This window comes from Sapajus apella, unplaced genomic scaffold (assembly GCF_009761245.1).
Source record: "Sapajus apella isolate SASKATOON/1434 unplaced genomic scaffold, GSC_monkey_1.0 scaffold11, whole genome shotgun sequence".
NCBI classification, from domain to species: domain Eukaryota; kingdom Metazoa; phylum Chordata; class Mammalia; order Primates; family Cebidae; genus Sapajus; species Sapajus apella.
The window spans coordinates 952423-1024511 of record NW_022436951.1 but is presented as its reverse complement, the minus strand read 5'-3'; the positions used below and the strand labels follow the sequence as shown (position 1 = coordinate 1024511).

Below are 72089 nucleotides of genomic sequence, written 5' to 3'. Positions count from 1 at the left end.
GATTCTGGTATAATGTCATATGATAGATAACAGGCCCTAAAGGAAATAAAAGTATTTTACTCTGAAATATCTTGTTTTTGTGTGTGTGCTTTTGTTTTTGTTTTGTTTTGTTGTTTGTTTGTTTGTTTTTTCCCTATCACCAAGACCGGACTGCAGTAGCATGATCTTGGCTCACTGTAACCTCTGCCTCCCAGGTTAAAGCAGTTCTCATGCCTCAGCCTCCCAAGTAGCTGTAATTACAGGTGCATACCATTACGTCTGGTTAATTTTTGTATTTTTAGTAGAGAAGGGGTTTCACCATGTTGACCAGGCTGGTCTCAAACTCCTGACCTCAAGTGATCTGCCCACCTCAGCCTCCCAAAGTGCTGGGATTACAGGCATGGGCCACCACACCCAGCCCCCAAATACATTTCTTTAACATAATTTGGAATGGTCCTGTAAGTCTGCCTCATGTGGGGAAAACATACATTCTTCAGAAAATCCCCTTCCCTTTTCAGGTCTTTTGCTGATCTACAAGAGATCTAACTAAGAGTCTGAAAACTTTTAAGGCCCAATTAGAGACATTTACCTTTTATCCTCTGTGAAGCTGGTTACCTGGAAGCTTTATCTACATAGCAAGAACCTTGGCTTCTACAACCTCCCTTATCTTAAACACAAGTATTTCTTTCTGCTGACTTCAACTCTATAGAAAATCTTAACTCTTTCAACCAATTGTCAATCAAGAAACCTTCAAATCCACCTATCACCTGGAAGTTACCCCCATCCCTTGGAGATGTACTGCCTTTCTGGGGTGAACCAATGTATTCTTTACATATATTAATTTATGTCTTTGCCTGTAACTTCTGCCTCCATAAAATGTGTAAAATCAAACTAACTTAGTCACCTTGGGCACATGTTCTCAAGACTTCCTGAGGCAGTGTTATGACTCAGAATAAACCTCTTCAAATATTTTATAGAGTTTGACCTTCTCTGTCAACAAAGAAAAAGGCAACTGGGAGGTGATTAGTAGTTTCATTAAAGATATAAGCTAAACTGTAGGTCTGCTAGTCTGTTGGAAAGAACCAGAGGAAGAGGCAGCTGTGGGGAGACCACCAGGAGTCAGAATAAATCTCAATAACTGACTACAGGAACTATTTCGTCAAAGGAGCCCCGGGTAGATTGATTTGGTCTGTGGAGCTATTTATGCCCCCAAAGCATTGTTGAAAACAATAGAACACTAACTAGAAGTTACTAGACCTTGATAGTTAGGTCTGGTCAGGGAAAGACATAATCAAAATGTGCCCTGACCACAACAACTGTCATCTAAAAGTGACCCTGAGAGTACAACAAAGCCTGGGCCCTGATGAGCATCAGAGACTTCACACAGGGGTTTGGAGGTTGTGGGGATGGATATGAATTCTGTTAAGACAATGCAGCTGGTCACTAAGCAAATAGCAATAACGAGTGTAGACAGGGAGTAAGAACTGTACTCAGAGTTGCCACAGGTTATTGTCTAAAATGTTGACTTTTCAACAAAAAAAATTACGAGACATGCTAAAGATACAGAAAAGTGTGACCTTTATAGCAGGAAAAATAATCAGACAACAGAAACTGCCTGTGAGAGTAACCAGATGTGAGATTTTAATAGCTATTATAAAATGTTCAAACAACTAAAGGAAACCATGATTTAAAAAGTAAAATGAGATGATCATGTCACATCAAATAGAGGTTACAAATAAAGAAATAGAAACAAGCCAAGTGCAGTGGCCCATGCCCATAATCCCAGCACTTTGGGAGGCCAAGGCAAGAGGATTGCTTGAGCCCAGTAGTTCAAGACAAGCCTGGGCAACAAAGTGAGACCCTGGCTCTACAAAAATTTTAAAAATTAGCCAGAAATGGTGGCATGTACCTGTAGTCCCAGCTACTTAGGAGGCTGAGGCAGGAGGATCACTTGAGCCAGAGAGGTTGAGGCTGCAGTGAGCTATGATCTCACCACTGCATTCTAGCCTGGGCGACAGAGCAAGACCTTGACTCCAGAAAAAGAAAAAAACAAAAACAAAAACAAAACAAAACAGAAATATCAATAATAAAAGAGAACCCAGTGAAAATAATGGAATACCCAATGACGTATAATTTACATGAAAAAATCATATAGGGGCTCAACAGTAGATTTCAACTGGTGGAAGAAAGAATTTACAAACTTGAGCATTGATCAATAGAGATTCTACAATCTAAAAAACAGAAAGAAAAGTAAATCAAGAAAAATGAACAGAGTCTCAGAGAAATGTGAAAACCATAGGACAATGACATGTGTAATGGAGGTACTAGAAAGAGAAGTAAAGTAGAAAAAAATATTCAAAGAAACAAGGGCTGAAGCTGGGCATGGTGGCTCATGCCTGTAATCCCAGCATTTTGGGAGGCTGAGGTGGGCAGATTGAGGCCAGGAGTTCAATACCAGCCTGGCCAACCCCGTGAAACCCCATCTCTACTAAAAATACTAAAGCTAACTGGTCATGGTGGTACATATTTGTAATTCCAGCTGCTTGGGAGGTCAAGGCACAAGAATCGCTTGAACCCAGGAGGCTGAGGTTGCAGTGAGCCAAGATTGCACCAACTGTACTCTAGCCCGGAGGATAGATTGAGACCATCTCAAAAAAGAAAGGGAAGGAAAGGAAAGGGAAGGGGAGGGGAGGAGAGGGGAGGGAGGAAGGGAAGTGGAGGGCAGGGGAGGGGAGGGAAGGGGAAAAGGAAAAAGGAAAGGCAAAGAAAGAAAAGAAAAGAAGAGCAAGGCTGAAAACTGAACAAATTTATTTATTGAAAAGCAATCTGTACAACCAGGAAGCTTAATAATTCTAAGGAGGAATAATGCAAATAGATCCACAAAAAGACACATCATGATAAAAATAGTGAAAGTCAAAGATGATAAAGAGACAATCCTCAAAGTTTCAAGAGAAAGATGACTTGTTACTTAGTGACTTAGGGAAGCTTAGTGATAGTAAGAGCTTACTTTTCAGCAGCAATAGTGGAAAACATAAGATAGTGTTATAACATATTCAAAGTACTGAAAGAAAAAAAAGATCAACCATGAATCCTACACCCAGCAAAGCTATCTTTCAAAAATAAAGGCAAAATACAGACAGACCTTCCCTAAGAAACAAAACTGAAAATATTTACTGTTATCAGACTTGCTATATAAGAAATAATAAAGGGAGCTCTTCAGGCTGAAATTAAATGACCCAGACAGTAATTGTGACAAAATATTTGTAAATCATACCTCTCATAAGGTATTTGTATCTGGCATATATAAAGAATGATTATAACTCAATTTTTTAAAATATTAATAACCTAATGTAAAAGATCTGAACAGCCACTTTTCCAAAGAAGATCTGTAAATGACCAATAAGCACATATAAAGATATTCAACATAATTATTCATCAGGGAAATTCACATCAAAAAACAATGATGTACCACTTCATATGGACAAGAATAGCTTATGAGAATGGCCACTAGAATCAAAATGTGACACAATAACAAGTGTTGGTAAGGATGTGGAGAATAGAACCCTTACATACTACTGGTGGGGATGCAAAATGATGTAGCCACTTTGAAAACCACTCTGGGCAGTACCTCAAAAATTAAACATAGAGTTGCCATATGGCATGCAATTCAACTGGTAGGTATATATCCAACAAAAGTGAAAACATGTGTCTTCACAAAAATGTGTATGGGAATGTTTCTAGCAGCATTATTCACAATAACCAAAGGTGAAAGCAACTCAACTGCCCATCAGCTGGTGACTAGATGAACAAAACATGGTATACATGCAAACAATGGAAGCTAATTCAACCACAAAAACAAATGCTGTACCAATCGGTGCTACAAAATAGATGAACTTTGAAAACATTATACTAAGTGAAAAAAGCCTTCCACAAATGGCCATCTATTATATGATTCCATTTATATGAAATGCAGCACAAATATAGACCATTTTCTTTATTGCAGAAAGTTGTATGGGATGGGGCTGTTGCCTGATAGTAAGGGAAAAGGTGGTTATCTTTTAGGCTTAAATAGTTTCTAAAATTAAATTTTGTAAGAGCTGGCATCAAAATAGTAGAAGTTCAATTATTAGGCAAGAATCTAGGATGTAGTTTTTTGGTATAGATTAGAGACAAATCTGCATAATTCAAAAGTCAACTGAGAAGCTGGGTATGTTAGTTTTCTATTGCTTCATTGACATACTACAACACCTTTAGTAGCTTAAAACAACACAAATTTATTTTCTGATTAGTTCTTTGGATTAGAAGTCCAGCTTAGGGCTCACTGGACTACAGTTTAAATATTGGGCTTGTTCTCTGAGAAAACACCAAATGACAGATGTTCCTAGTGGTGCCAGAATGCCCTCTAGCACCCAGGTGTCCTGGAAAGAGAAGCCTTGGCTTCCAGGGAGGTTTCTGCAGCATCATTTGGTCCAAGTCTCAGTGCTTGTGAAGGGACTAAAGACAAGGAATGACTTCCCATCACCAAGCTGTGCCACCTGGCTCAAGTCCACAAGAGATCTTTCTGTTTTTTTTCTACCCATTTAGTAGTCTGAGATCATCTACTTTTTCCTGGAAATATTCCTCAAAGATAAGGTTTTAAAGATTATGCCCATGCAAAAGCAGGTTCATGTTGTCCAGCTGACCAGGATCAACACATTTTTCACCATCTTGGAATATAAGCAACATGTCATCAGGATTTAAAGTGCTCCAAGGAAGTAGCCACCGCCGTCAATGAGGCCGTCATCCTGGCCAAGCCCTCTGTAAGTCCCCATGCAGTGAGGCTATTGGAGGAACAAGATTGGCAAATCCCACATTGTTCCTTGAAAGATAATAGGCAGCTGCAGCTCTGTGCTGGTACTCCTCACTCCTGCCACCAAAGAAGCTGCTAATAATGGCCAGTATCCTCGACTACTACACTTTAGCCAGGGATTGCACTACCACCCTGGGCAACTCCATCAAAGCCGCGTTTTATGCCATCTGCAAGACCTATATCTATCTCACTCTAATCTCTGGAAAGGTACTGTTTGCTTATCAAGAATTCATTGACCCATACCAGTGTCCATGCAGAGGATCCAGGGTCTGTCTGTGACCACCATGCTAGTGTTTTCTTACAAGAAAAATGAGGTGACTTAATTAAGCCATTAAAAGTTGCTGGTAGTGCTTTATTCCTTCTGGAGTATATAGGCTGAATAATAGTCCCTAAGATATCCAGACCCTAATCCTTGAGAGCTTCGAATGGCAAAAGGAACTTTGCAAATGTTATTAAGTTAAGGATCTTGAGATGGGGATATTATCCATAATAATCTGAGACAGGAGACAGTGTAGACTGTACTTCTGGAATGTTTGGATGTTGGGAGTTACACAGGGAATAGAAAGGAGCTGAAGAGAAAATCAGGGACAAGAGATTGGAGAGATTTTAATATTTTTAAGGTGCACTCACTCATTTAATATAAATGTTAATGAATTAACTCATTAATATTTAATAAGTTGATAAACATTTAAGTGCTCACTATAGGGAAGTCAGTACATAAGGTAATCACTCTGTCCTCAAGGAGTTTACTATCTGAGGACAAGGCACCAGAGGAAGCTGACTAGGGACAAGTAAGAGAACTGTCAGGTAGCATGAATGATCCAGCTCAATTTATAGTGGCAGCAACCTGTATGCAAATGAAGCTGTTGTGCTTCAGAGTTCACCACCTGAATGGCAAGGCAAAAGGACACTGATTGAAGATTTGTTGGGTTTTACAGGTTAAAAGGATAAGAAACTGAGAGTGCTGAAAAGATAAGGAACTGGGAGTTTTGGTTTAAGTGATCAATCATGTGACTCAATCTACAAAAAGTGGGAACAGAGGCCAGAGGGGAGCGAAAAAATTAGGAGAAAATGTTGCCAAAAGGTTTTCCAGATGAAAGATCTCTTATGGTGTGAAATCATGGGAGAAGATGCAGTCAGAGATTGGGTTTTAGAGTTTAATATTTCTGAGATTCACAGTATGTCTTGCTGGTCTACAAGGACATTGGACTGTCTTAGGATAAAGGCAGGATTTAGGGTGAAGATAAATAATGTAAACCAAGATTCAGTGGCTTTACTGGATATGAACAAGGGATCCAGAAGCTTGTGGAGAAGAGAGATATATTCAGAGAGCTTGACCTCATAGCAGAAGAAGCATGGATTAATAGATGTTCGGTGGAGGAAATTTCCATCTCGTTTTGAAAATATGGAAGTATCTTTTAATGTTGGTGCAAAAGTTCTGGGCAGCAGAGTGAAAAGGTGGCAGCAGGGTGGTTGTTGGAAAGAATCTTGAGAGATGGTGTTCAAGCTAGTAAGAAGATGATGGCATGAAAGCAGATTGGAGGTTGTAAAGCCTCCCTTCTCTGAGGACTGCAGGGCTAAGAAATACGCATAGAAGTGAGAGACTTCAAAGGATTTAACCTGGGCATAAGTTGTGGGGATTTTTGTCATTGTTTTTGAGACAAGGTCTCACTCTGTGTGTAGGCTAAGGTACAGTGGTACCGTCTTAGCTCACTACAGCCTCAAACTTCTGGGCTCAAGCAATCCTGTCACCTTAGCCTCCCAAGTAGCTGGGACTACAGGTATGCACCACCACACTGGCTAATTTTTAAATTTTCTGTTTTAACAAGTTCTTTCTATGTTGCCCAGGCTGGTCTAGAACTCTAGGACTCAAGTGATTATTTCACCTCAGCCTGCCAAAACACTAAGACTACAGGCATGAACCACTATTCCCATTCATAAATTGTTTTAAGCCAGATACAATTATATTATTAAAGCCAATGAAGTAAAAAGAGAAAATCTTCTAGCTTGATTATAAGAAAGCGTATTTAATTCAGGCAGTTTTCTGATATTGTATTTTATGACCTATTTATTTTTAGCAATTAATTGAAGAGACAAACTAAAACTTATAAATGTTGTGCATGTTCAAACTACATTAATGTTGTTTTTAAATCTCAAAAGTTAATGTAATCAACATTCTACAATAGAATGGAGAGAACTTTGACTTCAACAGATTAAGAATTTAGAAGATAGTTGATGGATTTTTCTTGCTAATAGGCACAAAGCAGGTGATCTCGGGCTTTAACTTTGTGCTAAATTGATGATCAATTATTGCTGATTTTACCATCTAGTAATACTTATTTCATCATGTCCCTCTTCCCTTCCTATGCTGATACTATCCTTGTTTAGGCCATAATCCTCTCTCTCCCATATTACTTTAAAAGCCTCCCTACTAGTCTCCTTCTCTTTTAACTTAAACCTACAAGCCTATCTTCCTTACCACCCAGTATAAATACCTTTCAGAAATCTAACCTTGTCATTATCCTATTGAAATCCGTTCCAGTCTCTCCACTGTCTAGAGGTGACAGTACAAACTCTTCATCATGGCATCACAGTGGCTCTATAATGTGTCCCTGTCAACTTTTTCAGTTTCATTTTTTGTTCCCTGCCGACAGTATGTTCCCATCTAATCAAATGCAGTATGTTCTAGTTTTTAAATGAAGAATGCTCCATTAAAAAAAATTACTAGATACCTAAAATAAATGCCTGTTCTGTGCTTGACAAATCAGTCTAGTTTCAGAGTAATGAATCTTAAATGATGTGGCATTTAGACATGGCTATTCCACTATTGACAATTGGGTTATTTTAGGCATTACATAAAATTATATTAGAGCTACAGCCTTTGAATTTGTGCATGGGAATTGCTATGGATTAAGCTTCAGATGCTCAGTGTAGGACACATTTTATAACAGCTTTATTGAGATATAATTCACATACCATATAACTCATTCATTTAAAGTATACATTTCAATGGTTTTTAGGATATTCACAGATATATGCAACAATCACCACAATTTTATTTTTTTGTTATTTCTTAATTTTTCATACCCTGATGCAGCATCTGACATCACCACAATTTTAGGTGATATCTTAAGCCCACCTAAAAAAACGCTGTGCCCTTTAGCTACCATCCTCATATAACCTATCTATCTTAACTCCGAGAAATCATTAATCTACCCTGTCTCTATGGAATTTGCATATTCTGGGCATCTAATATAAATGGAATTATATGACGTGATCTTTTGTGTATGGGTTTTTTACATAGCATCATGTATTTAATATTCAGATTCTAGCATGTATCAGTACTTCATTTGTAAAGCAGAATAATATTTTATTGTATGGTTATACCACATTTTGCTTCTCAAATCATTGACATTGAGGTTGCTTACAACTTTTGGCTATTATCAATAATACTGCTATGAACATTTGTGTAAATTTTTTTGTACGGATATATATTTGAATATCTCTTCAGTATATAGCTAGGAATGGAATTGCTGGGTGTCTTAGTTTGGGTGCTGTAAAAACATACAATAAACTGGGTGGCTTACAAAAAAAAAAAACAAAACCATAAATGTATTTCTCACAGTTTTGGAGGGTGAAGAGCCTAAGATCAAGGCATTGGCAGAATCTGTGTCTGGTAAGGGTCCTCTTAGTAGACAACCATCTTTTTTCTGTGCCTTCACATAGTGGAGGGTTTGAGAGATGTCTCCGAGGTCTCTTTTATAAGGGCATTCATCCTATTAATGGGGGCTCCACCCTGGTGACCTGATCACCTCCAAATGTCACACTTCTTAACACTATCCTCTTGGGGGTTAGGATTTCAACATATGAATCTGCTTCAGGGCCGGTGGGGACACATAAATATTTAACCCATTGCACTGGGTCATATGATTACTCTATAGTTAACGTCATGAGGAATTTCCAGCTGTTTTTCAAAGTTGCTGCACTATATTACCCCACTAGCAGTTTATTAGAGTACCAATTTCTCTCCATTGTTGTCAACACGTTTTATTATCTGAGTTTTTGGTTATAGCCATCCTACTAGATATGAAGTGGTATCTCATTGTGGTTTTGATTTGCATTCCCTAATGCCTAAACATCTTTCCATGTGTAAATTGGCTATTTTAATTTTTTCTATGGAGAATTACTTATTCAAATCCTCTGCATATTTTTAATTGGATTATTAATATTTCTACTATTTCATTATAAGAATTCCTTACATATTCTGGATACTAGTCTCTTATAAGGTATATGTTTGGCAAATATTTTCTCCCATTTCTCCCATTCTGCGAGTTGTCTTTTTACTTTCTTGATAGTGTCCTTTGAAGCACTGCAGTTCTTAATTTTTAGTAAGTTTATGTATTATTTTTCTTTTGTTGCTGCTTTTTTTTTTTTTTGGTGTCATATCTAAGAAACTGTTTCGGCTATTATTTCTTCAAATGTTCTTTTGACTTAGCTGCCACTTTGATTTCAGATTTCTTTCTGCCAGAGCTGTGAACTAATAAATTTCTATTGTTTTTAAGCAACTCAGTTTGTGGTAATTTTTTTTTCTTACAGCAGCCAAAAGAAACTAACTCTGTTGGCCAAATCACATCCTCCTTCTCATTTTTCTCCAAGGAAAGTAGGTCATCTGACTGAGTGTGGCTCTAGGGAGTATCCTTTCATCCCTCTCCCTTAGCTGCAGATGGCTGTCATCAATCTGTAATACTTCTTGGAGCATCACTCTAATTGTTGCCTCCATCTTATATCTCTGTCTTCTCTTTTGTCTCTTCTAAAGATATTTGCCATTAGATTTAGGGCTTACCTGGATAATCCAGGATGATCTTATTTCAAGATAATTAAATTAATTACACCTGCAGAGACCTTTTTCCTATATAAGGTCACATCCACAGGTTCTGGGGTTTGGGACATGGACATATCTTTTTGGAGGCCACCATTCAACCATCACAATTACTCCTATGGTGGTCTCTCCATAAAATGTAGTGGAAGGGAGAAAAGTTCTACTTTCATGTATGCTCATTGTAACATTTGTAAAACATAAAATTTAAAAAATTAAAAGTCATCCATATGTGCACCAACAGTATGAGTTTATTATTCATAATTGATATTTTCTCAAATTTTAGATGCATAAACCCATATTTAAAACTAAAGCTTAGCAGGCACCATGGCTCAGACCTGTAATCCCAGCAATTTGGGAGGTCAAGGCAGGCAGACCACTTGAGCTCAGGAGTTCGAGACCAGCCTGGGCAACATGTTGAAATCCCATCTCTACGAAAAAACACAAAAATTAGCCAGGTATTGTGGCATGTATCTGTGGTCCCAACAACTCAGGAGTTGAGGTAGGGGGATCACTTGAACCTGGGAGGCAGAGGTTTCCCACTCAGCCAAGATCACGCCAGTACACTCCAGCCTGGGTGAGAATGGGACCCTGTCTCAAAAACAACAACAACAACAACAACAACAACAAAAAACAAAACAAAAAATAAAGAAATAACGACTAAAACTAAAGCTCTACTCTATGTACTGTTATAATTATTTTTACTTAATAAATTATGAACATCTTAATCTGTCAATAGGTATGGAGATAAAATACAATTTTAATGCCTACAGTATGTCCTGTTGCATAAACATACCAAAACTTGTTGAACCAATCTCCTATCACAGATATGTGTTATTGTCAAATGTTTACAATTATGAACAAAATTATGATGAACCTCCTTGTTTTATTGAGCTTTACACACTTGTCCAGTTGTTGTCTTAGAATAAATTACTAAATCAGTTATTTTCAAAGGTTTTAATACATTATGCCAGGTCATCCTTCAGTAGTTTGTATAAAAGTATATTCCTAACAACAGTGTATGAGAGTGAGTGCTTATCTTCTTTTACTGATTTTGGGTATTAACCATCTTTTAAATTAATTTGAGAACATTCTAATTCGGATTTTTTCAAATATACTCATGATATTTGTTTGTTGTGTCTCCTTTTTACCATTTTTGTTACAAAGCTTTGTGTTTACCATAGAGGTCTAAAAATTAGAATCACACTCATAGCTAGAGAGAAAGACTTTATTAGGAGTCTGGTAAATCTGAGAGTCTTAATATCAGGACTTGATACTCCTTGGTAGGTTCAGTTTAACCACACGACTGGCTCAACCTGATAGATCAGAAGAAATGCAGCAGAGCCTGGAAAGATTGAGCAAAGATGGCAAGGGAGAAGTAATGGGGGTAAGGGTGATTTTATTATGTTTCAGTATTTTACAGTTTATGTAAACTTTGAACTAAATAAAATGGATTAACAAACATGAAGTTTCTATATTGGACTGCATCTGTAACTAGGGAAAGAGAACATAAAGGAAACAAGAAAAAGACTTAGAAGTATTGGAAACACACTCCACTAAAATGTTTTTATTTTTTATTTTTATTTATTTATTTTTTGAGACAGAGTCTCTCTCTCTCACCCAGACAGGAGTGCGGTGGCGTGATATCGGCTCACTGCAATCGCCACCTCCTTGGTTCAAGTGATTCTCTTGCTTCAGCCTTCTGAGCAGCTGGGACTACAGGCACGTGCCACCATACCTGACTAATTTTTTTGTATATTTAGCAGAGAAGGGGTTTCACCATGTTGGCCAGGCTGGTTTTGAACCCCTGACCTCAGGTGATCTGCCCATCTAGACCTCCCAAGGTGCTGGGATTACAGGCATGAGCCACCACGCCTGACCTAAAATGTTTTTAATAGCCACATTTATGGAAAGGAAACAGATAAAGCCATAGTTGTAATGAAAGAATCTCTTGAGTATTTGACTCTAAATGTTTATTTTAAAAAGGAACTCTTGATTCAAATGGCAATCCAAGATCACTTCAAAATCATGAGCAAGATCTCCCAGACCAAAATCTCATGCCTAGAAAATGGATGACTTGATTACATAGACCCTAAGAGATCTTTTATGAAATCCTGAGAGGAACAGTGGACCTGAGAGCAAAACACTTCTGCAGAGATACTTTATGGATCCACAGTCAAAATATTTCAGCTGCACCTTTGTCTATTGCCCACATATCCAGATAATTCTTTTAAATAGTTTGAGAATGGTAAATTATTCATTTCCTAGGAGACTGAAAATTCCTAGTCAAAGGTTATTTTTTGAAAGTTATTTTTTCAAAAGTTTCATGAAAACGACTGAAGATTTCATTTAGTTCTACATCTTGTAAAAGATTCAGAAGGCATCAGGTGTAACCCTCTGCTCTTTTCTTTATCAATTACTAGCTCCCTACTTTCATTTTGAATTTCTCCCTATTTTCCCCCTTTGTGTACAGATATGATTATTCTCCATTCTACCTTCTAACACCCCCCCTTCAGCTATCACCTTCTCTACCCCTTATTAAGAAAGCCTTCTCTCAACTTCTTGTTTATACTTAGATCCTTGTTTTACTCACCTACAATTCCCCAACAATTGAATAATTGTCTGCTCCCACAGACCGCATCATATCTGTTTGCCATGTAGCTTGTTGACAACAGTGCATATGTGCCAGGCACTGTATAAAGCACTAAGGACACAGAATACATGATTCCTGTCCTCTATATTTAGGGTGAATTAACAGAAGAAAAAACTGGTGTTACAATGGTCAGTTAGAAAGTCACTGTGGTCAATCACTTATAATCACTTATAAATTACAATACACTTTTCCCCTATTTTTAGTATTTTCTATTATAACAAAACTACCTTCCATAAGAAATGATAGGATGCAGATTATATAAGATACAGTGTGTCAAACTGAAAAATGAACAAAAAGAGTTAACGATTTGTTTGACCAGAGGCAAGAAAGCAGTCAGGGAATCCAAAGTGGAAGTTAGACTTGCTGACTGAGTGCTTTGAAACTCGCAGTTGAGAGAATGAACCTCATGCACAACTGGCGCCTTAAGGGAAGGTCTTGAAAGACAATGAAAATAGTTTTGTGGCTGCAGAGTTTAGTGCCATTGGACGCAAGATAGCTAAAGTTCTTTAAATGTGAACTCAAAGGGAGGTCAGAGATAAACTCGACGGCTAAAAATCAGATTTAGAAAAGCGATATTCAACCACGTAGACTGGTAACTCCACTAGTGTTTGGAGTTCCCCATCCGGACGGAGACTTGGATGTGTTACAAGAGGGGCCGATGGGGTTTCCGTTTCGGATCAGGAGACTATAATCACTTTATTTTAGCAACCTTTTTACTACAAAGCCAAAACTTGACAGTCCTCTCGTCAGACACTCGCGTCTGCCCTACAGACTGTGGCTCCCGAGCCGGACAGGGAAGCGGGAGAGCGGACAACAATCCGCATCCCGCCAGTCAGACATCACCAAGCTGCCTTCCAGGAGGCAGGCGGAGAGAGGTCACTTCCCATTGGGTCAGCCTAGGGGCACGGCTGGCTCCCTATTGGCTTAGAGGAGGGCGTGCCTTAACGTCACACTCACGCCTAGTCTCCATGCTGCTCTGAATTATGGGACGGAAGGGAAGTCCAGGAGGAAAAAATAACCCGGAATGACCTTTGCCGGTCTGGGCCTGCCCTCTTTCGTAGCTGATGTCTCCTCCCACCAACGAGGCGAGCTCCGCCCTACGCCCCGCCCTTGCTGGGGGATCAGGTGATTGCAGGCCGACACCGTCACGTGGCCCAGGCGCGCCCGCCGATTGTGGCCATGGCGGCCGCAGTCTCTAGTGTGGTGAGACGAGTGGAAGAGCTCGGAGACCTGGCTCAGGCCCACATACAGCAACTTAGCGAAGCTGCCGGCGAAGATGGTGAGGGAGCGGAGGAGGGGGAGGCGGGTGGGGCAGACTGCGCTTCGGGACTGGCGCTCGATGACTATAAGGGCTAGAGGCTGAGGCCTGTGTTCCTTTGGGTCCCAGGCCGCACGTAGCTTCCCGAGGTCTGTCGCTTCTGATCCCCGCTGCGCCATCGATTGCCCACTCCCCAGAATTCACATTGCGAAGGCGTTGGCTTCGAAAACTGCCTTTTCAGAACCCATGGAAAATCTGTCCAGATCTGTGCTGTTGTACTTAACTGTCTAGGTAGCGACTGGATAAAGGGTAGAATCAAAATAAAATACAAAAGTTTAAATAAATGGCTAAGATGAATGATAATACTCAAATGAGTAATGGTGGTTTTGCATCCTGTAAAGATAAATAGGGATGTATAATAGTTCCCACCTTTTCATTGCTGCGTTATAAATTTCTGTTTTATGTTTTGGATTCGAAACAGCATTCTACAGAAGAGCTTTACGTTGGTGTGATTTAGAAAATTCTGTTCCATACATCATGTCGGTTCTCACACGCGCTCTGTTAAGTATTGGGACACTTGTTTTGGAAAAGTCTAAGCTGTTTTCTTAGGAAAAACTGGGCTAGGGAATTACCTCAACCTTCTCAATTTAAGTAGAATTCTCTTCATTATGTCTCAGCCGCCTTTAGGATCTACATTATTCCTTTTTGAGTTTTGAGCCATTAGTACAGATTTAAAAATTCTTGTGGACTGACTCATCATCGGAGTCATAGGAAAACAGTAGTAGTGGAACCTTGTATTAAGCGATTGAATAGTTGGTGAATTTCTTATTAAATAGGGCCTGTGATGAAATGCCTTAGTTTCAACGAATATATTTTGCCGGATTATCTTTTCTCAAGAGTGTTTTGTTTTGTTTTTAAACAGAGTCTCCTTTATGTCGCCCAGGGTGGAGCCCCTCTAGTAGTGGGACTCCAGGTGTACACCACCACTCCCTGGTAACTTTTGTATATTTGGTAGAAACGGGGTTCACCATGTTGCCCAGGTTGGTCCTGAACTCCTGGGCTCAAGCATTCCGCCCGCCTTGGCTTCCCAAAGTGCTGGGATTACAGGAGTGAGCCACTGACCCTGATCAGGAGTGTGTTCTTTAAAAACCTACAGACCATCCTGAAGCTGACTTGTATTTTGGTCTGTGGATTCACATGAATAATTATTGGGTAGTAGTAGCTATTAACTTGAAAGTGTATCTGAGTTACCTCTAATTCTAGATTCACTTGAACCTGTCCAAAGAGACCAAAGAATGTTTTTTATTCACTTATCACTGAACCAAAAAGCCATTACATTTCCTTTGGAAGACTTCTTTAATCTGGAATGAATGAGACCTGGAAATAAAAGTCATGTGCTATATATGGAATTCTTGTTTGGAGGCTTTATACTTTTGAAAATTACAGAAATAAAATGACAGTGTTAGTGGTCCACATTATGAGTGGTTGATCAGCATGGAAATCAGTTTAATCTTATAAATATTACAAGATTTTTTTTATGAACTTTAATTAAAACAAAATTTCATGTACTTGAATTTGGCATTATTTTTCCATGCAACAAGAATAATATACATTCAAATTTTGTTCTTTAATGTAACAACTATGTGTTTATACTAGGGTATAGAGGTTTGATAGTTTCCACTGTCGTCTTCAAATTAGATGAGATAAAGCCAGATATTATTTCATCTAAGAGTGCATTTTTAAATTTCTAGCCAATTTTTGTTAATTTATTTCTCATCATGCAAGCATAATCTGTTTACTATGTGGAAGTATGTCATAAGGGAGTTTTTCCAGAGATTTTGTAAGAATCTGTCATCTTTTGTCTTGCCTGTGGTTACTTTGACTAAATAATTCTAGTAAAAATACTGCATTTTATGGGGCTTTTCCAAAATGTGAGCTATGCCACCACTCCTTCCTTCAGTAATAATGTCATGAGTTTATGTGACATACGCTTTCAGTAATGGTTAAGTAAATTCAATATAAATCTTTACATTGAAAATAATCTTGCAAGTTAAAAAAATATCTACATACTCTCTAAAGAAGCCCCAAAGGAGTGTTATATTCCATGCAATTTCAGTTTATAGTAGAATACTTTTCTAGGTTGTGTGGATGTTGCTTCTGGGCTAATGAGAGGTGGGGAGACAGTGCTAAGAAGTAGATTTTAACTCAAGCCAAAGCGGATGTTACAGCAATCAAAATCCAATCTCAGGCTTTACCTGAGAAGACTTAAGGCAGCAGTCACGTGATTGCCAACAGGCATAACCTGATGGTGCTTTTGCTCCAGCACTGAAACAGCTTATCTGTCTGTGTAACTCCTGAGACTGGATCAGGTAGTAGGCCTACACCAGTGCTACACTATCTGTTCATTGGCCCATGAAGAAGAAAGGGATATATGTTAGAATATCAGAATGTGTTTCAAAAGGGAACCACAGAGAGGCAAACTCAGGGAGTTTAGTGTCTTGATAGTGGGTGTATCTAAATTTGACTACATTGAAGTGCTGCAGAATCATGAATAGTGCCTCGGAGTGGACGCCTAAGACAACGTGAAATCAAAGAGGTAACAAAGGGATTATGACATTAGAGAAAGGGAAAAAAGTCAGGAGATGGTGAAGGCAGAGGGAGGGTGATTTGTGATTAGAGGACTTAATCATAAGTATAGTTCCTTTTCTTCCAGGTTTTGAGGAAATAAGGTAATTTGTTTCATTTCTAAGTTTTTAAAAGAACGAAGCTGTGTTATGTAATTTTAATTATAAACAATTATGATAAAGTTACAATTGCTTGTAACACTGGCATTTTATAAGGAATTGGATTTTGTTAATCATGGCCTTTCGGATAACATTTACAACTTCATTTATGAAATTATAAGTTTTCAGTGGAAGCCCTTTCTGTAGATTTATATATATTATTTGTATATTTCAGTAAGTTTTTAATTTGTTTAAATATTTTGAGTGCATTATCAGACTGCATTTAACAAATGGCGACAGTGAATCTAGAAAGTTTTCAGTGTTTTGCTTTATAGAATAAATTTTCATGATAAATTTACTTAATTAGGTTTAAGCCTATGTTAGCTAAGATATTTTTACTTAAATACTGTTTCTCCATATGCCATAATATTATTTCATCTTATCATTTCATCATTTCATCTTGATATGTAATGTTTTTGTTTGTTTAAATAACACTGAACTATGTGAAGTAATCATCATGTTTTTATTTCTTATAGATCACTTTTTAATTCGGGCCTCTGCAGCATTAGAAAAATTGAAACTCCTGTGTGGAGAAGAGAAGGAATGTTCAAATCCATCAAATCTTCTAGAACTTTACACACAGGTACTGAGAGAGATATGGACTGTGGCATTTTATGAGGGCAGGTTGTTCATTTAGATCATTGACTCCAAGTTTAAGTAAAACAAAATCAGTTTATTCCGTATTTCAAGTGTTTAATTTTGTTCAAAAAACTATGAATAAAGCACAAAAACTTGAAACTCTGAGACAGTATGCAAAGAAGTAAGATTTATTAGATTTGTTAATAAGAAAAGTTAGGAAAAAAATCTTACAGATAACAGAATTGTTTTCCTTTAGAGATAATTGAATAGAACACTAGTGTGTGCAATGTCCAATCTCTTGAAAGTTTCAGAGGGAGTAGGGGAATATATAAGAACCCTTTTTTTTTCCCTGAAATTTACTTTCCCTAGGATTCTCAATAATATTCCCCCTGCTAGTATCACACAAATCTATACGATTTTTCTCTTCACTCCCTTTTTTTTAACTTTCTTTTCAAAATTAGGCTGCTGTGTGGCCAACACCCTTTTTTCTTGGTTTTCTGAAATGCTGCTGAGGCATGCTGATATCAAGAAATATAATTTTATTATAGTAACTAAGATTTATATAGCACTTTGTAGTTGATAGAATATACTCATATGTCCTTTTTGGATTGCTAAGAGGTAACAAAACGGATGTGGTTACAGAAAGTGCAGTAAACTTAGCCTTCCAAAGTGCCCATTTATAGCATGTAAATGCCTGGTACTGTTCTTCCTGTTAGGAAGTTTCTAAAGATAGCTTTTGCCTCCAAATATCATGGCTGAGTGAGCCTAACAGCTACTCAAACCAGAGAGAACTGTTTAGGTTTGGCAGGTATTTTGCTTGGCTTTCTTTCCTTTCAGAAGACTGTGCTTGTCTGCATATGTTATATGTCATCTCATTTTTTTTTCACATAAGAGTGTTCTAAACATTTTAACTTACTAGAATAAGGCAAAAGACCGAGAGATACAGATTTAAATTTTCCAGATCCTCTTAAACCATATTTATGGTTTGAAATCAACAGATCACCTTTCATATGATGATGATCTCTCCTTACTGGCTTAGGCCTCTCACACAATAACACTTACCGCTTAAGTGGTACTAACTGGGTGCTAGGTAACGTTTCTAGTACTTTAATATGTTAATTAATTTTATACGCCAACAAGGAGCTTTGAAAGGTATTTTAGTCCAATTTATCACTTAGCCAATTAAGAAAATAAGGCTCAAAAAAGATATATTGACCTGACTTTGGTTAGTTAAGTGATTAGTGGTAGAAATGACACTAGAACCCAGTTTCCTTAGTCTTAGTTCAATAGATTAAAAAAGGAAAAAGGATTGGGGAGTTTTAATATGCTTTAACAGGATCTCTAGTATTTAGGAATATTGGGAGCTTAGTGTTTGAATTGCATATGTTGATGGTATGCTTCCTATATTGGGTGGTAGGATACATATGACCCTAATGCTGGCTCTGTATTTGGGAAAACAAATAAATCCTTTGAAGGTTCAAAACTAGAGGTGGTGACCTTAACTTGTTATAGCAGACATTTAGAACATTTTCAGGGATTATATAAATAGCAGAATATATAATTATATTTTTTATAATTATACATGATTAAATTCCATTAATTAAAACAAAGCTCCATTTTCTTTTTTGACTGAAACATTAATTCAGCACTTTAGTAAAATACCTATGAAATTTTCTTGAAAATCTTTCTCAAATTATATTTACATCTAGACATTTTGCCTGCTTCTCAAAGGTACATACTGAGCTAGAAGATTTAAATGTGTAATAAAGCACCTATATGTGCAGGGTTAAACTGTAAGAGTTGTTTTTTTTAAGTTTAAATCATTGATATATACCTTTTTTAAGGCTATTTTGGACATGACCTATTTTGAAGAGAACAAACTAGTGGATGAAGATTTTCCTGAAGACTCTTCACAGAAAGTAAAAGAGCTGATCAGTTTTCTTTCAGAGCCAGAAATTTTAGTTAAGGAAAATAATATGCATCCAAAAGTAAGTTTTACATTCCTGTTAATTATGGTGGAATATTGCTGGTTCTTGCTGTCCTGCTCTTTGGAGTCTGTAGTTTTTCTTCTTGATTGTATCTTTGTTTCTTAAATTAAGATTGGAGGAGGGAGATAAAAGGGCTTAACACTTCAGACCAATGTCGCAACAAAAATATCATATTTTACTAAATGTATGTCAGAATATTTGTATAATAGAATTGTAATTACAGTGCCTAATCATTTTTTAAACATAGATACTCCAGTTTCAACTCCTTTTACTTTTGCAGATGCTATTTCCTTGAAGGTCACTATTAATCTAATTACCACATCTGTTGTCCTTAAAGTTCTTATCCTTTCAAACCTTTGCTGCCCTTCTTAGCATTGATCACCCCCTTCCTCTGAGACCCTGCATGCTGCTTTTCTACTTCTTCCTCTCTGAAATGTTTTATCTTGCTCTTTTGCTAGCAACTTTCCTGCCTTCCATTCTAGAAGCACAGGTACTAGCCAAGGATGTCTCTTTCATCACTGATAGTATCTATTCTCTCTTTGCTTGACAACCTATTCACGGGCTTTGTACTGTCATATCTATTTGGATAATTCCATGATTTTTTATCTCTAGTCCTGGATACTCTTTCAAACAAATAATTTTTCATCTTTAACATGCTGCTGATTATCTACTTAGATGTATTTTTTGCTTTATTTATCTATCAAGGGAGGCTGTGGAAACATTATCCCCAGATTTAAATGACAAACCACTGTAAAAATTTTGATTTATTAAAATAATTTTTATGTATACATTTTCATTATTTTATTCAAGCAATAGTAAACATAGATATGATCTTAAGTAATGTATTTCTGAAAAGTTACCTTTTAAATGAGATGATGACAGCTTATATTGCAAATATGTTAGGAGAATTTGCTAGCAAAAATATTTTTAAAATTATTTTGTAAAACTGTTTGTAAATTGAAGTATTTTAATTTTCATGTATTAATAGACTTGCATATTTACAATTGAAAGTAAGGCCTCCCTGTGCAAGTAGCTAAACCAAAGGCACATTTTGTGATGTGAGAATGTTTTTAATTGTTGAATTTTTGAAATTTAACTTCAACCTTAACAGACATCCAGTTTCTCTTTTTAATGTCTTTTTTGTGTTTCAGCACTGCAATTTGCTTGGGGACGAGCTACTGGAATGTCTCTCTTGGAGACGAGGAGCCCTGCTGTATATGTATTGCCATTCTCTGACCAAAAGAAGAGAGTGGCTCTTGAGAAAATCCAGTTTGCTTAAAAAGGTAAGAAGACATTCCTTACATACTTTTTATTGTTGACATTTATAGGTTTCAAAAAGCTATCTTTGTTATAGTACTAAGAGTAATGGATCAAAGGGTCTGGGTTTGTGTTCTAGAACTTTTATTTACTAGCTGGGTAATCATAAATAGGGATTGTTGTGAAGACTAAATCAGATAACATGTGAAAGTACTTTGTAATCTGTGAAGCTCTTTTTTTTTAAGGATTTATATTGTTTTAAATATAAGATAAACTATATTAATTTCTAAACTTCTAAAAAACTTTTGGCCTGAAGAAAGCACTTGGTTGTGAGCCTGTCAGCAGATCACTTCTAAGGAACTCACATGACCCTGCTCCTAGAAAATTGTAGCCTTCTGATTCACTTGACTATTATGACCGAATCATTAAATTCAAAATATAAGTCTTAGTATTGTATCACTAAGGATTCTAACTTGAGTTAAATGTACATAAAATTTAGGTGGGATTGGAAATGGGAGGCCACACTTGCAGATATAAAAGTTTGATTGTCATATTTCTTTTTTTTTTTTTTTTTTTTTTTTTCTGAGACGGAGTTTCGCTCTTGTTACCCAGGCTGGAGTGCAATGGCGCGATCTCGGCTCACCGCAACCTCCACCTCCCAGGTTCAGGCAATTCTCCTGCCTCAGCCTCCTGAGTAGCTGGGATTACAGGCACGCACCACCATGCCCAGCTAATTTTTTGTATTTTTAGTAGAGACGGGGTTTCACCATGTTGACCAGGATGGTCTCGATCTCTTGACCTTGTGATCCACCCGCCTCGGCCTCCCAAAGTGCTGGGATTACAGGCGTGAGCCACTGCGCCCGGCCTGATTGTCATATTTCTAAATTATAAGTATATACATGTTTTTAACACTTTGTTTAGTACATCTTTATTATCTTTATTTTATTTTATTTTTTTTGAGACGGAGTCTTGCTGTGTTGCCCAGGCTGGAGTGCAGTGGCCTGATCTCAGCTCACTGCAACCTCTGCCTCCCAGGTTCAAGTGATTCTCCTGCCTCAGCCTGCTGAGTAGCTGGGAAAACAGGCGTGCACCACCACACCCGGCTAATTTTTGAATTTTTAGTAGATGTGGGGTTTCACCATGTTGGTCAGGCTGGTCTTGAACTCCTGATCCACTTCAGGCTCCCAAAGTGCCACCATGCCCTACATCAAGGGGTATATTTATATTAGCAAAGTCTTGAGATGTTGGGTCTTTATACCATTGAAATATAGCTATAAGCTATGTCTATATATGAACCCATTTTCTCTTGATTAAAGAATGTAAATTTTTAATATTTGAAGTTTATACCTCTCTGCATATAATACTTTCAATTCTTTGGCTTTGACTTTTATTTAGTACCTTGTTGATGGAATCAGTTACTTGCTACAGATGCTAAATTATCGATGTCCTATCCAGTTAAATGAAGGAGTTTCTTTCCAGGACCTAGACACAGCTAAATTACTGAGTGCAGGTAATGTGATCTCATTAAATTTTCTAAGTGATTTAAAGCTTCTTAAGATTTTAGGAAGTTTGTTAGATTTCACTCTGATTCAAATAAATGTCAAGGTAGATTATAGACAAAAAAGCAGTAAGTAATAAAAGGGCTTATAAAAAATTCAAAGATTAAATTTTTTGATATAATACAGAAATATACTTCTAATCCCTTGTGTTTAATAATTTTGGAAGTTATGTATTGTGTTCCTTTTACTTATTTTGCATCCTCACACAGCCCTGTATTGGTTTGCTTTCACACTGCTATAAAGATACTACCTGAGACTGGGTAATTTATAAACAAAAGAGGTTTAATTGACTCGCAGTTGCACATGGCTGGGGAGATGTCAGGAAACTTACAATCATGGTGGAAGGGGAAGCAGGCATGTCTTACATAGTAGCAGGTAAGAGAGAGAGCATGTGTGAGTGCAGGTAAGAGAGAGAGCATGTTTGAGTGCAGGAAAAACTATCATTTATAAAACCATCAGCTCTCGTGAGAATTCACTCACTATCATGAGAATAGCATGGAGGAAACCACCCCCATGATCCAGTCACTGCACCAGGTTCCTCTCTCAACACCTGGAGATTATAATTCAAGATGAGATTTGGGTGGGGACACAGGGGCAAAGCATATCAAGCCCCAATCAACATTTTATGAGAGAACTAGATTTGGCTACTTATAACTGACTGGAAGTAACTTTTAAACAAGGTAGACGTTTAGTGATCTTTCACATAGAAAAGGTTCCAGAGCTGGTACCCTGGCTCTATCTCATCATGTTCTTACCTTCTTCCTCCATTCATCTTCAGAACCAGACCCCCTTCTTCATGGGGAGGCACTTTATATGGAATACATGATCTCTGTTTAGGACATTGCTTTTATTCTCTGTATCCCAAGATGTTCCTAGAGCTCCTTCAATCTGTTTCAGGAATTGCAAAAGGGAATTTCAGTCAATCTGTTTTTTCAGACCATCCTTCTCAGAAGCATTTCACTGGCCAGAATTTAATCAGATGACTTTACTTAGCTATAAGAAAACCTGGGAAGTGTAGTCCTTAACCTGATACATTGCCATCCCAAATAAAATTAAGGCTCTTTACTAAGAAAAAGGTATGGGGAGAATGAATACTGGTTGGCAATTATAAATTCTGCCACAAGCATCTGTATAGTTGAAAATTCTAGGAACTGATTATAGAACATCATCTGGGTTTTAGACTTGTGTGTGGAGAGAGAAGAACCACTTAACTTTTACCATCTCCTTATAAATGGAGGAACTGAGATCCAGGTAAACCAGGTGAATTGCTCAAAGTCAAATAGCTGCAAGTAACATTAGATCACATGTGTAAACTTTCTTCTTTTATACTTCATCTGAAGTTTGAATGGAAAAAAAATGAAATATGAAGATAATTAGAATATCTCTTTGGGAAAATTCTTGAATTTTAAATGTTTTAATTCTTCCTGTTTCTTTGTTAGACTCTTCAGGATTTTTCTATTTGAAAGCATTTCATAGAAAAAAACAATGATTTAAGTGTCATTAACATGATGTCCAAATGTTATTATTTTCTGTTCACTTAGGCAAATATTTTATTCTAAAACAACTTATCATGAATACAAAAAGCTGCCTCAGTGGGCATGGCATTTTGATTAACATGGGGTATTTGATGTATTTATGGCAAGTATTACTAGTTATTAGTTATTTCAGATAACTAGGAACCAATTAGAGGCATTGAAAATGGCTTTTTAAAAATTTGTATTTACCCATGTGGACTGATTAAATTAAATTCTTAATGTGGGACACTTTAAAAGAAAAAAGGTGGGGGTAGGCACTAAAGCTTGTTTAGAACCAAAGAGAATGGCACAAATCACCTGTTTTCCTCATTCTCCGATTTCTAGTTATAATGTAAGATACTCTTATAGCCTGGAATTTTTCTTCAGGAAGCATGAAATATTGATGCCATCTCTTTGTCTTACTTTGAATTTACTAACTCCTAGTTTCAGTTGCCTTTTCAACAAGGGAATTAAAAGGGTCAGATAGGGTAGCATTTTCCAGGCAAAAAAAATCAGTACAGGTACCACAGCAGTTTTGCTGCATACAATCCTCAGTCCTCTTATGGTGTCAGCTTCTTGTTCTCATCTAAAGAAGTTTGCCTCCTTTGGGAGGCCAAGGCAGGATGATCGCTTGAGAAAAGCTAGGAGTTCAAGACATAGTGAGACCTCATCTCTGGAAAAACTTTTTAAAAAAAGAAAATTAGCCAGGTGTGGTGACGTGTGATTGTGGTTCCAGCTATTAGTAGGCTGAGGCAGGAGGATCATTTGAGCCCAGGAGTTTGAGGCTGCAGTGAGCTGTGATCGCACAGCTGCACTCTAGCCTGGGTAACATAGTGGGACCCCGAATGATGGGGGCAAAAAAAAAGGTTGCTTTGCCCAAATGTATCTATCTGAAGATGATTAGATTTGAAGCCAGGAAACCTACAGTTTATAGGCTGAATTACTCCTAAGCCCCTGTTGGAGAGGCTCAAATTATTTTTTGTTAGTCAATCTAAAATACAGTTCTGAATAATTCTTAATATTGAGGGAGAAAAGTTCTATATGAGACATCAAGTTTTTTGTGGCTATATCTTGGTGATAATTAACCTATTTTTAGATAAAACTCAAAACTGTGTATGGTTTTTGTTACTTTTTCTAAGGTAAGATAATCATACTGTTGTTTAGACATTATCTGCGTATCATTAAATTTTATGCAATAAGCTTTTGTATCTCACCTCTGAGCCTCATCTTCTAGGAAGTGGGACCAGAGAATTTTAATCTTTGGACATGGCCTTATCAGATGAAAGGCTTATAAAAATTGCCTTGTCAGAATAAACCTGGAATCAAATGGGGGTAAACCAAAAAACTGTCCAACTTTTACACCCTTGGTGTATGCCCTTCTTAATACCATCAAGGACCCTCCCTCCCCTACAAATTGGCACTGGTATCACAGAAGGATGTATGAATGGGAGGAGGATGACGAAGAGAGATTGGGTTAATGGGTACAAACATATAGTTAGAAAGAAGGAATAAGTTCTGATGCATTATAGCAGAGTAGCTATAAGTAACAACATACTGTGTTTTTCAAAATAGCTAGGGGAGAGGACTTGAAATGTACCCAACACATAGAAATGGTATTTGGGTGATGGATACCCTAAATACCCTTACCTGATCATTACATACTCTATGTATATAACAAAATTTCACATGTACTCCTAAATATGAACAAATAGAATGTATCAAAAAAATTTAAATGCAGATTTTTGTGTAACCTATGCAAGTTCTGATTCACTATATGAAGCCCAGGATTCTATTTTTAATAAGCTCCCTAAATTGTTAGGATGTAGGCAGATTTGCACATCATGCTTCCAGAAGATGGCAGTCTGGCCACTTTTTTTTCTGTGAAAGTTACCTTTCTGCCCGCTCCTTTAATGGATTATCTTCGTTCCCGTTCCCTACCTCCCCATGTCACGTGTGCCTTTCTTCTGTTAGCATGTGTTTACCAAGGGCATCCACAATGTAAAGTGAAATGTTTTATTGTAAAACAATGATAAATATTAATGGCAAAAGAAAATATCAGGGAAAATTCATAGAAGCAAAAATCCTGTATCTATAGAGTAGTGGACCCCTTGTAGGAATAGAGAAGAAGAAGAAGGTGTCTGATTTTTACTTGTTCATCTCTTCTTTTATTTTAATGCAGTTATTTTGAAAGTGTCCATGGAACAGCAGCATCAGCATCACCCTAGGTTTTAGGAATTAACTTAAAAAATGTAAATTTATAAACCCAACCCCATGTCTCAGTCTGAAACTGGAGGGGCAGGGCAGCAATCAGCATTTTAGTAAATCCACCAGGTAATTCAAATGCAGGCAAAATTTTGAGAACCACTGTTTATCATATAGCTATTTGTATTAGTCCATTTTCACACTGCTGATAAAGACATACCCAAGACTGGAAGAAAAAATAGGTTTAATGGACTCACGGTTCCACGTGACTGGGAGGCCTCACAATCATGGGGGAAGGCAAAAGGCACTTCTTACATGGTGGCGGCAATAGAGAATGAGAGAGAAGTGAAAGGGAAACCCCTTATAAAACTATCAGATCTCTTGAGTCTTATTTACTACCACGAGAACAGTATGGGGGAAATTAGCCCCATGATTCAGTTGTTTCCCACTAGGACCCTCCCACAACACATGGGAATTATGGAGGTACAATTCAAAATGAGATTTGGATGGGGATGCACAGCCAAACCATGTCACCAGTCATTTAGTTGTTCTGCTGAACCTGTTGTTTCTGTTGCTACTCTTTATAAGCAGAAATTGAGGTGAAGTGAAGGTGAAAACTATAAGAACAAATTTTGATACTTTAAAAAGCAGGCAGTGGATTCAAAACAGAAACTACCGCCAGTTTGAAAGTTGAATTATTCATATCCAGTACCATCATAGGTCACTTTTGTTGAATCATATTAGGTGACCATCTGAAATTATGTTACTCATTTATTTGAAGTAACCTTTTCTAATCACAGAAGTACATTAGAATACATCATTAATTTTTACTTTAACAACTTTAAGAAGTTATATTTTTATTTCATATATTTAAGAAAATTCCATGAATTAAGTAGGGGAAGTGAACTCGTTTCTCAGATTTAAAACCTGAGATTCAAAGAGCTTTGGTGACTTGCCCAAAGACACAAAGCCAGTAATTTATACCCAGATCTTTTTTTATTCTAGGTTTATTTGTCTTTCTGCCAAATTAATATACTTTATGCACCATAAATGTTTAATTATATAATTGCCTACTGGAAAAGCTACCCATAAGAAGAATGTGTTCAACATTTGATGAAAATTCTGCAGCGTATTCTCTTTTTTTCTGGTAATACAAAGCATCTTGGAAATAATTTAACATCTTTAATAATTTAAAATTATATGGACTCTCAGGCATGATTATGCATGATAATTTCTTAGACTTTTAGAGAAATATAGGAGGTCTAGGATATTTGACTGTAACTATGTGAATGATCCTAGAGTATACCCCAGTTCATAAGTACTCTGAAATTGTGGGCAGAATTTGGGGTGTATATCTTGGTAGAGATTCTATTCCTTAAATCAGATTCTTGAAGAAGTTCTAGCAGACCCCAAAAAGGTCAAAAACATTTATGGTCCTCTTAAAAAAAATTATCTGATACTCTGTTTTTCTTTTTGTAATGGGCCTCTTTTACTAGTAAAATATACATAAAAATGCTAATTAAATGAAGATGTATTAGTCATATTTGGCTTTTGTGTTACTGTTAAAGTGAGAATAGAAAATACTTAATGACAAAGGGAACTTACTGGAGTTTAGTTAATAACTAGGTCTTATTTTTAAGCTTTTAATTCTAAACTGTCAACCTAAATGACTTTCCCAGGAATATTTAGTGACATTCATCTGCTGGCTATGATGTACAGTGGAGAAATGTGTTACTGGGGATCGAAGTATTGTGCTGATCAGCAACCAGAAAATCATGAAATGGATGCTGATGTTTCTGGAGCAAGCTGCACTATACAAAAGGAACCCTTGGATTTCCGAGAAGTAGGAGAAAAAATCTTGAAAAAGTATGTATCTGTGTGTGAAGGACCCCTGAAAGAACAAGAATGGAATACAACGAACGCAAAACAAATTTTAAACTTCTTTCATCATCGCTGTAACTAGTAAGTTCATCTAGTCCTTTTCAAGTAGAAAAACAAGACCCATGAAATGGAAAAGAGAGTTCCAACAAAGAAAGACATGTTGATACTGGATATGAGAATATTACACTGCATAAAGATATGCAGCTTGGGTACCCTTCTTTAAACGCCATCCATCTTTTTCATTATATATTCTTAAACCTATGAAGGGGTGATTCTTTAATTTCTAAAGTGTTGTTCAAACTCACCTTGAAATACAGATATTATGTCACTAATAATGAGGAGTAACTCAATTTCGCTTTACAAAGATTTTTTCTGTTACTTTAGATTATTTTTTTATTATGGTGTATGTAACACAAGTTTACCATTTTTATCATCTTTAGATTATTTTTTAATCTCCCATCTTGAAGTTTGCCATGCTTCAGAAATTAAAGTCAAGTTACCTCATTGCTTTGAATACATACTATGGATATAAATGTAGGCAAAATGAAAGATTATGACTAATATTCAGATTCCATTTTCAATAAAGTTAAATAATGAAAGATCTCACAAAGGAATCATTGTGTTTAATTATTCTGCCATGTATTACTAATTGTATTTAAAATTTCTACTTCCTTTAGGCATTTTATAAAAATTTAAAAATTATTTTTCTATTTTGTTTAAAAGAAAATGCATGGCTTTTCAAGTGGCTAATGAAGATCAAAACTAAGTTAGGTTAGTCTACCATTAGTTCATATGCTTTTATAGCATATGTTTTCATACCATACTGAAATTTTAATATTTTCTGCCTTTAATAATCGAGGTGAGTGTTAAAGGCCAGGGAGCCTAACTTGATATCTTGCTTATGGTCTTTCTGTCTACCTCATCTTGGGATGATCTTTCTGATACCTTGCTGATATCTTGGACTTCTGCCTCAGTAACTTTATCACATTCCAGCAGCTTATTCCTGCAGCCTTACTTGGAATATCACCACCTTGAGTTTCTCTTTTTGGTAAAATTTCAGTAACTGATAACTGCCCTCTTTTCAGTTTTTTTACTTCCTTGTTTTATTGACTTTTCTCTCCTTTTATGCTTGTTACACATTCTTCAGTTCCTTCTCACCCCCTTTTCTTGACTGCTCCCCTTCCTCCTAAACTATTAGCCACTTTCAGGCTTGCTTTCCTATCCACCCTCAGCTTTATGGGGCACTATATGAACTAATCTCACCACTTCTTCTTCCCCTAGTCTTTTAGTCTAGTTCTTCTGCAAGCCCTCAACATCAGATTAATCCTGTTTATTATCTATCTTTTCTGGGAGGCTGAGTTCTTCAAGGGTAGTCCTTCAGTGGAATCACTACAGATGTCTCGCTTCAGCCTTAGAAAAGCCCTCAGTGTAAACCTTCTGTTTGTTACTAGGGTAGCCTCTGTCCCATTTCCTGCTGTGGCTGAGCTGAGCCAAACTTCATTACTTTCCTTAGGCCCTCTGCCCCTCATCTAGCATATGGCTCTTCCTCCTATTGGACAAAAAATTGAGACCATGAAGAGGTGAACTTGTATTTACCAACTTTATTCATTTTCCCTTGTTTTAGAGGAAAAGAGCTTGCCTGCTTCCTATCAAAAGCTACTGTGTGCTACAGGTTGGTTTCATCTCTTCTGTCTCCCTCATTTCCCTTGTGTTGTCTTACTTTCTGCCTACCTTTTAGATATTTATCTTTGCTAGATTTTCTCTCTCTCTTTTTTTTCACTTTACATATTTTATACAATGTTATTCATAGCCATGGCTTTTACCACCTGTAATATCAGACTGAGTCTCAAACCTGCAACTTGTATCCTGGCTTCTCTCTTGCTCTCTCAACCTTGTTTCTAACTACCTATCAAATATCTTCACTTAGATATCCCATAGTAATTTTAAATGCAATGTGTCCAAACATCAAGTCCTTGTCTTTTATATAAAATCCTTTCTGCTTTACAAGTTTTCTCTTTTGGGGATCTTCCACAGATCAGAGCAACACAGAATACTTAACTTCTCAGCCATGTCTCTGTAGTCATCCTGTATCATCATGTTATAGTGCAGTGTTGCTCAAACAGTTAAAATCCAGTCTGCTTTATCAGTAAACATAACAATTCTGATAGAGCCTTTGTGGCAAGGGGAATCTCTCAATTCCTGCCCCAGCACCCTTGCTTATCCTTACACAGCTAAGATTTTTTATTTAACTTAGCATTTTAGCAGGTTTTATTATGAAAATACCTTTGTGCTTTCTAAGTATAAAGATTTAAATTATTTTTAATATGGTTTTTAGAACCACAGTCTGTCCCTCTTTTTAGAGCATCCTGATCAATTGCAGGTACTTCCAGTTCTTCCCCAAATGTACTTCTACAGCCTTCTTTGTGACCAAGTGAATACCTACCTACTTTTTAAGACTCAGCTTCAGTGATTCTGTTTTCTTGGGCTTTTTTCAGCCCGTTTCAGTCAAATTAGATGCTCCTTTGTTCTGGTTCTTTACTCTTCCCCTCCCATGTTATCACACTGATCACATTGCTTTGTAATTATTTTATTTATAGTTGGTAAACTCCATATTTAAAAAATTTCCCTGTATACATAGTGCATGGTAGACCCTTAGTAATGTTTTTGAATTAATGAGACATGATTCTAAATGCCAAATTGCACAAAAAGGTTTTTACTATTGGATTCTAAACTGCCATGCCCTCTATACCAGTGGCTGACAAGGCATATAGGTATATATATATTGTCTTGAGAGGAGTATTCAGATTCTGAACCTGAGAAAAGAGAACTTTCTCTTGTGATGTTGGAAACTTCCATTTTGCCTTTATAATCCTTATAGACCACTTGGTCTCACTCGTTGGTACAATTATGAGGGTAATACTGGGTGCTCTTTGTACAACTTTCCATCCCCACACAGTTGGAGAATAATTTGTAGGCTAGAGCAGTTAAAATGCTTTTAACTCTGGTGTATTGTAAAATAATGAACACATTCTTGTATATGTTAAAGCCTGCTAAATAATTCAGTTAGAATGAAGTAACCTCAAGGTACCAAATACCCCACATAAGGAAAGTACTACATTAATTCACTCAACAACTGTTGTATGCCTACCATGTGCCAGATTTTATCCTAGACACTGAGGATATAGCTTTGTAACCAAAGCTATATCCTGTTTCAGAGCTTGTATTCTAGTGGAAGAAGTTAGACAAAGCATTTTAAATAATAAATGTATTATAGAGAGTGTCAAGTGATGAGTACTATGAAGAAGAGTAAATTAGGGTAAGGGGTTAGTGTGGTGGGAGAGGGGTGGGATGCCATCATATTTAGGGGTGTTTGGGAACTGTCTACTGCTTTAGCATTTGTGTCTTCAAATTTCCCTCCTTTGGTTATATACCTTGCATATTCAGTACATTCATAAAGTTTCTTTCTTATACAAGTTCTGATACTGAATTAAGGAATGGGTAACTACTTAAGACCTTATCATTTCAGCTACACATAAAGGGTTTCTCTCCAGTATGGATTTTGCTAATGGTTAAGTGATACCGAAAGGCCTTGTTGAATTTTTTACACTTGGGGTTTCTCTTTGGTTTGAATTCTCTTGTGATTACCAAAACTCTGTTAAAGAACTCTTCGCAGTCCTTAAATTTGTATGTTTCTTTCCCAATATGAATTTTTTGATGTTAACTAGGCTTCAAGGCTTAATTAAAGATGTGTCTGCTGTGCTGCATTTACAGGGTTTTAGGCTACTGAAAATATTGATGCTGATTAAGGTGCAAATCATGACTAAAGACTTTTTTCTTTTGCATATAGTAGAGTGAGGTGAGGGTCATGGCTAAAACCCCACAATAACATTACATTCCTAACTTTACCATCTTGCTGCAAATTCTGATGTTCATTAAAGTGTGAGCTGTGTCAAAAGTCATTCTTAGATTCATTTTAATGGCATTTTAATAAACTCACAGTTGGTAACATGCTGGTTTTAGATTGCTTGTCTTGTTTCTCTTTCTACTTTCTAGGGCTCCTTTTCTAGCTTAAATAAGGGTACCCCATCTGCCCAGAATTCAGGATTCTATAGTTCTTTAATTTCACTTCTCTATATTCTTTTTTTTTTTTTTTAACAATGAGATGATATGTTACAGCAGTATTACATTAACATGCATTTAATATATCCACAATTAAAGTATGCATTATGTATTTATGCTGGTGTTCTTTCATATTTTTTATTTCTTCTAGTGAAAATTTCCAAGTAAACTGTTTTTGAGCATATACATTTTTAAAAAAATAAAACCATACACCCCTACTTGCTTGTTTTCTTTTATATTCGACTGTTGCATCAGAATTAAAACTTTTATCATCTCAGTTTATTATTTTAACTTCTGAATGTTATTTCTTCTGGTCCTAATAACTTTTGAAGATCGGGTAATATAGTGGTTAGGATTCTGAGATTTGAAGCCAGAAGGCCTGAGTTTAATCACAGACCTGCCATTTATAATACTAACTGTGTGACTCTCTATAAGTTCTTTAATCTTCCTGTGCCTTATTATCTTACTTTTTTTAACACAGTATAGTACCTACCTCAAGGATATTTAAGATTAAATAAGTTAATGTTCAGAGTGCTTTAGTTCAGTGCCTAGCACATGATAAGAACACAAGAGAATTAGCTATTACTAGACTGTTTCCCTTAATGTCTAGTTCTGTATATAGGCATACCTCATTTGGCATGCTGACTCATTAGCCAGACAATTGAATGACAAACTTGTTGGCCAGTAAAGCACTGCCTTTCCTTAGTTCAAGTTATTCTGGTCTTTCAGGTGGGAAGCAGATTTCAGAGAAGAAATCAGGACTTGGATAGGCATCTCAAATGTTTTATGTGGATATGACTGGAAGAAAACCTCAAATTTTCAAAAAATCTTCAGGTCCCCCCCAGATATATATAATATCCACTGTATTGAGATGTACTAGTCATCTAAATATGTTATACGTACCCTATTTAAAATCGAATTTTTCAATCAGCCTAATTGCCTTGGCTTCTGATACCTTTTGGTCTCATTCTTAACTCACAAATCAGAGGCATTTAATGAAATGCTGGTTATTTAAATATAAATACCACACTTAAAAACAGATTATTCTAAATCCTGTTTTCTATGTGATTAATATGTAGCTGTAAAATCCCATGAGGTATATTTCTGTATAATGCTACAGAGTGGTCTCATTAAGTAAAAAAATGGAGAAGGTATATATATTTGTATACACACACACGATATTTAGAAAGGATGGAAAAGTGTGTGTGTGTGTGTGTGTGTGTGTGTGTGTGTGTGTGTGTAAACAATGGAAGGATAATGAAAGCCTTACAAAATGGTTACTTATGGTGGAGGCAGAAGGTGAAGAACCAGATGGAAAAAGACCAGGACGGAAGCTAGATTTCTCTGAATATGCCTTGAGTTTTGAACATCTGACTTTGACCATGTACATATGTTATTCTAAAACAAGATTTAATCAAAGTTAAAAAAAGCCCTACAAGTTCAAAGCAAAATGAAACAAGTGACCTGCATTCTATATCAAGTTGATGGTTTAAATACACAAGTATGTTTCAATTATCTTTAAAACATAGTAATTTGTGTGTTCATTCCTAATAGGGTATATCCAAGGGCAAAAAGAATGTGAAGAATTCTTAAACTCCTCAGTACTGTAATTAAATTGTTAGTTATGTTAATATAATTAGAAATGAAGGTTTTTAGTGTAAGAGAAAAGAGACATATGAAATCAAAGAGTAAAAAGTCTGTAATGTTTGAATGGAAAATAACAATGTGAAGTTATGTTTTCTATATATAAAAGACACTAGAAAGGACTAGAAACATTCCTATCAAAATGAGCCAGGGTTTTCTGGAAATACAGCGAATTCTGGCCTGAGCAGGACAATCAAATGACTGACAAGAAAATTTTTAATTCAGCTAATGAATTATAGAACTAGAATATTAACATTTTATAACTTGTAAGAAAATAATATTCATTGATAAATGCTGTATCTTTGAGGTGAAAAACTTACAGGAAATTTGAATGGATCAGCACAGTGCAATCATTGATCACTCTGAATATTAGAAAATGAAACTGACTTGTGGCTTTCAATCTCAGTACATAATACCTTTTACAAATGTGTTAAAGGCACTATTGAGATGCCATCAAGAGTATCCAGGCCAGCACAGTGGGTCACGCCTGTAATCCCAGTACTTTGGAAGGCCACATCAGGGGAGGATCACTTGAGCCTAGGAGGTCAAGACCAGCCTGGAAAACATGGTGAAACTTTGTCTCTACCAAGAAAAGAATAAAAAGAAGAATATAGAAAAAAAATAATAAGTCCAGAGTGCTCCAGAAAGACCAACCTGTATTTTTGTTTGTTTGTTTTTGTTTTTTTCTGTAAACAAAGGGAAAATAAAGGAGGGGGAGCTATATAATGAAACTTAAGTTGTAAGAGTGTGTGTATTTGATGATTTTAATGAATTAAAATTGCTTGGGTACAGTGTTCTGTTTCCTAAAATGTATTTTTTAGGGATAGATACTGAGATATTTACAGATGATAGGTCTGGGATTTGTTTCAAAGCAATCCAGAATTGGGGGTGTAGTATTAGGTGAATACAGCAACAGAGCAAGATTAACCAGGTGTTGGTAATTGAATCTTGGATATTGGGCACACAAGAGCATATTATTCACTCTCCTTTTATATATGTTCAAAATTTTTCATAATAAAGTTTTCCTCTTTTATTTAACAGATATATTTTTAATACTTTATACTTGAACTGATTTTTTTTTTTTTCTGGCTCTAGTTCTACTTTTTTGCCATCACAGTAAATCACGTCTTAGAAGGTAATGAGAAATGCCATATGGTTAATTTGTGGTTCTTGTCCAGATTGCCTCTCAGAACTGAGGCTGTAATTTTATTGGTTATTGGCACCTACCAACGGCATGCCAAAAAAAAAAAAAAAATAATGAAGCAAACTTGTATGTTACAGAGCCTTAGTTATCAGGCTTTGTTGGATTCTGTTGACATTTAGATATTCAGAGATTTACTTTTTGAATGTATGCATACCCAGTTATACAACAGATAACTTGTAATATGTTCTCTGGTATACTTTCTTACAGCCCTTTTAAAGTAAGCTCAAAGTAAGTAGAATGGACATCTGTATTGAGAATCAAAAAATTCACTAGTGGGATTTCAACACCACCACATTCAGGTTCTCCTAGCGATTTTTTTGCTGCCCTTTTATGAGATACATAGATTAAGCAAATTTTAAATATGCTTATATTTTCGCATAGTGGGTCCAGACTTCTCATTTTGGCATAAGGTTCTTTATAATTGGCCTCCTGACTGCCTCTCTAGTCTGTTTTTGCTGATAAGGCGGGAAAATAAATGGTGAATTGGTGATTGAGGAAACAACACACACAAAACCCCACACGTAGTATGTAGTGCTGAACAGGAAACAGGTGGTTATTAAGCCCAAGATAGTGGCAGAGAGCTGTCGAACCAGCGGAGTCGCCTAAGACCTGGCATAGTGGAAATGATCCCAGAGAGAATATCGAATGAAGTCAGGAAGTCAGCTAGCCGTAGGTTGTAGAAGGGCTCTGTGGTTAGCTGGCTGAGGTTGAGGTCACAGGTTACTAAGGAAGTAATTGTTGACAGGAGCTTCGTACTCGGCTCAGAACCACACACAGCTGGCTCCCCTGGTCCCGGGCCTAACCCTGCCCTGGAGGCGGACTCGCGGGGGAGGCGAGAGGCGGAACGCCCGATGGCTACGGCGGCGGGCGGCGGACCCGCGCAGGAGGCGGACGCACTTGGTGTGCCTCTGCGACGCGTCACCCGTGCTGCGGGCAAGCCATGGCAGGAAGCGAGCCGCGCAGCGGAACTAGCTCCCCGCCGCCGCCCTTCAGCGACTGGGGCCGCCTGGAGGCGGCCATCCTCAGCGGCTGGAGGACCTTCTGGCAGTCAGTGAGCAAGGAGAGGGTGGCGAGGACAGCCTCGCGGGAGGAGGTGGATGAGGCGGCCAGCACCCTGACGCGGCTGCCGGTGAGCGTCGGCCGCAGGCCGCGGAGGACCGTGGGGCCGGCCGGGGCCGGCCCGGGCCGGAGGGACCGCCGTGGGATCTCCCCGGGGTCTAGGGAACTCCTGCGCCCCGGCCTGGGTCTGGCCCGGTCCGTGCAGCCCATTCTTGGCAGTGTAGTCACTGAGACGCTACAGTTGACCAGAAGCGTCTTGGCGTTGACCCTGGTGCTCCACAAGCGGCCCAAACATCTCAGGGAAGCACCTAAACCGGGCCCCTGGAGTGACTAGCCCAACTGCCTTCAGGAGTTCCACCCCAAAACAGGCACATGTGACCAGGACACCCTGAATATCCGTTTACGGAAATGAGACCGTTCCCAGCTTGCTGGTTAACTTGGGAAAGCATTCCAGAGTCCATGTTCCCACAATCTTTGATTCCGAATCATTGTATCAAATCACCTGAAGGGCCAAGGTTTTTACCCTCTCCGAGGACATTCTGCCTGTGGCTGTTATCGTATATTTCAAGAGACAAAACTGCCCCTCAGTTGAAAATAAATAAGTTGCAAGTGCCTCAAGTTACCTCAAGGCCACAAGAATGATATACATAATTTATTGTTAAACTTTGGGGTAGATAGGTAAATGAAGAGAACAGAAGTTATTGAAAATTATTACAATTCTTTGTCTCATTTGGACTATTGACACCTCCCTCCTACATGTATACCAACATGAAGACCGCAGTTTTAGAATGCTTCCAACTTTCTACTCCTTGCAAAAGTTTTTTGTAGCATTTTAGTATTCTATAGAAGAATTAAGACTAAGATGACAAATTTACACACTTTGATTTAGTCTGATGATAAAATCAGAAAATTGTCCACTTGACAGAAGTTTTACTTTGAAGAAGAAATAATTCCCTTAACTAATTTATGTAACAAATTGGTATATCCAAATATCACTGAGGAAAAATTGAAGGAGCTGGTTGTTTTGCTGGAAAAATAACAAGACTGGTTGCTTTTTCAGGAATGTTTCAGTGTTTCAGAAATTAAATCTTTAACAAAACTACCAAAAAAAAATTCAGTTATGATCCTTTGCTGATGGCAGGAAAATAATAGATTTAATTATTAATGGTAGATTTAATTATTAAAAATACTAACTAGTAAGTTGACCTTTTGTTATTTATTTGTTGATTGTGTGATTTATTACCCCAAAAACTATTTTCTTCATTTCTTTTTTTTACCTACTGCTTTCTTCTGTTTCAGATTGATGTACAGCTATATATTTTGTCCTTTCTTTCACCTCATGATCTGTGTCAGCTGGGAAGTACAAATCATTATTGGAACGAAACTGTAAGAGATCCAATTCTGTGGAGATATTTTCTGTTGAGGGATCTTCCTTCTTGGTCTTCTGTTGACTGGAAGTCTCTTCCAGATCTAGAGATCTTAAAAAAACCTATATCTGAGGTCACTGATGGTGCCTTTTTTGACTACATGGCAGTGTAAGTATCTAGTTTTATGAATTAAAAGAAGATATTAAATTTTACTGTATTACTAGTCAGTATCCAAGTTAGTCCTGACCCTGCTACTGATTTGTTGCATAGATTTGGGGTCTAAGTGTTCTCTTGCCAAAACTGGGAGTTGAGTTAAATTACTTCCTTCATAGGACCCTTTCAGCTTTAATATTTTATTATTTCCCTGTGGTGCCTAACCAATATTTCAATAATTATAGGTAGTATAGATAGCAAGAAGTAAAAGACTTCTTAAAATGCTCACGATCTTTAGAACAATTGTCATTTTGTTAAATAAGTAAATACTTTTCCATATCCAGAAAAAGAATGATCAGAGATCCCTGTTCTTTGGCAGGGAAGAAAACCATTCTAAAGGCTCTGAGAAATAAGATTATATTAGCACCAAAAAACACTGACATTTTTTAATATCATGTAGGTGAGATAATTAATGTTACTGAGCAACTGCAGTGTATTGGATTCTACAAGGGATGCTTTCTATGTTTTACTCATTTAATCCTCATACAAGAAGAAGGTATTATCTTGGTATCATGGATATGGAATTAAGGTTCATGGAGGTTATGTGATTTGCCTAAAGTCATGTAGCTTGTAAGGGACTATTCAGATTGGAACCCTATTATGCTACCTCAAAGATATATAATGTCATTGGATCTGGATATAGCCTATTTTACTGAGAAATTCAAATTTAAGGCATTATTTTAAACGTTTTAAAATATTTATTCTTTAAAGATTGTTTTGTTGTGCTAGACTCAGTAGCAACATACAGAATTTTTTCTTTTTTCAAATTTTGAGTTATTCAGAGCCTTCCCTTCTTCTGATACAGTTGTCATTATGTCAAGTGTTGTGAGACTATTTGATCCAAAGGTATGTCATCTGTTATATATAATCTCAGCAAGTGCTGCTGTATCTCACTTGCTAGGCAATGCTTGTACATTGCCCCATAGCTAACCACTGCATGAAGTGTATATGAGGCTGCGGTGTCAGATTTTGCCCAGGGAATAGTAGTGATAGTAACTACCATTTATGGTCATATAATTACTTCTAATTTTTACAACCCTGAGTTATTGCTGTTGCTCAAATAATACACACGAAGAAACTGAAATTCAGGCTCTAAGTGGTTCTTATAACTAAAAGTGGTGAGGCTTGGTCAAGTCTGTCTAGCTTTAAAGATGTTTTTTGTTTGTTTTTTTCCCCTTCATGAGTTACAAGTTTTCTAATAAAAATATTTTGTTAGGTTAGTGATTTCGTTAACCAGCTTGATTTATTTGAAGAGCTTTAGTTTTTATTTTGATTGGAGTAACTTTTAATTTTTGATAAAATGCATAATTGGTACTTTAGAGATTTATAGCCACTTCAAGAAACTGAATTGTTTTACATGATTCTTAGTTTGCTAGGTTTGCTGCAAGGATCATTTGAGACTCCCTCATTTAACTCTTACTGAACTGTCATATTTGAGGCTGTTAGTAGGAGTACTCAAGAAATTTTAAATTTGGTTATATTGGTAGTGTTAGCAATTTTTTGGTTTGTTTGTTTTACCTCTAGGGATATTGTACTAACTATCTGTGTGTAGCTTATTTCTAGCACTGAGTTTCTCAATCTTGGCATTATTGACATTTTGAGCCAAATAATTCTTTGTTCTGGGGCCTGCCCTGTGCATTGTAGGATTAATGTTTAGCAGCATCCTTGGCCTCTACTTGCTCCTTCTCCACTCCCCAGTTGTGGCAGTAAACATGTTGTTCAAACACTGCCAAATGTTCCAGGGGGCAGGGGTAAACTTCCTCAAGTTGAGAACCTTTATGTAGTAAATTTTCACCATTCAATCTTTCCATGAGATAATCTAAATGAAAGATTAGAAAGTAAGTAACCACTTCTTGGGGAAGATTTCCTTAGCTTCTGGGCCACTCCTACTCTCATGGCACCTGGTGCTATTCCCTGTCAGAGCACTCCACATACATGTTATAAAGGTGTCTATTCTCCATTGTCCTCCTGGAGGATTGGGACTATGTAATCACTGTATCCCTTGTGTCTAGCAAGTACTCAATAAATTATATACTGTTGAATGAATAACTGGCTGTTTTCTGTGTTACTGTTCTAATTGTGACAATTTTTTACAGCTATAAAATGTGCTGTCCATATACAAGAAAAGCTTCAAAAACCAGCCGTCCTATGTATGGAGCTGTCACCTCATTTTTACACTCCCTGATCATTCAGAATGAACCACGATTTGCTATGTTTGGACCAGGTTTGGAAGAACTGAATACCTCTTTGGTGTTGAGCTTGATGTCTTCGGAGGAATTTTGCCCAACAGCTGGTTTGCCTCAGAGGCAAATTGATGGTAATTTTCATGTTAATCTACAGTTATTTCAAATACTTTGAGCTTGGCATTCTTGTTAAAAAGAAAGAAATTCATTTTTAATTATTTGCTATAATGAAATATAGTATTTTGGTTATTGGGACCCCCACCAGGTTCCACTGGACTGACAGAATTAATTTACCTACTATAAGAAAGCTTCTTCTTAATTCCTCAAATTTGTACAATCCAGACTTTAAAATTATGTGAAAGTAAATTATTTGTTGCCAGGATATTGTGTAGTGAGATACAATATTTATCATATTTGAAAAAAGCAGAAAAAACAATTCAGCATCTGTGTGCAAAGTGTTTTGATATATATTGGAATTCAAAAGAATTAAATCATCACCTTCCCCTCTTTCTATTAGAAAAAAACACCACAACACATAAGTATTTGGCAAGGCAAGATAAATAGTAAATATAAGTGATAATAAAATTTAGCCTTTGCTTTACTTATTTATTGAGAGCCAGCCCCTAATAGTGAGATAGATGATGGGGATGCAGAGATTTAGAACAATATCTGTGTCTGCCTTCAAGATACTTGGTGTAGGTGAGGACATAAACAAGTATACAGATAATTAGACTATGATATAATTAGCTCCTGGGTAGAAAGGTAATGGTAAAAGAAGGCTCCATATTGAAGATGAAGTCTCATATGAGTCACTAGGGTGAGTAGTTGCAGGCCATCACAAAAAGAGAGTAAAGGTGTTCCAGGCAGAGAGAACTACATTTCTAAAAGCACAAAGCTCTGGATGTGGAGGACACATTTGAATTATCACTGTGTATCTAGAAAGAGTAGAACTATGTGAAAAGACACATATGTACCATGCTTAAGCATTTGGGAGCTGTTGAAGGATTTTAAGTAGAGGATTGAAATGATCAAGATTGCATTTTAGAAAGGTTACTCAGGCTCCCAAGTGAAGAATTGATTAGAAGGGGCTAAAGATATGGAGACCCATTAAGAAGCCACTGCAGGCCAAGCATGGTGGCTCACGCCTGTAATCCCAGCACTTTGGGAGGCCAAGGGAGGCGGATCATGAGGTCAAGAGATCGAGACCATCCTGGCCAACAGGGTGAAACCCCATCTCTACTAAAAAGACAAAAATTAGCTGGGCATGGTGGCGTGCGCCTGTAGTCCTAGCTACTCGGGAGGCTGAGGCAGGAGAATTGCTTGAACCTGGGAGGTGGAGGTTACAGTGAGCTGAAATTGTGCCACTGCACTCCAGCCTGGCACCTGGCAATGGAGCAAGACTCTGTCTCAAAAAAAAAAAAAAAAAAAAAAGAAGCCACTGTAATATTGTGATTAAAATATGAAGAGGATCTGAACTCTAAGTCACTGTTAGTGAAGATGAGAGAAGAGAATGAATAGTAAGGATATAAAATTGACAGAATGACTGTATTAGCAGTAATAAGGATGGCTCCAGGTTTCTGACTTGAGTTTTGTGTTGGATGATACAGGATTCACTAGGCTAAGGGAGAAGTAAGAGAAACTTGGAAGGGGACAGTTAATGGTAAGATCTGTAGAGAGAGAATGGCAGCTATTATTTGGAATGTGTGTTGATTTTTGATAACTCTATGAAAGATCCAAGTAGAGATACCTACTATAAGCAAATCCACTAGAACAGAAGCTCCATGAAGGTAAGAATTTTGTCCACTTTATTTTTAGCTATATCTGTGGTGCCAGGCACAGAGAAGGCATTCTCTGTGTATTTGGTGAATGGGTGAATGACTTTCTGGATTACTATATGCATGTATCTCACAAGGGCAAAGATCTGGGATAGAAACTGAGATTTGGGAGTCATATGGAGTCCCCATGGACTGGAAGTTTTTGAGGATGAGAGGAAGATTGGAGATGGGTGCTGAAATCTTCAGTTTATGCTTGGGGGAAGTGATTATTAAATAGAGATTCATAAATAATAACGACAAGGAAGGAAAGAGTGCTATAGCTGAATGATGTGTTTCTCAAGCAGAAGGAGTTTTTTAGAAGGTTGATGAATAATGGTTGAGACATGGCATTGGGAGTTGAGAGAACTTCAATCCCACCTCTTTACCCCAAGTTTTGAGAAAATAAGTGTCTTTCTACTTGAGAGTTCACTTCAGGAGAAGCCTGACCTGGGAGCAGGCCAGTTTCAAGTAGGGGCATTAGGTCAAAGGAACACTTCAAGAAGATGTTGAGGAAATGGGGAAGTTTGATTATTATAAAATGGCAATCCATTTTCCAGAAAGCAGCTGACATGATTGTTTTAAAATGTCAATTTGTGCCTCACACTCAGCAAGGTGAGAGAATATGGGGTTACATCGTTGGCAAAGAAGGGCAGAACAGTATGGGGACTATATTGGACTGAAGTTAGATGTGTTGCGAGGATAATCTCTGGGAGTACAGCTGATGAAAACAAAGATCAGAAACATGGTAAATTTAGATTCTGTGGTCTCTGTGAAACATGTACCTGACCTGGTGGCTGGAGGACTAGGATCACATGGCCTGGGATGGTTGCAGTCCTAGCACTTAAGAGCCCTAAACATATATTGCCTAAATGGTGACATGAGATGGTATGGCATAGCTTATTTAAACAAATAAATTGGTTATAATGCAGGAATTCAGACTATGAAAGGCTGGAGTAGTCTCTAATGATGTTAGTAGGGGCCAGATATTAAGGTTTTGTTTCTTCGTCTGAAGAGCAATAGCTTGGTAGAGAAGACACTTAATTAGATACCATTATTAGAAAATTCTTCCAGCTGCTGTCAGAAGAAACGATAATAGGAGACTGGTGAGAAGTGATTGCAGAGGTCTGGGTGAGTGATGATGACAGTTTAAAGTGTAGCCATGGGGATGCAGAGAACTGAACAGATCTAAAAGAACATTTATATAGCAGGATGAAATATAGCCATGGAGGCCCAGAAGGGTCTTTCAAGGAGGCAAAAGGAGAACCAGCCACTTGGTGTTAACACAGCCCAAGGAAAGAAGAGGTTAAGTAAGAAGAACATATAACAGTGAACTAATGATTTAGATATAAAGCAGTAAGAAGCTAATATTTAGCACCTGTGATTTACTAGTCACCTTACTGGGAGTTTTACATATGTGATCTTATTTAATCTTCCCAATAAGCCTAGGAAGAATATATTACCTCTGCTTCTTTTTGGTGTCAAACTGAGGGAGACAAATACATGGCTGTAAGTGAGAAATTCAGGATTATAATCCAACTCTGTTGAATTCTAAATTTCAGTATCTTCAGTATTTTCTCAATTTACTAAAGTGCTTTTGGCGATTCCTCATTAATTTATTTTTTGAGACAAGGTGTCTGTTGCCCAGGCTGGAGTACAGTGGCATGATCATGGCTCACTGCAGCCTTGAACTCCCTGGCTCAAATGATCCTCCTACTTCAGCCTCCCAAGTAGCTTGGAAAAAGGCATGTGCCACCATGCCTGGCTAATTGTTTTGTATTTTTTTTGGAGAGATGAGGTTCTCACCATGTTGCCTAGGTTGGTCTTGAACTCCTGGCCTCAAGTGAATATCCCACCTCAGCCTCCCAAATTGCTGGGATTACAGGTGTGAGCCACTATGCCTGGCTCTGCATCAATTTAAAAACAGCTTTTCATAGGGGGAAAAAGACACTTTAATTGAATGTATACGTGGATTATTAGACTAATGGAGAAACATAAAAGTGTGAAAATGAGTCTTAGTCTTGAGGATAAATAGTAATAGCTGCTATGATGCAGCTGCTACTGATAAGATGATAAAGTTGATGATAGTGATGATGATATAAGAAGGACTGTTACAAGCATAGCAGTTTTTTCTTCTTTCTCTGTATTTTTATTACCATGTGAATGAAAATTACATACAGCATCTTTTTCTTCAATGTAAGCATTTCATTTTATTTCAAATCTATGTATACGTTGTCATACAGTTTTTTTCTTTGCTCTTTTTGCTTTCACTGGGTAATTTTCAGTCTGATCTTTTGCTATTTTTATTAATGACTCGTTTGGATAACTGTGATTTTCTATTTTAGGTATTGGATCAGGTGTCAATTTTCAGTTGAGCAGCCAACATAAATTCAACATTTTGATCTTGTATTCAACTACCAGGTAAGGCTACCTACTTGATGGCTTAACTGAAACATCAGAACTAAAACATTTTAGGGGGTGGATCCTGTTTAGTGTCTTTATATTCTATCTTTACAACTTTTTTCTAGAAAGGAAAGAGATAGAGCAAGGGAAGAGCATACAAGTGCAGTTAACAAGATGTTCAGTCGACAGAATGAAGGTGATGATCAACAAGGAAGCCGGTATAGTGTGATTCCGCAAATTCAGAAAGTGTGTGAAGTTGTAGATGGGTTCATCTATGTTGCAAATGGTGAAGCTCATAAAAGTAAGCACTCATATATATACATACATACACACACACACACACACACACATATATATATATATATATATATATATTTAAGCATCACTGCATTGTTCTTTTCAAAGCAAATAAAAAATACCTTTTTAGTTTTTAATTGTGGCTTCTTAAGAATATGATGGCTAATTTTATCAATGTGATTTTCTGACCCTTACTATTAATAGTGGGTTCTAACACTTTGGTGTGCATTAGGATCACCTAAGGAGCTTGTTAAACATGTTAACAAGCTGATTCCTACCCTGGTGGATTTTATTCCTAGATTTGGGCTGTGTGAATTAGATTTGGAAATCTGTTTTTTAAAAGCATCCAGGGAGTTCTAATGCATTCCAGAGTTTGTTACTACAGCTATACAATATTTTTTTGTTGTACGCTTCTGCATTTTATTTTCTTTTGATACGGACATTTTGTCTGCTTCTGGCTTTATTCAAATAATCTATGCAAATAACTATGAACAATTTTACCTTGTGTTTTATCCAAATAGTAGAGAGATGTGATAGTGGGGTGTTAAGTAGATTAGTTGAGAACACTGTCCATATAGTCTGAATAATTGCCATTCAGAATGCTATTTGTGTGTGAAATTAAAATATCATTGGGACATGAGCCAGTATTATAATATCTTTCCCAAATCCTTTGTGATCAAGGTAGAATATAAATATATAATATACTGTATATATATTATAGTTCTTTATCTAATACACTGGTTTGAATTTCTGTTGAATTTATTTTCCCTGTGATCTGTTAGGCATGGAAGCATTATACTTTGCAATTACTTTCTGTTATTACAGGGCGGTCTATAAAATGAAAACTTAGAAGCCAAATAAAAGATGAGTTCATTTAACAAGTAGTTTTTTAGTTCCTACAGGCATGTTGCAGTTACAGTTGGGAACTAAAACAGATACAGCCTCTACTTTTATCTAGTTTTCCAATCTGCTTCCTATATCATCCTATAAAACAAGCAGACAAAAAATAAATTTATAAACATTACAAGACATAAAGACACTATACCCACTTATCAGCTTTTTCCCACTGGCCTCTACTAGATGCTCATGTAAAAGGTTAGTGATAGGGCAGCAGACCTATGAGTGCCCTCCTTGGTAGTATAGGCATGCATGTGATGACCAGCTGCTACTTGGAGACAGTTATATCTTCCTACTTTCTATATCCTTTTCTCAATGAAGCCAAAGTTGTTTTCCACAGACAAAAGTTGACTGCTGCTGTCTCAAGAGAGATAAAAACAAAAGCTGCCTTAGGGGAGGAATAGGAATCCCACTTGTACCAAGGATCTTGCGCTGATAGAAGTTAAATGTTTGCTGACTCTGGAGGAGAGGCAGGAAACTTACAGTGGAGACCTTTCTACCAATACAGGGCAGAATTCAGCAGTCATGCTGGAACACTGAGAAAGCTCCCACCACTGAGACTCAGGTGCACAGGGCCTACCTAAGGCCTGAGGCTGGGATAAGAAATCTCCATGTCCCTACCAATTAAGGAGCAATAGCAGACTACTGCAGGGATGGGGGAAAGGCATGGAGAGGCTCTCCCTGCCCCTCTCCCATGGCCCCCATAGCACAGTTACAAGATCTGCTGAAAGGTGAGGAACAAGTAGAAACTCTAAGAAACACTGGCACTCCAGTTCCCTTACTGAGAACAAGATAGCAGCAGCATGCTGCTGAAAGAATTTAAAGTCTATGTGTTAAAGTTAACTATAGCAATAAAAGCCAAACCAGCTCAACTACAGACTAGTTTGACTCAACATACTGAATGAATAGCCTAACTGAAGAATTATGATGCCTGTTTTTAAGAATAAATTCTCTTTACTTCAGTCTCTACTGCTTTTCTACATAAAACACTTAACATTAAATCTAAAAATTATAAGATACACACAAAATCAAAATGAATGACACATTGCCATGAGATGAGGCAGTCAGTTGAACTAGACACAGAAATGGTCTGGATATTGGTATTTTCAGAAAGGGACATTAAAATAACTATGATTAAGAGATCCAGGTCAGGTGTGGTGGCTCTGGAAGGCCAAGGTGGGCAGATCATTTGAGCCCAGGAGTTCGAGACCAGACTGGGCAACATGACAAAATTCCGCCTCTTCCAAAAAATATGAAAAATTAGGCATGGTGGCATGCGCCTGTAGTTTCAGCTACTTGGGAGGCTGAGGCAGGAGAATGGCTTGAGCCTGGGAAGCAGAGGTCGCAGTGAGCTGAGGTCGTGCCACTGCATTCCAGCCTGGGCGACAGAGCGAGACTCCCCACACACAAAAAAGTTAGAGCGAGAGATCTAGTGGAAAAGGTGGGCAATATGTGTGAACAGATAGATTTTTCAGCAAAGAAAAGGAAGCTGCTTTGAAAAAATAAAATGAGAATGCAAGATATGAAAATATGACAACAGATGAATAGTTCCTTCAGTGGGCTTATTAGCAAAGGAAAGAATCATTGAACATGAAGATAAGTCACTCAGAATTATCCAGATTAAAACACAAAGAGAAAAAAGAGCAAGGAACAGAGTGTCTAAGAGTTGGGGGAATCTATCCAGTGACCTAACTCAGGGTTCCGGAAACTTTCTTAAAGGGACAGACAGTAAATATTGTAGGCTTAGAAGCCATACAGTTTTTTGTTTGTTTGTTTGGTTTTGTTTTTGTTTTTTTTTTACAATCACTTAGCTCTGCTATTACAGTACAAAAGCAGCAGAGACAATATGTAAATGAATGGACAGACTGTTTTCCAATAAAGATTTATTTAGAAAAATTGACCCACAGAATGTAGTATGCTGACCCCCGATCTAACTTATCTGTAATTGGGAGTCCCAAAACATGAAGGGAGAGAGAACAGGAGAAAAGGAATTTTTGAACAGATAATGGCCAAAATTATGGAAAGACAACAAACCACAGATTGAAGATGTTCAGAGAACTCCAAGCATTAAATATAAAGAAAAATATATCAAGGTACATCATAGTCAAACTGATAAAAATCAGTGATAAAGAGAACTTCTTTAGGGCAGTCAGAGAAAATGAAAACATTCATATAGAAGGCCAAGACAATAATGACAGCAAATTTCCTGACAGAATTGCTATAGGATAGAAAGCAATAAAGAGACATCTTTATGATACTGCAAGGGGGAAAAATCCTGTATCTAGTAAAAAATGTTTTTTGAAAATAAAGGCAATGTCAAGACCTTTTTAGACAAACAAAAGTTCAGTGTCTTAGTTCATTTACACCACTGTAACAGAATACACCAAACCTGTATATCAATGCATTTCTGTTTTTAGATTATGGAGACACCAGAATGGTACTGTGATTTTTTTCCACTGCTAGCTTCACCTAAATTCCTGTTCGCCCAAGACTACTTAGTATAATTTTATTACAGATCAATAAGTGAATTTTTAAAGAACAGAAATTTATTTTTCGCAGTTTTGGACACCAGGAAGTCCAAGATTAAGGTACCAGCCTCTGGTTTCTTGTGAGTGCCTTTCTTGCTGATTTCCTACACAGCAGAAGGCAGAAAGGGAAACGGGAGACAAACATTGCATTCTCACAGGACGGAAGAGGGAAAGATAGGGCTACATGCCTTTTTTAATGGTAATATTAATCTACTCATGACAGTAGAGCCCTTATTACCTAAACAACTCCCAAAGACACTCCTTCCCCAACACTGTTGCATTGGGGGTTAAATGTCCAACACATGAATTTTGAGAAACACATTCGAACCACAGCACTGAGAAAACTATCAACAGATCTTCACTATAAGAAATTTTAAAGGAAGCTCTTCAGGCAGAATAATATGATAACACATGGAAATCTGCATCTACTGAAAAAGATGAAGACTCCTGGGATGGTAACAATGTAGCTATATATTAAAGGTTTTTTTCTAATTTTAATTAAAAAAAAACAAACAGTATATTATGCATGTAGGACATTTTAAAGAAAAATATGTGATAATCGAATGTATCATGGAAGAGAGAATGTCGAAGTATATTATTGTAAGTTTCTTCTATATGTGAAATGGCATAATATTTAAAGGTAGACTGTTATAAATTAAAAATATGTGTTATAAATACTTGAACAACTACTAAAAAATGTATAATGAAGGTATAACTAAATAAACCAGTAGTGGATATAAAATGGAACCATTAAAAAACAGTCTAAAAGAAGGAAGGCAAAGAGAGAAGAAGGAGCGAAGAACATATGGATGAGTCAAAATCTAAGACATAGGATAGATTTAAATGCACGTTGTTGATAAATACATTACATGTTTATTCATTTTCAATTGCTATTAACAAATTACCTCAAATTTAATGGCTTGAAACAACATCTATTTTTTAGCTCACAGTTCTTTATGTCAGAAGTCTGAACATGGTAGTACTGAGTTCTCTGCATAGGGCCTCATGGGATAAAATTTGTGTATCATATGGTTGCATCCCTTTCTGTAGGCTCTGGGAAATAATTTGCTTCCAAGATCATTCAAGTTATTGGCTGAATTCAGTTCCTTATTGTTGTAGGACTGACCTTCCTGTTTTCTTGCTAGCTGTCAGCTGGTGGATGCTATCAGCTTCTATAGGTCACCTATATTTCTTGCCATGTGACTCCCTCCATCTTCCAATCCAGCAATGAAGAATCTACCCTGCATTGAATCTTTCAACAGGAAGAGCTGCTTCTAAGAGCTCACCTGATTAGGCCAGACTCAATGAGGATAACGTCTCTTTTTTAAAGTCAACGGTGTCTTAAAGCCTAATCATGGGCATGATGCCCCATCTTATTTGTAGGTTCTTTAGACACTCAAGGAGAAAACGATTATGCAAGGGTTTGGAACACTGAAGTTATCTTAAAATTCTGCCTACCACAAAGTGCAAATAGTCTAAACACTCCAATAGAAGGCTGGGATTGTTGGTTTCCATAAAAAAACTAAACAACTATATGCCTGTATTTTGAAAGTAAGTCCTTTGAATTAAAGGGTAGTGACATCTACAGAATTTGTGAAAGGAAATACCTGTATCGAACATTTTTGCTTTTAGACTATGGAGACATCTGAAGAGTACTGTTATTTTTTTTCCCCTCAATTTATGTTTGGATCCTGGTAAATTTTTTGTTCCCTTGCTTTGTTAGTTTTTTATTATTTTCAAAACTATAAAAAGTAATGCAAATTAAGGGTTTTTGCTTACATTCCTTAGGACATAAATGGCAAGATGAATTTTCTCATATTATGGCAATGACAGATCCAGCTTTTGGGTCTTCAGGAAGACCATTGTTGGTTTTATCTTGTATTTCTCAAGGGGATGTTAAAAGAATGCCCTGTTTTTATTTGGCCCATGAGCTGCGTCTGAATCTTCTAAATCACCCGTGGCTGGTAAGATCATTTATTCTCTAGTGATAGAAATTTTATTTTGCCCTCTGTTTTCTATTTTATTATTTTTTTTTCTATTCATCTTCTTTAAGAAAATGACATTCTAAGTCAATTTTAATAGCTTAATCTATGGGAGCTATTTGATTGGCAATAATAAATGTTAGCTGATCAATTGTTTCTTATTTGCCTCTTTTCTCATGGAAAAAGTGAGATTACAATTGGGGATTTTTTTTTCTCTTTTTGTTTTTTGCTTTTGTTTTTTTGAGACCGGGTCTCACTTTGTCGCCCAGGCTGGAGTGCAGTGGCACCATCACAGCTTGCTGCAGCCTCAACCTCTCAGGCTCAGGCAATCCCTCCACCTCAGCCTCCCAGGTAGCTGGGACTACAGGTATGTGCCAGCACACCCAGATAATTTTTTGTATTTTTTGTAGAGATGGGGTTTCTCTATGTTGTGCAGGCTAATCTCGAATTCCTAGGTTCAAGCCATCTGCCTGCCTGCCTTGGTGTCCCAAAGTACTGGGATTAGGTGTGAGCCACCACGCCCGGCCAGGTTGTTTTTTTAGATGACACTATTATAGTTTTCTTCAACATCAATGTATTATGCTTTATGGAACATCAAAGGTATATGTTCCATCTTATAGTTTATTGCTTTCTAAAATTTATTTTATTTTATTTTTTTTGAGACAGAGTCTCGCTCTGACACCCAGGCTGGAGTGCAGTGGCGCAATTTTGGCTCACTGTAACCTCTGCCTCCTGGGTTCAAGTGATTCTCATGCCTCAGCCTCCCAAGTAGTTGGGATTACAGGCATGTGCTACTATGCCTGGCTAATTTTTGTATTTTTAGTAGAGATGGGGTTTTACCATGTTGGCCAGGCTGGTTTCAGACTCTTGGCCTCAAGTGGTCTGCCCACCTTGGCTTCCCAAAGTGCTGGGATTATAGGCATGAGCCACCATGCCCAGCCCTAAAATATATTTTAATTATGGCATCCTTTCTTCAAACGAATCCTGACATGAAAACCCCTGGTTAAAACAGATAAAGAAAAATTAAAGTTGGAAACACTTTTGCGGAAGAAGTGAGAGGATTTTCTTTGTTCCCCTTCCATCTCTTCCCTGGAGCTCCAAAGACTCTTTGGAATGAAGTTTGAAAACTACTAATAAAGTTTACCCTTCTGAATGGTGGGAGTTTTAGCTTTACCATTAGGTGGAGTGGCAGTCTTCCAGACACATTTTTGCAATATGATGTCACACATATGACTAGCTGGGTCACTAAAACATGTTTTAGTCTTCAAAGTAGATCCTTTGGATGATTTTTTCCCCTCTAATATATGCATGCATGTCACAGAAATGGTAGTTCTTTCCATTTCCAAAACTGAATTCCAAGGCAAATAAGCCTTATGTTGGTAGTAGTTATAAGAGAGATAATCTTAATTTTATCTAAGTGCTCTACAGAAGAAAACTTGAACAGCTTATCCTGAGTTTATTGGAATTTTTAAGTTCTATTCTCTTTTTAGTGTCCAGAAAAATGTCCCTCCTACTCATAAGATTTTGGATTAAGTTTCATACTAACAATATTCTTTCTTATATGTTCATAGGTCCAGGATATAGAGGCTGAAACGCTAACTGGTTTTTTGAATGGCATTGAGTGGATTCTTGAAGAAGTAGAATCTAAGCGTGCAAGATGATTCTCCCTTCAGACTTTGGGAACTGAAACCATTTGAAATTTGTTACTAAGGTCATGATATGGATATTTGCTCAGTCAGCCTACCTTGTCCTGCCTTTTCGCAGATGGGCTTTAAATTGGACAGCTATAACTGCTGTGTTTTTTATATTATTTTTACTCTTTACCATAAATCAATTATAAGAAAAGCGTTTCAATTCTAGTATTTAGCCCCAAAATTAACCTTAAAAAATTTTTTTGGTAATTTTTATATTTTCTTTCTTTTAAAAAATATTAAATTCCTGAAAAAACAAGTTTGTGCCTCTCATTCCTTGAGTTTCTATTCTTTTGGGTACAAAGATTGCCTTAGTGAGTAATAGCAAATTTGCTAAGCTTTCCATTCAGTCTTTTCAAGGGTTCATAAGTGGTTATCGGAAAAGAAATTTTTATCTATTCTTTTTTTTTTTTTTTTTTTGAGACGGAGTTTCGCTCTTGTTACCCAGGCTGGAGTGCAATGGCGAGATCTCGGCTCACCGCAACCTCTGCCTCCTGGGTTCAGGCAATTCTCCTGCCTCAGCCTCCTGAGAAGCTGGGATTACAGGCACACGCCACCATGCCCAGCTGATTTTTTGTATTTTTAGTAGAGACGGGGTTTCACCATGTTGACCAGGATGGTCTCGATCTCTTGACCTCGTGATCCACCCGCCTCGGCCTCCCAAAGTGCTGGGATTACAGGCTTGAGCCACCGCTCCCGGCTTTTTATCTATTCTTAAAAAATACACTGCTTAAAGACTGAAAAAGGTACTGGAATTACATTTAATATTATGGCCATACAATCCCTGTTTTATTCTGAAACAGTAGAGAACAAGCTTATATTTAATACTGCTTTAGTGAAAAATAATTTTTCCTGATAGTTCTTACTATTTTCTAATAGTAAGCTCATAAGATACTAAAGCCAAATTGTATTCCATAATCATAGAGAATACTTCCCACAGACTTGTATGCATCATATTACTTCATTCCACAAGTGGCTTATACTTGGCAGAAGAAACACCTTAATATCTCACTGGAGCTCAGGAATTTTAAGATTATAGTAAAAGCCATAAATATCTACATGCACTTCATATAAGTTCCATGTTTAAATGTATTTCTGTTTTGGACAGAAAGTTTATAATATATATTATACATATAATTGTATTTGGTCTCTTTAAGGTCAATCCTATTACTGTTTTGACACTTTTGTTGAGGGGGCTGAATTTTGTATCCTAACTATTGGGTTAGGAGGTCTTTGAGAAAGACTTGTGAACATATGGTTTCACATTTGTCAGAATGTTTACTGAGATATTTGTAGTTTTGCTGTAGTTAGGCATTAATCTTTCTTTCTTTTTTTCTTTCTTTTTTTCTCTCTCTTTCTTTCTTTTCTTTCTTTCTTTCTTTCTTTCTTTCTTTCTTTTTCTCTTTCTCTCTCTCTCTTTCTTTCTTTTTCTTTCTCTCTTTCTTTCTTTCTTTCTTTCTTTCTTTCTTTCTTTCTTTCTCTTTTTTTCTTTCTCTTTCTTTCTTTCTTTCCTTTCTTTCTTTCTTTCTTTTTTTTTTTTTTTTGAGACAGAGTTTTGCTCTGTCGCCCAGGCTGGAGTACATGATCTTGGCTCACTGCAACCTCTGCCTCCTGTGTTCCAGGGATTCTCCTGCCTCAGCCTCCCAAGTAGCTAGGACTACAGGCACATACCACCATGCCCAGCTAATTTTTTGTATTTTTAGTAGAGATGGGGTTTCACAGTGTTAGCCAGGATAGTCTCCATCTCCTGACCTCATGATCTGCCCGTGTGAGCCTCCCAAAGTGCTGGGATTACAGGCATGAACCACCATGCCTGACCGAGGCATTAATATTTCTAATTATTAATAATCCAAAGTTATGATAGAAGAGTGGTTTAATTTACTAAGTACCACATGGAAACAGAACAATGCTTTTACATCAGCTGTCTTTTTTTTAAGATGGCCTTTCAGTGCTATAATTAAGATATTGTATCTGATGAAGAAAATGAAATATGCAGATAATTTAGTATCAAATTCTAGATCACTCACTAGATTTAAATTAGTTCCTTATGCTCTTTTTTTCCTTATAGCACACTCCAGTATTTATAATCTAGATTTTTGCTAAAGCAAGATACATTTATTTTTCTAGTTTTTAGTTTATTTTTCACAGAGTCCCAATCAAATCTTTTTTTCCTCCTCTATACACTATGAAATGTGTCTCTCTTATATTAACTCATATAATTATCCTAATCCTAATTATCTTTGGATAGAACTTACTGCATGTCTTGGGGTTCTTCCCCTCCCCAACTATTTGTAGCATGAGATATAATTTATTATATTTTATCCTTGATGACTTTGACAAGTACATGAGCCCTTTGCATTTTAGGTGTTTTTCTCCATGTAATTTATGGAGTAACAAAAGAGACTTTTAAAATTACCAATTATGCAAAATTACTATTACTAATTAGCTGTAAAATTTACAAAATCTTTAAATATTAGAGCTAAGACTAAATGCTAGCCTTTATGACAGCTATGTCAGGCAATGTACATAGTACTTTGTACACATAAACTTTAAATCTTAGAAAAACCTTATAAGGTCAATGGTATTATCCTCATTTTTAGGTAAAGAAATTGAGAGTAAGAGAAGAGAATTGTATTATAATTCAAGTCCATATCATTGTATGGCTAGCAAAGAAGACATTAGACATGGAGTCTGAAAATCCTCTCACCTAAGTTAAAAAGAGCTACAAGCTATTTTGATGTTTAATTAAAAAACAGATTTCCTGGACTCTGCTGTGGTTCACTAAATTCTCATCAGTGCTGTATTAGCATTATCCAGGGATGAAACAAAGCAAAATTGTTATGCATGCAACCTATGGAGTTGAGAATGACCTAACGCAAATTTCCACTCTGCCAATTCTTATCGACATGACCACAAGTAAGCCCCTTAAATTCTGAATCTCAGTTTTCTCATGTAGAGAATGAGAATACTAATACTTATCTTGGACATAAGTTTTGCTTTATCAACAACTGATGTAAGCATCTGCACAAGTAACTTCTCTGTGGGAAGCCTCAACTTTAGCACTAACATTCAATGTCACTCTCTGAAATGATTATCATGACATACGACAACTATTTTATAGATATGTTTAGTTGATCATATAAAAAGTAAGAGTCAGTGTTTAATCATCTAAACTCTATCACCACTTTTGAAAATTACTTGAAAAAATGTGCCTTTATATAATGTGTGAACTGCACGTGCATGTTAGTAACTGTTAATGGACTGAATTTTGTTTCCCCAAATTCATATGTTGCAGTCCTAACCCCCGGTACACCTCAAAATGTGACTGTATTTGGAGACAGGGACTTCAAAGAGAAAATTAAGGTTAAATGAGGTCATATGGGTGAGCCTTAATCCAATAGAAGAGGAAGAGACACAAGGGATGTTTATAGACAGACGAAATGAGGACATACTGAGAAGGCGACCATCTACAAGCTAAGGAGAAAAGCCTCAGGAGAAACCAAACCTGTCGACACTTTCATCTTAAACCTCTAGAGTCCAGAACTGTGAGAAAATAAATTTCTGTTGTTTAAGACAACCAGTCTGTGGTGTTTTATTACGGCAGCACTAGCACACTAGAATGGTAACCGAATGCTATTTTGTAATGATCTCAGGCTGTCATTTTGTAGAAATCAAATGGAAGTTCTTATTTAACATATTGAAGAATATTTAACATATTGAAGTTCTACAACTGCAATTAAAATAAGCATATACTAAAAGAATATTTGTTTTACTTATACCTAGAGAAAGTACAATTCTTCATATTATTGTCAAAACAATTTTACTAAATCATGGCATATGTGTAGTCCTTCTGTTGAGAAACTTTCAATGGTTCACTGTTACCTCTAGAATAAGACCTAAAATTTCTAGCCTGATAGCTCTGTAGAAAAGAGAAACCTTCTCATCCATTTGTTATTTTTAGTGACATAGGAAAACCTGGTGTTTGTGAAATTATGATTCTTTACCATCACGATGAACTATATCAGACATTCATAAATTATTCATAAATAAGTCAGATAAAAGAATGAGACTCTATAAATGTTAGAAGTTTTTTTTCCTTTAAAAAAATTCCATATTCAGCAGTCATTGGAAATGTGAAAATAATAAAGTTCAATTTTTAGTGCATGCCGTCTATATGCTGGGCCTTGTGCAGTTTCAGGATAACCAAAACAAATAACAGCAATTTAGACCCATTAACACAAATTGCTTCTTCAGCAATTTCCTCTTTTAGCTAAGGTTATGACTGAACTCACACACTATTTTGCAACGGTACATAGTTGATAAACTGTAGTCCACGCCAGGCAGATACTTGGCTTCATAGGAGACTAAAGAAGAAAGGGACTTAACTCCAATAGCAAAGTTTCTATTTGAAACATTTACAATGATAACAGAAGTGATGAGAGTCTGGGGGAGATCTAAGCTTTCTAGAAAAGACTTGACAATTTGTGTCAAGAGCCTTAGAGCTATTAAATGTTCTAGCCTAATAATTTTATTTCTAAGATCTTATTTTCAGGAAACTGTCATTAACATGCACAAAGCTACAGCTAAAAAGATAGACAATGAAGCACAATTTCTAATTTATGGTAGCAATATTTTTTTAAAAAGTAGAATAGACCGATCTGATTAAGAAACTCTCAGTACAACTGCAAAAAGGAATACTATGTGAGATTTATGAAAGTGACTATTTTTTCTATTTTGTTCCTTGCACAGTATCACTAAGAACATAGTAGATGTTTGGTAAATATTTTTAGAATGAATAATGAATAAATGACTAAATGTGGACATTAAAAATAATGCTTTTAAATAATACTTAAATGCATAAAATGTTCACAATTCTTTTTTTACATAAAAGGCAGGTTATATAATTGTGTTTATACTGTGGCCACTACCATGTCTATTCACCTCTTGTTGTTTTCTTTAGATAAAATGGCATATTCACAGTTGAAAAATGCATTTGCCTTTTGAGAAATCAACATATCAAAACTTTTGCAGCTGGTTGAATAATATGCATCAGCAGAAATCCTTCAAATCTGTCAATAGAAATAGTAGGGCACTCTGCTTGCTGAAAACTACGTGCCTTAAGTAATTTTCCATTGCAGAAACGACCTATCGGGTGACTTTTCAAGAGTCCTAAGCTAAAACACTTTTACATGCCAAGTGATATCTAAAAATAATCCCCTTAAAGCAACTACCATTATGACAAATGACTTCACATAGTTTTTGATTAACTTTCTTTTACCAAAAAACAAACAAAAACAAAAGTAGGAAGTCAAGTCTTCCCCACAAACATCCCCACCAAGAATTTCTTTCCATAGCATTAAAACTCAGAAATATTTTATCTGATTAGAAGGTTCAATAGTAGACCCTGCACTGTTTCTTCTGCTCTCTTCATTTACTATCAAACACTGAAAGGCAAGGGTACAAAAGCATATGGCTTCTTCAAGATTTCAAATACAGCCACAATGGACCTATAATTTCAATCCCTAAATACTCAGAATTAAAAGTTTATAAGCATCATTGCTTACAAGTTTCCAAATAAAGTACCATTTATACTCTGATTTCATCAGGAGAGTTTAGATTCACTGTCCAAGCTAATGTTATTGTATTGAATAAATAGGTGATACCTACTATAATCCAACAGAATATAAAGAACCCTAGAAAAAAATTGAAATCTTATTGTATAAGACAAGGGATATTTCCTCCTTAGAAACAATAACAAACGAGACATTAGTCTGAAGTGTTAAGCCCTTTTATCTCCCTCTTCCAATCTTAATTTAAGAAACAAAGATATAATCAAGAAGAAAAACTACAGACTCCAAAGAGCAGGACAGCAAGAACCAGCAATATTCCACCATAATTAACAGGAATGTAAAACTTACTTTTGGATGCATATTATTTTCCATAACTAAAATTTCTGGCTCTGAAAGAAAACTGATCAGCTCTTTTACTTTCTGTGAAGAGTCTTCAGGAAAATCTTCATCATAGAGTTTCTATGTTCCATTTTTTAAAACCTAATTGAATATATTTTTAGAGGTTTATTTTATCTATTGTCTTTGTGGGAAGAGTTTCTCTTAAAATGTTTTTGGTTTTTTTTTTTTTTGAAAACTAAAGATTTTTTTTCATCAACCTTATTTCCATATTGCTTAACTGCCTGTGGAAAAACTGTTTAACACTACTCAGTGGTTGTTCCCACCCATTCAGTGACCTGAGCCGTGGGAACTGCAAACCAGTCTTCAGTGGCAGGCTTGAGTGCTCCGGTGTTCAGTAGGTAACTGCTGGGTAGCACAAAGGGCACCTACAACCTGCACACCTCCAGGCCAGTCTGCAACCTCACACTAAGTAGCAGTGAACTCAGGTGTTGAAGAAGTCTGTGCATCCTGAAATTCCTCCTTGGTCACAGCTTTTTCAGCAACAGCCTGCTCTTTCTTTTCAATCTCTTCAGGGTTTTTGTAGAAATAGAGATCAGGGATAATCTCCCATGGGTGTTTACAGGAGATGGTGCCAAGCGCTTGTGTAACTTCTTGGCCACCATCTACCACATCAGGCCCACTGAGTGAACTGTTGTTGCATGGGATGGCAATGTCCACATAGCACAGAGGAAAATGGTAGGCAGGTTAGCATAAAATGCCTCTATGAGAGGCCAGTGGTCAGCCCTGGGATCAGTAACCACCAGCAATGTGACTCTCCTAAGGCTGCCTGGATCTGGTTAATGAAATTTACAGGAATAAAGTGGCCAGCAACAGGAGTAGCTCCAATGGCAGCAGCAAACTTCAGCCCAACCTGGTGACCAGTATTCCTGGAGGATATGACACTGACATCAGCAAGTTTTCCAATGGCAGCAATGACACAGCTGCCAGCAGAAACCTCGAGGTCCTCTTCAGATTTATGATGCAGATTCTATCACTTTTCCTTTTGTAGAGGTAATGTTCCATTTGGAAGTCAAGGACGGTGCCACCTGAATAGGTTCTTACTACAAGAAATTTGAGGACATTCTCTAGTCTCATTCATTTTCAGGACATCAGGGGCTCTGAACTTGGTTAAAATTTCTGTTTAAGTCACGTCATATATCTAGAATAACTCCATATGGATCCCCCTTGGGTAATGCAAAAGCTATGGGAAGGTTTTAAACTTAAAATTTAGTATCTTTAATAAAGACAGAATAATTCAGATAATATATTGATTTCCTCCTGAGTAGGTATTTGCTGTTTGTGCTTTTCAAATAATATGTCCATTTATATAAATTGACTAACTTATATAATATATTGGCATGAAGTTGTTTGTAATACCCTTATTCCCTTTTTAAAAATTGTATAATCCAGTGATTATTATATTTGCAATTCAGTTAAGTTATTGTATATGTGTAACCATCAACACAGTCAGTTTGAGAACATTTTCATCAACCCAAAAAGGAACTCTGTGCATTTTAGCTGTAATACCCTCTCTTCCCATTTCCTGTTGGCTGTCTCCTAGCCCTAGGCAACCACTAATATACTTTCTGTCTCTATACATGTACCCATTGTAGACATTTACTATAAATGAAATCATAAAATATGTAGTATTTTGTCTGTGTTTTAGTTTAAATATTTTCTGTTGCACTCTCTGAGTTTATTATTCTTTTCTTGTTTGTCTACTTTCCTATTATACCTGTCAATTTGAAACAATTTTAGGTGTATTTTTGAATTCTAAAATTTTATTTTGTTAGTTTTCTTTTTTCTGCTAAAGCATTTTCATCTTATTAGTCATTCTATCTTTTCATCTCTATTCTATCAGCTTTTCTTCTTTTTTATGTCATTTGTGAGTATGCTTTCATTAATTATTTTTCAATTCATTTGGGGCTACAATTTTCCTGTTTCTTTACATGAAACCAATTGTTTAAATTATATATGTGAAATTTTTAAAAAAGAAAAATATACTCTGAACTAGATAATATTCTTTTTTAATAATATTCTCCTTTTTTTGTCAGTTGCTATGAGAGGCTGATTATTCAGATTCTACCATGCATTCAGCTCACTTGGTGCTGGACCACATCTTTATTTATTTCTAATTCAAATCAGACTGTAGCTCTAATTTTCTTTTATGCTAATCCTGAATATGCTGTGCTGCCACCAAGGAGTTGATCTCTTTGATCTTATTAGTTGAAAAGGCATCTGGTTGCTTATGTAGCCAGTTTCAGATCATATGTAATTCTAGCAGGGCCCTGAAACCCAAGCATAGAACAAAACAGATGTTTTCCTGCTTTTCAGGTTTGTCCTTTCTGTTTCTTATCAGAATTCCTGTAGGGGAGAATTGTTGGGCAAAATTTTTTTTTTTCATGGGAGTTCTTCCATTTGCAACCCACTTCAGCAGCCACATTATCATTAAAATCTTCAGCAGTACATTTTTTTTTTTCTAGCAAACTCTCTGCCTATTCCAAAGACATGTTATTCTATCCATCAATACCCAGAATAGGCAATTTGTCCCAAGAAAGCAGTATAGGTCTTTGATCACCAAGAAAAGTGTTTTTCTACTTAGAATTTAGTTTTATTTAGATCTCCTTGCATCTACTGCTATTTGGTGGTTCAAAGTATGAATTTTAGTTTATCCATGGTTTACCTACTACTCTTCAATGGATTAAAGAAAAACACAATCTTCAGTTTATCCTGTGTTTTCTAGTTGCAGCAAAAATCTTTTGTGACCTTCTGCATTCTATCTGAAGGCAAAATCCTTGGTGGCTTTTATACTGTTTCTTAAATACCTTATAATCTCCCAGATTTGATCATTTATTAAAACACTTCCTAGGATGATGTCTGTACATTGTGGCTGTGCTAAACTTATTTAATTATTGATCATAATTATATATTGTGAAAAATCCTGTACTGTCATTTTTCCCATGCTTACCATCATCATTTCATTTTAACATATAGTATGATGACATTCTGCTGTTTTTATTTTTGTGATGGAGCTTATTTTTGCCTTCATATTCTTGACTTTTGGAATAAGCAAGTTCAATAGCATATGAGATCCGACTCTTGCTACAGCCTCAACAAATTAAATTTCCTATATTTTAATTTTCACATCCTGGCAGCTACTTATTTTTTCTACAGATTTGTATAAGAAGTTTGTAGAGTATATTCTATTTATAGAGTATACAAATAAAAATTTGTGTAATTGTAAGAATTATACAAATTTAGCCCAACAATTCTCCCCCACAGGAATTCTGGTAAGAAACAGAATGAACAAACCTGAAAAGCAGGAAAACATCTCAATTTCAGTCTATGCTTGGATTTTAGGGCCCTGCTAGACTTTAAAACCATACTAGTCAGAGTTCAAATCTTAACTTTATCACTGGGTGATCTTAAGCAAATTTCTTATTCTCCATGTGCCTAATATTCCAGAATTGTAAAATGAAGATAAACAGTAGTTATACCTTATAGGGTTCTTAAGAGGCTTAAATAAATAAATATTTTAAAGTACTTAGGATGGTGGCTGGTATTCAAAAAAAAGTACTCTAAGCCTAGACAACATAAAGATACTCTGTCTCTATAAAAAAAAAATAAAAATTAGCTAGGTGTAGTAGTATTTGCCTGTGGTCCCAGCTACTTGAGAGGCTGAAGTGAAGGATCTCTTGAGGCCAGGAGTTCAAGTTCATACTGGGCAACATAGTGAGACCCTCTCTGTACCCACCCGCCCCCAAACTAATTAATTAATTAATTCAATTAAGAAGTACTCTAAGAGAATCTGTTTAATAAATGTTTTTGATCTTCAGAGCAATATCATTATCAAAATGAGTTTTTATTCTTAGTCTCATAAAAACCTCACAAAACAAGGGTGCCCTCTCTCACCACTCTTTTTAAACGTAGTATTGGAAGTGCTGGCCAGGGCAATCAGGCAAGAGAGAAATAAAAGGTATTCAAATAGGAAGAGAGGAAGTCAAATTATCTGCGCTTGCAGATGCCATGATTTTATATTTAGAAAACCCCATCATCTCAGCCCAAAAGCCTGTTAAACTGATAAGCAACTTCAGCAAAGTCTCAGGGTGCAAAATCAGTGTGCAAAAATTGCTAGCATTCTTATATACCAACAGGCAAGCAGAAAACCAAATCATGAATGAACTCGCATTTACAATTGCTATAAAAAGAATAACATGCCTAAGAATACACCTAACAAGGGAAGTGAAGGACCTCTTTAAGGAGAACTACAAACCACTGCTCAGAGAAATCAAAAAGGATATCAACAAATGGAGAAACATTCTATGCTCATGGATAGGAAGAATGAATATCATGAAAATGGCCACACTGCCCAAAGTAATTTATAGATTAAATGTCATTATTTTTAAACCAACATTGACATTATTCACAGAATTAGAAAAAAAAAACCCTATTTTAAAATTAATATAGAACCAAAAAGGAACCCAAATGCCAAGTCAATTCTAAGAAAAAAAACAAAGCTGGAGGCATCATACTACCTGACTTCAAACTACACTACAAGGCTACAGTAACCAAAACAGCATGGTACTGGCACAAGAACAGACACACAGACCAATGGAACAGAGTAGATAACTCAGAAATATGACTGCACATATACAGCCATCTGATCTTTGATAAACCTGACAAAAAGAAGCATGGAGAAAGGATTCCATATTTAATAAAGTGTGCTGGAAAAACTGGCTAGCCATATGCAGGAAATTGAAACTGGACCCCTTCCTTACACCATATACCAAAATAAACTCAAGATGGATTAAAGACTTAAATGTAAAATCCAAAACTATAAAAACCATGGAAGAAAATATAGGCAATACCATTCATGACATAGGCAGGGGCAAAGATTTCATGATGAAGATGTCAGAAGCAATTGCAACAAAAACAAAAATTGTCCAATAGGATCTAATTAAACTAAAGAGCTTCTGCACAGCGGAAGAAAGGATTATCAGAGTGAACATACAACCTACAGAATGGGAGAAAATTTTTGCAATCTATCCATCTGACAAAGGTCTAATATCCAAAATCTACAAGGAACTTAAATTTATAAGAAAAAAACAAGTAGCCCCACTAAAAAGTGGACAAAAGGTATGAACAGACACTTCTCAAAAAAGACATACCTGTGACCAACAAACATGAAAAACAGAAAGCTAAACATCACTGATTATTAGAGAAATGCAAATCAAAACCACAATGAGATACCACTTCATGCCAATCAGAATGGCTATTATGAAAAAGTCAAAAAGCAACAGACACTGGTGAGGTTGTGGAGAAAAGGGAACACTTTCACACTTTCGATGAGAGTGTAATGTTCAACCATTGTGGAAAACAATGTAGCAATATCTCAAAGATCTAGAAGCAGAAATACCATTTGACCCAGCAATCCCATTACTGGATACATACCCAAAGGAATATAATTCATTCTGTTATAAAGATACACGCATGTGTTTGTTCATTGTGGCACTATTTAAAATAGCAAAGTCATGTAATCAACCTAAATGCCTATTAATTATAGACTGGCTAAGGAAAATGTGGTACATATACACCATGAAATACTATGTAGCTGTAAAAAGGAATTAGATCATGTCCTTCGTAGGAACATGGATGTAGTTGGAAGCCATTTTTCTCAGCAAACTAATGCAGGAACAGAAAACCAAACATACATGTTCTCACTTGTAAGTGGCAGCTGACTGATGAGAACACATGGATACAGGTTGGGGGAACAACACACACTAGGCTGGGGGAAGGAGAGTATCAGGAAGAATAGCAAATGGATGCTGGGCTTAATACTTGGGTGATGCAATGATCTATGCAGTAAACTGCCATGGCACACATTTACCTATGTAGCAAAACTGCATATCCTGGACATGGACCCCTGAACTTAAAAGTTGAATAAAAGAAAATCTCCAAGAGATATGAAGGCGGCAGTGCCAGGGAACTGGTGGTGGGAACTCCCTGACCAGACCAAGCAGCATATATGTCATGGTGGGATACCTGAGAGAGAATGCTACACAGATGAGGTTTATCAGAACCAGTAAGAACTGTACTTCAAAGTGCTAGGAACCCACAAACTCTACACAGTTTCACACAAATGCCCTCTGCATAGGTGAGGGGCTTTGCAGTATGGAGACAAGGCCAGAGAGGAGAGAGCTTCTTTCTGTGAAAAAGGAGAGCACTGGAGACTGTGGAATGAGGGGTGCGGGTACCAGCGAAGGAGAAGATGCCTTCTCATACCCCACCTCTTTCATAGACTTAGCAGTGATGTCTTTGAAGGGGGCCTTGCCCACATCACATCAGGGTGTATTAATTAGATTAAAATGGACCCACATCACTATGAAACATTTGCATTATAGAAATAAAAGGCTGAACAGCTTTTCCTGATTTTGCTTCTGAAATATAACTGTATTTTGCAGGAAAAATAGAAAAACATGATGTATTCATTTAAGAAGGGATATACAAATCTATCAGTAGATCAGCCTGGTAAAGTCATTCAGGGGGACTATCAGAGTTCTTACTTTTAACAAACATATAGTAAATTTTAATTATAAATAGAAATTTGTCAGAATATCATTTATTTTTTCTCCTTTCCATGGGTAACTCTGTCAGTTTTACACAAAAGTACATCGTAGGTCATCTTCTAAGCTCTGTCTTCTTATTGCTCCTCTGTATTTTATTTAAGGACAATACAAGTGTGACAGATAAAATAAGTTGTCTATTTGACTAATTTATCAAGGGTAGTCCCATAATTTTGTTTTCTAAAATGTTTTTAATATAAATTTTTTATTCTAATACCTTTGCCAATAGTTACATTGTTCCTATGCTATCTGGTTCTAGAAAATATATATTAATGATGGCAGGGCTTTCTATTTGCTTTGTCTTGTTTTGATGTAAGAGAATGTAAAAACAAAAGTCCTAGCTCATTTGTCAAATGATGCTGTAATTAATGAAGACTAGTCTTAAATTCTGAAAAATATGGCAGTGCTATCTTTAGATTTCCAGAAGGTGGTACTATTGCTACATACAAGTAGACAGAATGTATAACCTGAAAAACAGTTATTTCAACTTTTACATTTTTGCCCAGATTGGGCTTTCAATAGCATTTTAAAAGTGTATTCTAAAGTATAGGGACTTCCTTGAATACTAAATCAAAACATTAATTCTTATTGAGTTAAGAAAAGTTAAGACAGGTTACACAAAATTTCTTAGAAGCTTTAATATGCTGTTATGACATGTGAATCAAAGATTTAGTGTGGGCATTTCTCGTAATTATTTTACTCTGGAATTCCTTTTCACAGAATGTATTTAGGAATTTGTTTTTAATGCAATGAACTTAGGGAAAATCTTTTTAGAGGAATTCAAAACTCATAGAACATGTCATGAAAATCCACAGAATGGGAAAATTTTTTTGCAAATGACATCAGTAGTAAGATAATTGTATCTAACTATATCAAGAACTAGTATATATCAATAATAAAACACAAATAATCCAATTAAAGATGGTCAATGAATCTGAACAGACATTTTTTCAAAGAAAACACACAAATGGTCCATAGAAAGATTCAACATCATTAGTCATAAATAAAGCAAATTAAAGCCAAAACCACAGTGAGATACCATTTTAAACCCGCTAGAATGACTATAATAAACAGAAGATAATAACACACGTTAGCAAAGGTGTGCTGCTGGGAGTGTAATTGATGCACTCACTTTGAAGAACAGTTTAGCAGTTCCTCAAAATGTTAAGCACAGGGTTACCATATGACCCAGCAATTCCACTCCTAGCTGTATATCTAAGAGAAATGAAAACACATATGCATATAAAAATTTGTATATGAATGTTCATAGAAGTATTATTCATAATAGCTTAAAAAGAAACAACCCAAATGTCCATCATCTGATAAATGAATAACTATTACTATTGTTTATTTATACACTGGAATATTATTTGGCAAGAAAAAAGAGTACTGACACATGCTACAACATGGACGAGTCTTGAAAACATACTAAGTGAAAGAAGCCAGTGACAAAAGACCACATGCTGTGTAATTTCACATAGGAAATGTCCAGTATAGGCAAGTTTATAGAAACAGAAAGTAGATAATTGGTTGCCTAGGGTGTGGGTGGGTGGTAATAAGATTTCAAACATCTATCTAGATATTTGGACCTCTCCTTAAAGAGCTAAACTATGTATTTCTGAGTTTCAGTAGCCAATTCTGGGGCATGTGTGCTTTTCCCTTTTGTGTGAAAACTACATATATGTATATGCTTTATATATATATATATATATATATATATACATACACACATATATATACTTTAGAACTTAAAGTATAAATCTATATTATATATAGTAAATATAGATATATAATAGGTACATATATAGTAAATATATATATATATTTATACTTTAAGTTCTAAGATACATATGCAGAACGTGCAGGTTTGTTACATAGGTATACACATGCCATCGTGCCATGGCGGTTTGCTGCACCCATCAACCCATCAGGACCCAATGTGTGATGTTCCCCTCCCTGTGTCCATGTTTTCTCATTGGTCAGCTCCCACTTATAAGTGAGAACGTGTGGTGTTTTGTTTTCAGTTCTTGTGTTAGTTTGCTGAGAATGATGGTTTCCAGCTTCATCCATGTCCCTGCAAAGAACATGAACTCCTTCTTTTTTATGCCCGCATTGTATTCCATGGTGTATATGTGCCACATTTTCTTTATCCAATCTACCATTGATGGGCATTTGGGTTGGTTCCAAGTCTTTTCTATTGTGAATAGTGCTGCAGTAAACATATGTGTGCATGTCTTTATAGTAGAATGATTTATACAAAGTATTATCAAATCAGAAACCAGTCTAATCATTTGCTAAAGTAGAAAGTAGTCATTAGTAATAAGTTGATATGTTGTAACTGTGGAGACCAGTATTTTTGTTTGTTTTCTTAATCTTTGAATTAGAGTGAAGTATTAAGTGCCTAATTGTTAATGATATTTCTATTTTTTATTGTCCTTTCTGTAGCATATGCTTCATTAAGATACTTACTGTACTATTTGGTGAATATGTATTCAAAATTATCTTCCTTTTTTCAGTTGCAGGTTCCTTCCCTGTGATTTCTAATCTGAATGCTAATAGAGCAAAACAGTACTTCTTTGCTTATTCTTATTTATGTGGCAACAATAGGGTTATGTCTTTTTATATAATATCAGTACTAATTGTGTCTACTGAGACAACATAGAGTAAATCACATTTCTCTCCGATGTTCTAATGAAAGCTGACTCCAAGCCATGTGTCTTTTCTTTGAAAGAATTACCCACAGATTGTTTAACCATTACTCATATGATGAAGCTTCAGGTTACTCAGGTTACATCTTTTTCCGCCTGAGCACTGTTTTTATCAAAGATGCTAACTCATCAGGTACATTAAATTTACCAGCATAACCTAAGGACATTACTGTCATTGGAATAGGTTAACAAGAGCAATTCAAAAGTTTACTCTTAGAACAATTACTTTTCTTTGTCTGAATATAATGGTTTACATAAAAAAAAATTGAAGAGGGAGGAAAACATATTTTTATATTTTGCTTTCAACAAAGGACAGTCCTCAGTTGGCTTATCCACAAACAGTGAGTATTTGTTCTGACTGGAAGAACAGCTAATGTATCTAAACGTTTCTAACCAAATGTAGTAAATAAAATGTAGAATAGCTTGAATGAATATGAGTACTTATAACTCTCCTAATTTGAAATCTAGTGCTGCGAAATGAATGCTAATAGAGCAAAATGGTGCTTCTTTGCTTGTTCTCATCTATGTGGCAGCAAGAGGTTTATGACTTTTTATATAATGAAGGAAGCAAACCCCGAAGTGGCTAAAAAACTTCAACATTGGGGACAATACTTAGGGGGTTTAAGTGAGAAGATAATGGAAGAATGTAGGGCAGTTGGTTAAGGCAGTGGAAGGTTAGAAGGTAAAGTGAATATGAGATTGATAAGAATTTTTCTTCTGACTTTGGTGGTGGTTATTGGTATAAAACAAAAATGAGACTTAATGAAGATAAATAATCCATTTTCCTTATGTGACTTCCCTACCCTCACGTTCATGTGATCTCATATTTTTACTGAAGAGGAAAGAAGCCAACCTGTAACTTTGGATACACTAAGATATATAAATCTAAGCCCAGAGAATAAAGTGAAAAATTTTAAGTTCAATAATTTACTAGTTTGAAGCCATGGGAACATTCAGTGACAAAAATATATAAGTGTCACTGCTGCTTCCTCCACAAATGGGTTAATAATATAGAAACTCCTTTATATTTGTGCATAATTTTCTAGTTTACCCATTTCTCATATTATCTCATTAAATCTTCAGAGCAACTGTATACACAACGTGTGACTTAGCAAGATTCAGTGACTTGTCCATAGACATATAGGTAGTGGCAGAGCCAGTGCTCAAACTCATGTATTTTATTGCCACTGGAACACAGCACATTAGGAAAATACATTTTAATACATCATTGGCTTCAATACTGAAATACTTTTAGACCTTAGACTTGTGGTTTTGTAGTAGCAAGGCTAGGCTAATTAAATATTTATGTATGTGCAACACACACACACTTACATGTATGGCCATTCACACATACACATATGTGTATATATATGAACATATCCATACCTATGTGCACACAAAATGAATAAATATTTCTTAACTACGTTGCTAATACTAAAATGTAAGCTTTGAGAAGGTAAGGATGTTAGTTTTTTTGTTTTTTTGTTTTTTTTGTTTTTTACTATTACTCGTTGCAGTATCTCCAACACCTGAAGGAATTACTGGCATATAATAGGTGGTCAAGAAACATCTTTGAAATAAAAGAAAGTACCAGTGAGGTGTTAATAATCATAGTTATCTTGCAAATTATGTTTATATATATTTTCTATATTATTTAAGAATAGTCTTTCTTAGACAAAACTAAGTAGAGAGAGTAAGCACATAATTAGTGAGACAGGCATAGATAAAGCCAGTAATACATATGTGTGCTGAACAAATACAGGAAGGGTTGAAAGAAGCAAGTAGGCACTCAACATTCATGAGGTGTAAAACATTCAAGACAGTTATGTTTTTAAATAAGCTATTCATTGTTGACATTCATTCTGACCCCATGTGTCCTTGGTTGAAGCTGCTCAGGAGGTTATTAGCAAGCTACTGGCTCATAATACTTGCTCCTACATCAAATAGAGCCAGCATGTGTTGGCTCCACATACCTTCCATCTGCTTAGTCCTGCTTCTCACCGTGAACCCTAGTCCTTGTAACCACACTGTAAGCAGGAAAGGTTGATGTGTCAGAGAGCAAAATCAAGCAAGAGTAAGAGAACAAATTAACAAGTGAACATTGTGTAACACAGAACATGTATCATGGCACCCTTATCCTGCTGGAACTCTAGACTAGGTGTATTAAACTCCTCATTTCTTTTCTCTTTCTTCTTGTAGTAGTTTATTTTTTAATTGATTCAACTAACTGTAATTATGTTCTCTTCTAATTACCTCTGGGAGAGACTGGTTGGTATACAGAATATTTAGAGACTACCATACATCAAGTTATTTCCTACCACTGTGATGATTTAATTTAAATAAATTGGGGAATGATTAAGTTTAGTTTCATAATAAAGTCACTTTAGTTTACTTGCCTGTCAGTTGGAATTATAGCTGGCAAGCCTAGATAATGCAGATGCTGTGTCTTACATGTCTCATTTCATGTGTCAAAGCTGAAGAAAAGTTTAAAATCTCTAAATAAGTAAACTAGCATTCTGGATTCAAGGTTGTTAAGTTTGAATCTGAAACGTTTGCTGACAGACCAGTTGGTCCTTCAAAGTGTTGAGGTTAATTTCAGAATATTGTTAAAAAGAGAACAAAGCATAGAATTTCAGAGTTTTATTATTCCATCAGGTTCTTCAATATAAAAGTCAAATATATTTCAGTTTCTACAACTTTTTTTCAAATACTACTGAGGAAGAAATGCCTAAATTTACTCAAATAGTTTTCTCATTTGAATAAAAAATATTTAAGAAAATATTTTAAACCTATATTATTATTTTTACTTTTAGAGTAAATAGTAAACTTGAAATATTTTAAAGAGTAAAAACTTTATGAGATGCTACTGTTAATATTTGTTTTTTAATATGAGAGATAGAAACAGTAAAAACTCTATTAGGAATGTTAGCAATTCTGCTTTTTCTACTTCATTGTCACGCAATTTGAAGTATGAATTTTTAATTAAGATGCTTTGCCATCAGAGCTGTATAACTACTCTCCTCAAAGCAGCACCGCTGACTGCAGCACTGGATATTATATCATAGCGCACCATCTACAGCTGGCCAAATCCTCCATTCTGAATTTATAGTAAAATAATTTACAGCTATTTGAACACCAGCTAGTGGTTTTCATTCAATTTTGCAAACAGAAATGTTTGCAAATTACTCGTGTTGCCTTTTGTTACCTAGTTTTTCAGTGTACTTCTCAGGAAAGCAGGATATTACTTTTTATTTAAATCTTCATAATTATTATTATGACATATATGTTTGGCTGAAGTGAAGGGGGATATCACCAAAAGAGACATCGGAAATTAATTGCAGTTGTAAATTAGATTCTTAACATTTTTCTTCTGAAAGCTAAAACATAGACACTAACTTAATATGAAACTGATAGATAATATGTATGTGATAATTGATAGAAAATATGTGTGTGTCTGTTTCCTCACTTCCAGAGGAATTCTAGAGAAAGTAGGTAAGTCTATAGTACTTAGAAAAACTATAATTTGAAAAATTTGCAAAATATTTGCCATCTGAGAGATTTTAGTTATGCTATGTCCCTCCCTTTCCAGAGCAGAAGGTGATCATAGGGAATGCAGGAATGTTTGGTCCTAAAGGAAAGTAGAGTCAGAGAAGAATTTTAAACAGGGGTAACTGAAGTAGGTAAATGGGTAGAGTCAATGTTATTTCACACATCTATAAGCTTCTGCTTATAGATAGTTTGGCCCACTCACAAAATTCATACTTTTTATTTACATTATATTCTAAATTTGATATCATATAGAATGTGGAAAGATACTGGAACTGGTCTAACAGGAAACATCAGGATTTCAATCATTATGCACAGGATACATAGATATAGTATATTTAAAAATGAATGATACAAAGATTTCTGTTTCCAGTGAAGATAAAGGGTAAATTTGGAGGGAACAGATTTACCTTCCATATAAACAACAAAAAGCTAAAAAATATTTATGAAACAATTTTTAAGACTTCAAACATCAAGTAATAAAAGGTAGTGATTCCTTGAGAGATGTGAAACATGTGATGAGACCTATGATTGCCATAGAGTTTCTAGGTCATATAAAGGGAGAGAAAACCCCAACAAAGCCTGGCAGTCTCTCTAAAGTTGAGAAGATAAAACTGGGAGTCTGAAGAGGCCACAGGAGTTAGAGTTCATGGGGCAGAGTAGGTACTGTATCACAAAAGAGAGTGCTGCCTTGTGAGTGAGCCAGTTCCAGAGATCTACAGTCTTCCTTGAGTTTTCAGCTGAGTGCTGATCAGCGCATGAGTGGGAGAAAACTACCCAGGGATGAAGAAAGAACCACTAGAAAGAATTAGAGGCCATAATACCCGGGGCTTACACATGTGCCAGCCAGCATGAGAAATCTCATAATTCATGGCGAAAGTACTGAGAAGTGCTTTGCCTCGTTAGCAGCAAAATCAACTCTAGACGAAATGTGGCTCTGGTTCTTCTTAATGACACCTACAAGTAAGACCAGAATGGATCAAAATTTTTCTAATTAACTTTCATCCCAGATCAAAGTTTAAGAATATTTATAGGAATATAAAAACAAGATCTAACGAGATAAAATTCATAGTGTCTTCCATTCAATTAAAAATCACTATCATACAAAGAAAGATTATAACCTATAAGGAGAAGAAAACCTATCAATAATAAAAACCAATCCAGGTGTGATACAGAAGATATAATTATTAGACAAAGATTATAACTATATACCCTATGTTCAAGAAGCTGGACTAAGGATTGGACATGTTAAGTAGAAACATAGAAGATATCAAAAAGGCCCACATTGGGCTTCTGGACATGTAAATCACAATGTTTGAAACTGAAAACTCATTGGATAGGATTAATGACAGATTAGAAGTTGTAGAAAAAAATGATCATTGAACTTGAAGATGCAACAAATGTTTTATATCCAAATGAAACACAGAGAGAAAAATGACTGAAAAAATTAAAAATAATTAGTGAGTGTTTGATATTTCTTCTAAAGCAAGTCTGCTGGAGATGAAGAGAATTCTTTTAGTTTTCATCTGCTTCCAAAATGCCTTTATTTTGACTTCATTTTTACATAATGTTTTGGCTGGATATAGATTACAGACTAACAGTTTCCCCCCCAGCAATTTAAAGACAACATTTCATTGTTTTGTTCCTTCTAATTTTTTTTTTTTTCTGATAAGAACTCAACTGTCATTATTTTTCCTGGTATGAAACATTTCTTTGTTTTCTCTTTCTTTCTTTTTTAAATTTAAGACAGTATTTTTGCACTCCACCCAGGCTGGAGTACAGTGGCACCATCTCGACCCACTTCAGCTTTGCCTCCCGGGTCCAAGTGATTTTCCTGCCTCAGCCTCCCAAGTAGCTGGGATTACAGGCACTCACCACCAGAACTGACTAATTTTGTATCTTTAGTAGAGAAAGGATTTCATCATGTTGGCCAGGCTTGTCTCAAACTCCTGTCCTCTGGTGACCCGCCACACTACTTTCTACAATGGTTGAACTAATTTACACTCCCACCAACAGCATAAAACTGTTATTTCTTCACATCCTCTCCAGCATCTGTTGTCTCCTTATATTTTAATGATCATCATTCTAACTGGTGTGAAGTGGTATCTCAATGTGGTTTTGATTTGCATTTCTCTATTGACCAGTGACGATGAGCTTTTTTTCATGTTTGTGAACCAAAATCAAGAAAGAGCCCGCATAGCCAAGACAATCCTAAGCAAAAAACAAACAAACAAAAACAAAGCTGGAGGCATCACGCTACCTGACTTCAAACTATATTACAAGGCTACTATAATCAAAGCAGCATGGTCCTGGTACCAACACACAGATATAGACCAATGGAACAGAACAGAGGCCTCAGAAGGAATGCAAAACAACTACTATCATCTGATCTTTGACAAAAGTGACAAAAACAAGCAGTAGGGAAAGGATTCCCTATTTAATAAATGGTGTTGGGAAAACTGGCTAGCCATATGCAGAAGGCTGAAAC

The 72089-nt window shown here is 36.3% G+C and overlaps 2 protein-coding genes across 4 annotated transcripts; both read left to right on the top strand.

The window, feature by feature from the left end:
* The first annotated feature begins 13367 nt into the window (after positions 1–13367).
* CUNH5orf51 (chromosome unknown C5orf51 homolog) lies at positions 13368–31715 on the top strand. Its single transcript, XM_032278853.1, has 6 exons — positions 13368–13636; positions 16875–16981; positions 18822–18965; positions 20117–20248; positions 21618–21732; positions 27177–31715. The coding sequence occupies exons 1-6, from the start codon at positions 13537–13539 to the stop codon at positions 27458–27460; spliced, it is 882 nt and encodes a 293-aa protein (XP_032134744.1). The 5' UTR covers positions 13368–13536; the 3' UTR covers positions 27461–31715.
* Positions 31716–34785: 3070 nt separating this feature from the next.
* On the top strand, positions 34786–51023 carry FBXO4 (F-box protein 4). Of its 3 annotated transcripts, XM_032278850.1 has the most exons (7): positions 34904–35474; positions 36704–36939; positions 39081–39301; positions 43324–43399; positions 43507–43682; positions 48892–49067; positions 50657–51023. In XM_032278850.1, exons 1-7 carry the CDS (start codon positions 35286–35288, stop codon positions 50744–50746), a joined length of 1164 nt encoding a protein of 387 aa, XP_032134741.1. In that variant the 5' UTR covers positions 34904–35285; the 3' UTR covers positions 50747–51023. The 3 variants fall into 3 exon arrangements, with proteins under 3 accessions (XP_032134742.1, XP_032134743.1, XP_032134741.1); XM_032278851.1 differs by lacking the exons at positions 48892–49067; positions 50657–51023 and adding an exon at positions 43731–44556 and having other exon boundaries at positions 34786–35474; positions 43507–43694; XM_032278852.1 differs by lacking the exons at positions 48892–49067; positions 50657–51023 and adding an exon at positions 46993–48885 and having other exon boundaries at positions 34798–35474.
* The last annotated feature ends 21066 nt before the right edge of the window (positions 51024–72089 follow it).

What these genes read in the sequence shown, in the direction of transcription:
- CUNH5orf51 (XM_032278853.1), top strand. Translation starts at nt 13,537, where the DNA reads ATGGCGGCCGCAGTCTCTAGTGTGGTGAGACGAGTGGAAGAGCTCGGA. An exon ending in CGAAGCTGCCGGCGAAGATG is followed by an intron (nt 13,637 to 16,874) that starts GTGAGGGAGCGG and finishes TATTTCTTATAG; the next exon opens with ATCACTTTTTAATTCGGGCC. An exon ending in TTCTAGAACTTTACACACAG is followed by an intron (nt 16,982 to 18,821) that starts GTACTGAGAGAG and finishes ACCTTTTTTAAG; the next exon opens with GCTATTTTGGACATGACCTA.
- FBXO4 (XM_032278850.1), top strand. Translation starts at nt 35,286, where the DNA reads ATGGCAGGAAGCGAGCCGCGCAGCGGAACTAGCTCCCCGCCGCCGCCC. An exon ending in TTTTTTGACTACATGGCAGT is followed by an intron (nt 36,940 to 39,080) that starts GTAAGTATCTAG and finishes AATTTTTTACAG; the next exon opens with CTATAAAATGTGCTGTCCAT. An exon ending in TTCTAAATCACCCGTGGCTG is followed by an intron (nt 49,068 to 50,656) that starts GTAAGATCATTT and finishes ATATGTTCATAG; the next exon opens with GTCCAGGATATAGAGGCTGA.